We start from the raw sequence: 57,448 nt of genomic DNA on the forward strand, positions 1-57,448 counted from the left end.
AAGAATCTGAAAAAGAATATATATATACTGAATCACTATGCTGTACACCTGAATCATTGTAAATCAACTATACTTCAATTAAAAAATAAAAATTCTAAAAATAGGGACGTTGACCCCACACCTGGGGGCTCTGAATTAGTCTGGGTGCGGGCTGAGCACGGAGAGCGTTCAAATCTCTCCCCAGGTGATTCCTGCGAGCAGCCAAGGTTAGGCACCACCTCATTTAGGTAAAGGGCTGATGGAGAGCTTCATAACCAAGGGGGGGTAACAACCTTCTAAGACAGGCATTATTAAATAATAGAATAAAAACAAGGGGGAAGCAGAGAACAGGTTTGGAGTAAAAAGATATTCAAGGAACGTATGGGACAAACACAATGTGTCTATCTTATTTGGGAATCATATTCAAACAAACCAACTGTAAAAAGGCATCTTTGTCATAATCAGGGAAATTTTTAAATGGACCAGGGACTGATTATATATGATATTCAGGAATTACTGCTAATTTTGTTAGATGCAATGATGGCCTTGTCGTCCTGTAAAAACAAAAATTAACCCAAAAGAATGGAAAATGGGTGTTCAAACAAAAACTTGTACATGAATGTTCATAGCAGTATTAGTCACCATAACCAAAAGACGGAATCATCCCACGTGTCCATCAAAGGATGAACGGATAAACAAAATATGGTACATTCATACCACGGAATATTATTCCGCCGTTAAAAGGAATGAAGCACTGACACATGCTACAACATGGACAAATCTTGAAAACATTATGCCAAGTGAAAGAAGCCAGCCCCTGGTAACCATGAATCCACTCTCTGTCTCTATAGATTTGCCTACTCTGAATATTTCATATAAATGGAATCATACAATATGTGTTCTTTTGTGTCTGGCTTCTTTCAAATGGTAAATTTTATGTTATGTGTATTTTACTTCAATTTTTTTAATGGCAGGAGGACAGGCACAAAAGGAAAGTGTGCTGGCAGAGTGCCTTCCTCCTTCTTCCTGCTTTGAACACAGATGTGATGCCTGGAGCCGCAATGGTCATCTTGCCACCATGAGGCAAAAACCAAGTGGATGAAAACCCAACAAGCTAAAGAAAGGAGAGCATGAAAAGATAGAAAAATTCTGAAACCTTGATTACATTGTTGAGCTGACTACCAACCTTAAGACTTCTTAACAATAAATATCCTTGAAGTTTAAAAAAAAAGGGTGGAGGGGGGGATGGAGCTGCCTGTCATAGAGGTGCTGCAAAGTGGAGTCTGCCAAAGAGTTAAGCTAAGAGGACCGAAGGACTCAGTCTTTTCCCTGGATGGAGAGAAGTGAGGAAAGGCAGGGAGCCATAAGAAGCAGTTCTGAGTCAAGAAGGGAAGAAGGAGGCAACAGAGGCACTGAGGGCAAAATCTATCACTTTGCACATGGTCCTAGTCATGCCCAATCCCAGCCTGGGGTTGCCTGGATCCCCCACTCCCTTTTCCCTTGCTTCCTCCCTCCACCAAATCTTCACCCAGAGATGTGAGGTCACTTGTCTGAGGTCCCACAGCCAGCAAGTGGTGAAGCTGGGACAGGTAGGGGTCCAGAGAGAGAAAGGATTTGAAAAGACAGAAGATGTATTTTTCCCACTTCCTGACTTCTTTGAAAAGTGTCATGTCAGGGACTTCCCTGGCAGTCCAGTGGTTAGGATTCCGCACTCCCACTACAGGGGACATGGTTTTGATCCCTGGTCGGGGAACTAAGATCCCACGTGACCTGCAGTGCGGCAAAAAAAAAAAAAAAAAGTGTCATGTCACCAAGCCCAAGATGGTGATTTTCTTTACACTAAATCTCAATGAGTGGAAGTGATTCCATGGTCCCATATTGATTCCTAGTGATCCAAGGTGGTGTGAGGAAGAGGCAGTTCTCCCAATTGGTCACAAAGTGTCGCTGTCGGAAAAGAAAACACTGTTTCTCCCGGTTCAGGCTTCCAGTGATGTTCTTGCTGAATTCTCTTTTCTTATTTATTTATTTATTTAATTTTTGGTTGCGCTGGGTCTTTGTTGCTGCGCGCGGGCTTTTCTCTAGTTGCGGTGAGTGGGGTCTACTCCTCGTTGCAGTGCGAGGGCTTCTCAGTGCGGTGGCTTCTCTTGTTGCGCAGCACAGGCTCTAGGCACGCAGGCTTCAGTAGCTGTGGCACGCGGGCTCAGTAGTTGTGGTGCACGGGCTTAGTTGCTCCGCGGCATGTGGGACCTTCCCGGACCAGGGCTCGAACCCGTGTCCCCTGCATTGGCAGGCGGATTCTTAACCACTGCGCCACTAGGGAAGTCCCCTCCTTTTCTTGAAGATGTGAATTGTCTTAGCCCAAATTGTTAAGCCAAAATAGGATCATGGCATTTTCTCTTTCTCCTCCATGCATAAGGTAAAATTAAAAGAAAAGGACTGTGGTAGATATTTCTAGTGCTCACCATTTTTTCCAGCTCTCTTCCTCTTCCTGACTACAGTCCCCAGGCAGGCTCTACAGGTGGGCAGGGCTGTGTGACCGTTCTGGCCAGTGGGCTGCAAGTAGAGGTGATGGGCGTCACTTCCTGGCTGATGTCTTTAAGAGCTAGCACGTGTCTCTTTGTGCTCTTTTCCAGCCACGGGGACTAAGGATGCTGTGGGTCCAGGTGCAGCAACGGGAGAACAGTCTCCGTCTGTCTAGATCTGCACTATCCAATAAGATAGCCACTAGCCACAGTTGCCATGAATTTGAATGTAAGTTTAAATAAAGTACAATAAAAATTCAGTTCCTCAGTCACATCCACCACCCTTCAAGCTCTCGAAAGCACTATGTGGCATGTGCCCAGTGGCCATGGTGTTAGAGCAGATACAGAAAAATTCCATCCGCACAGAAAATTCTATTGGACATTGCTGCTCTAGGTCTCTGAATGGGTGCAGGGAGGACAGTTGCCCTGGAGAGGGCTTTGCATGTGTTGCATTAATCCATTGAGATTTGGGTTTGGTTTTGTGTATTTCCACCAAAGCATAACCCAGCCTAGCCTGACCCACCAGATTTCTTGCTTAAACAAAGGACTTGGGAGTCTTATGTCATTTAAATTATCAAGTGGTGGCATAATGTGACTTGGCTAAACCAAATGGAGAGCTGGAGGTAACACCATGCAGACTCCAGTGGGGTTAAGGTCAAGCGCCATCGAGTCTTAGTAGCTCACTAGCCTCTCTCTGTGGTCTGTCTCCATCTACCTGGTTTAGATCTAAACCTCCAAACAATTGTTTTCCTAAGAGAACAGTCAGAATCATTAGAAATGAAGACGTGTGGGGTCTTTGTTTCTTGTCGCTATTATTGATGGTTGTCATAGGAATTTACCCAGATGTCACTGGGTATGGACCTATGGAGTACAGGCACAGTCTCATGGGTCATAGCATTTGTCTTAGGGGAGAAACAATTTCTGTCCTCGCAGAACGAGTGGCTCAAGGTTTGGGAGTTCATCGGGTTAGAACTGTATTGTATTTGAGATAAGTGTGGACTTCATGACCATCAAAAGCATTAAGAGTTCCTCAATTCTGAGGGAATCTAATGGTCTTCGTATGACTGTCTGCCAGGAAGGTTATTAAAAAAATCATTGCTGTTGACCCAGCTGTTGCACTCCTAGGTGTATGCCCAAAGGAACTGCAAACTGGTGTTCAAACAAAAACTTGTACACGAACATTCATAGAAGCACTATTCACAGTAGCCAAAAAGTAGAAACAACCTAAATGCCCATCAACTGATGAAATGATAAGCAAAATGTGGTCTATCCATTCAGTGGAATATTATTCAGCCATAAAAAGGAATGAAGTTCTGATGCCTGCTACATCATCATGACATGGATGAACCTTGAAAACATTATGCCGAGTGAAAGAAGCCAGACACATGAGACCACATATTGTATGATTCCATTCATACGAAATCTCCAGAACAGGGAAATCTGTAGAAACAGAAAGTGGATTAGTGGTTGCTCGGGGCTGGGGATTGGAGGGGTGCTAAAGCATGCGGGGGTTTCTCTCTGAGGTGATGAAATGTTCTGAAGTTGACTGTGGTGATGGTTGCATATATCTGTGAATATAGTAAAAAACACTGAATTGTATACTTTAAATGGGTGAATTGCATGGTATGTAATACCTTGGCAAAGCTATTTTTAAAGAAAAAAGTATTTCTGAGGCTGTGATTTTTTCTAATTTTCAGACATTTATCCTCTTATCTTTCGCCCAATGGCTGGTGTCTTCCAGCCGTGGTTGCTTAGATGTCTCCAACTTAGAAACCTCCGAGATGGTACTTTTGCATCCAGGTGCTTCTTTGTAGCGTCTAGTGGATTTCCTCACCTCACCAGGCCCCCCAGCGGCCTGGCTCAGAGAGGGTGAATTGAGCCATAACCAGGCATGGTTCATGCGCTACAGTATTTTCCAGAGTCTTTGTAGGAGGACTGTTAGAGCTCCCAATCTGTCAGCCCACAGTGAAGGTGAGAGCCGTCAAAACAAAAACAGCATCCTCCTGTTTGGGGCGCCTTTTATAAACATTCTAGTGGATTTTATACAGACTAAATTTTGTTCATATGTCTTAATGATTTGAATCAAGTTTTCAGGATACGCAGATGCATGTAAGATACAATGGCCCTCAGTGAAAGGACTTCTGAAAGAACCTATTTTAAATTTTGAAATTTCAAAATACCTTTATTAATACCCGCCAGGACCTAACCCTTTACAACATGGATCCTAAAGGTAGTTTTTAAAACCTCAGGGACTCACGCACATCTTCAGGCCCCATCCCAACTGTAATCAGCTGGGATAATGTCAAGACGGAGTTCTTAAAAAATGAATTAACTGTGGTTTGTACACAAGTGGCCAGTCACCCGTAACGCTTACAGTCTTGTCACATGAAATATTAGGAAGTGGGCCCGTGAGACTTCCAGGCACTTCCCAGCATCCTCAACACCGGCAGAAGAACAAGGCACCTTGAGACCCAGGCTCAGACCTGACCCCCGTTACTTCTGCCTCATTCCATTGGCCAAAGCAAGTCATGTGATCAAACCCAAAGTTAGGAGGTAGGAGGTACAGGTCACCTGTAGCGTGAGGACGGTAAAGGGGGTAAGGCAGACACGCGAGGAGGGGGTGAAATACAGGGCCCCAAACACAATCTATGACGCCACCCAGCACCTTTCTTCCAATCATTGCCAGCTTTCTCCTGAACACTGCAACCAGGGGCCCACTTCACACTGGAGGACTTACACCAGTGATGGTTACACGCAGCTCCAGGTGGCGTCCAGAGGCCACCTTAACCTTGGCTTTGGGGACCACTGAAAAGTTCAACCCTGAAGTTAGTTATAGCTCTGTACCTATCAAATCACTAGTTTCCTGGACTGGAGAGCAGGGGGGAGAAGGTGCCGGGGTAAAATGGAGCCACGCGGACACAGGCACAGTTTGTTAACCTCGTCAACATTTATTGAGTTGTGAACCGTTGCAATCACTGCTGAAATGTGAGACTCACTCATCCTGATGCCGCTCTCGGCTTCCGCTTGAAAAGGAAGCCTGGAGCAGGACCACCCCAAACACCAGAGGGTAGAAGGAAGACATGGGGGGGGGATGCAGGGAGATGAGGGACAGGGGGGGAAAGGAAGGAAGAAGCAGGACCAGCGTGCCAAGTTAGACTCCCGGGGACACACGCACACTCCCGCACACACAGGCAAAGACCAGGGGCGTCCATCTCTACCCCAACCGGCAGCCGCGAGAACATCAGGGAAGGACCAGGCGTCCAAGAGACATTTCAGTCCTTCCTGTCATGAAGCGTCTGCCGAGAGGGGCTGGGCCAAGGTCACTGGACTGTGCAGAGAGAAGGGGTGGGGAGGGGGCTTCAGACTACAGGGAGAGAGGCCAGATTAAAGGGAGTCACTTCACTGACTTTAATCTCTAAGCTTTTGCTGTAATAAACTGTAACCATGAGTAAAACAGCTCTGCTGAGTTCTGAGTCCTTCAAGAGAATCGCTGAGCTTGACGGTGGTCTCGAGACTCCTGAAACTGCACTCAAAAACCATGCGAACAAGAATCATTCTTCCCCTCTCTCTTTTCTCTTACATAAATCCCATTTTTGCTTATTTTAGATGAAATCATCCATTGGTGGACTCCTCTGGAATCCAAGCAAACCTTGTGCTGATTTAAGCAAATGCCTTTGAGTTACTGGCAGTTTGGAGGTGGCAAATGGTGTGTTTATGCAAGGGATGCGCTCCGTTTGTCCTTAGGAGTTCAAACCCCACCTCCACCCCCTCCCTCCTACAGCAAGAGCCCACACATCGCCAGCTCATGCAGCTTTGGAATTATGAAATTCCTGATTTTCTTTTTTTAATTTGGGGAGACTCACTTCTTTTCAGACCTGCACAGGAGGCAAGACATTCATATTTTTGTACTGCTTTAATTCAAATTTGCGGGGCCAAATTCCCACTGAAAGCAACCTCACTCTGCCCTAGTGAGGACGATAAGAAACGGAACTTGAGTTCAAAGCGTTTGAGAACCAGGTTCCTGGTGCAAAGCATGCTGGGGGCAGGTACCTGGGTCCACAGTATCCTGGCACAGGACACTCAGTGCTAGCACACCGTGGGGTGGGAACTGGCACTCAAGCTTAGAGGGGGGCAGAAAGTGCTTCTAGGCTCTCAGAAGCCAGGAGCCAGAGCTTGGTTATGGACTAGGTTAGTATCCAGGGCCCAGTTCCAGGATAGGTTGGGTTTGGGGCTCATCTAGAACGTACAGGCTTGAAAATTGACAAGCAGGCTCAGAAAGTGCGGAAAAGCAGTTCTATGATCCAGAGAACAACATGGCAGTTGCCACTTGTTCTGGTACTGGGCTGGACACTAGTGCTTGGGTTGGGAGGACATTAGCAACTAGGAGTCGTCAATTCCGCTGTCTAGGAGCCGGGTCCCCCTCACCTCTGCCTTCAGGGCCCATCAGGCCTGAGCCAAAGCGGCTTTGATGGCGGCCACCAGCTTCAGAAACTTGCTCTCCGTGTCCACATAGCCATCACCTCCCTGGAGAAGGGAGGAAGAGGGGAGGGATGAGCTGGGACCAAGATGCCAACCCCAGTCCCAACACCCCACTAGCCCAAAATGGGGCAGAATGGACAGACAGACATACCTTCTTGGAGTGAACCAACTTCCCCGCTACCAACACTTCAAAGAAACCGGTGACCTGGGGCGTCCCCTCGCCGCACTGGGGAGAGGGAGAGGTGTTGGCAGGGCTGAGATGCCCTCTTGGGGACACCCGCAGCTTCCCAAGGAATGGAGAACGGGGGTGAAGGGTGGGGCTGACCCAAACCACCCCCGCTGCCATCCAAGGCTGAAGGATGGACACCCAGGGCTGAGGGACGGACGTGACCCATGTTTGACTCCTTCCCCATCCCCAAGACCCACGATGTCCAGGTGTCCAGGGAACTCATCTTCTAACTTCTTCTTAAGCTGAAGATACTGCAAAAGGGGGTGGGAGGTCACAACAGGGGTCCACAGGAGCCACGCCAGCTAGCCCCCCTCCCCCATCTTCCAGGGGTGCCGCTTGGGACCATTCTGCTTACCTTGGACTTGTAGCCTCAAGCGCCACTGGTGGGACAGTGTCCAAGAGAGTGGGTCCCGGGAGAGAGAGGGAGACGGTGGAGATCCAGGGAGAGGCAGGAGCAGAGATGGAGGGAAATGGGGGGGGGGGCGGGCAGGAAGAGATGAAGAGGGACACAGATGACAAAACCAAGCAAGGCACAGACACCCTCAAGAGAGACGAGAGACACGCCCGAGTGTTGGGAAGCAGCACACAGATGGGGAGGCAGGGACACAGGAAGGAGAGAGCCACCCACGCGAGGAAAATTCGACACAGAGCAAGGGAGACAAAAGATGAGCAGGGGTGCAGAAACAAGGGGCGACAAGGAGAGACCACAGCATGAGGCAGAGCAAAGGCGGAGGCAGTGGAGAGAACTGGGTTAGGACGACTGCTGAAATAACAGCCCCACCCCCGCCCGTCCAAGGGAAACCATTATTCCTGGATCCCCAAGGCCCTGCCAGGCCCGAGGATGAAATCTAAACGCCTCCCCAACCCCCCACGGGAGGCTATTTTGGAACTGGAGTCTGGTGCACAGGCCCCCCGGGCCTCAAAATTTCACTCCACCCCCTGCGTGACCAAGCGGGCAGGGACATCGCTAATGCTGTGACAGATCTGAGCCTTTCATAACCCCCTCTGGACATCTCACAGACATGACAGCCAGTGGACCCAGATTCGGGTAATCTGTGATCTGCAGCCTGAACCTCGAGCTACTGACCTGCCACTGCCCCACTCCCAGCTTCAGTTTCCTCACCTGTAAAATAGAGCTAGACACCCCCCCCCCCCCACTCAAGGCGTTTCCGAGAGAGGAAATTCACTTAACATGTATTTATTCAGCGCCTACAGGCCAGCATGCCTGTGCATGCCAGCACAGCCCTAGGTGCCAGGGCGATCAAGCGGTCTACAGGACAGAACACTGCCTGCCGACCTGGCACTTTTTCACTCTGAACGGACCAATCAGATCAAATGTTTAACACCAAACACACAGCATTCCCTCCGCGGTAACGTTAGGATCACTCCCTCTACAGACAGGAAAAGCGAGGCCAGAAAAAGACTAGGGTTAGTAGCGAAAGGCATCCACTGTATGCATTCAAGTCCTTGCCAAACGCACGCCGGAACCTTCTCGAACCTTCTCGAACCTTCTCGACTCTGGCCGGCCCCACCCCACGTTTGTTCCAGGTACTGGGGGAGGGGAAACCTAAGCGCTGACGGCACCTACTCTCCCATTACAAACTGACCCCCACCTGCTCCCCACACTGAGCCCCGGAATCGGGGGGGTTAAAACAACACACACGGACTTCCCTGGTGGCACAGTGGTTGGGAATCCACCAGCCAATGCAGGGGACATGGGTTCAAGCCCTGATCCAGGAAGATCCCACATGCCGCGGAGCAACCAAGTCCGTGTGCCACAACTACTGAGCCTGCGCTCTAGAGCCGGTGCTCCGCAACAGGAGAAGCCACTGCAAGGAGAAGCCTGTGCACTGCAACAAAGAGTGGTCCCCGCTCGCTGCAACTAGAGAAAGCCCACACACAGCAACGAAGACCCAACACAGCCAAAAATAAATAAAAAGTTTAAAAAAAAAAAAACAAAAAAAAACAAAAAAAACACACACGTGTCGCAGTTCTACCTTTTGTGACCTGAGACGTCTAGAATGTTACAAACTGGGGACGGGGGGTGGGGAGGGCAGAGAAATCAACGCCCTCTGTTTCCCTCCCCCACGGAATCCTTTTCCCAGTGGAAGTATGCCCATGGGTCCTGCCCCCAACGCCCCCAGCGCCCGGCTCCGCCAGGACAGGGCGGGGCCCGGGCGGGATTCGAAGAGGGGACCTCCGGCCCTCGTGCTCACCAATAGACGACTCGGACGGGAACACCCATGATTCCGGACCGGAGCATCCGCTACAGTCCTAACACGCGATCCGCACCGCGGCGAGAAAATGCAGGGTAGGCGCCCCGAGGCGGAGCATGCGCAGAGAGGCCTGGTACTCGGCGTTCCACAGAGCGGACCAACGCCGGGGGGGTGGATGAGGGGAGAAAGGCCCCACAGCGGGGACGAGGGGGGCCCTGCGGCCCACCACCACCCTGAGGGCCCGACGCAAATCTCCCTCCTCTCGCCCTGTGAGGCCAGGGAGCATGCCGGCAGAGGGGGTCCCGGGAGAAGCCTTTGCGCGCCCCCTCCCGGATCTCCCCCTCCGGGCTGGAATGGTATGGCCTCATGGGGCGGGGATTCAGGGCCAACTGTTACTAGGAGGAAACGGAAGTGCAAGCATAGGGGGTTGTTTTGCAGCGAGGACCTGGGGGGCGGGGGCGGCGGAGAGGCCGAGAGGGCCGTGTCCGAAAGGATTTGGGGTACTCAGGGCAGCCCCTGAAGCTGGGGTTTCCAGCGAGCGCTCCAGGGCTCCCGCTGCCTTATTAAAGCCTGGCATCCGCACCCGGGCGCCGCCTGATCAGCTTGGCACCCCCCCCCCCAATTTTACGCCTTCCAGCCCTCTCTGTGGCAAGGTGTTCATGGAAAGTGCTGGAAGCTGGAAGCTGGCAGCTGAGTTAAAGGCTTAGGGCGCGATGCATTTCTCTGAGCCTCAGTTTCCTCCTCCGGAAGATGGGCACAATAGCCTTCAGAGAATACTTACCCATCTAACAAATACGTACTGGGTACCTACCTGCAGTCCGAAGATACAGCAGTGAAAAAATAGACAAAGTCCCTGCCCTTAGCTCTGCCCGAGGTCTTCCCACCGCAGCTTCTGTCTTTGATCCGCCGGTCCTCACCTGCTGTGACCCTGACATCTCGGGGCACTTGGCAGACATGGTTCAAGTTCCACCCCACCTCTTTTGCTGGCTGTGTGTCCTCTGATCTCAGTGGTCTTGGGAAGATATAATGAGCCTGAGATGTAGAGCAGATAACATGTGGCTGGACTAGTCAGTGTCCCATAAATAGAGGTCTTTTTCAGGCTTCCAGGGTCCTCAGAACAAAAACCCAAGGCTTTGGAGTTCCCTGGTGGCCTAGTGGTTAGGATTCCGGGCTTTCACTACTGTGGCCGGGGTTCGGTCCCTGGTGGGGGAACTTAGATCTCGCAAGCCGCCCGGCTTGGCCAAGAAAACAAGCAAAAGAACCCCAAGCCTTAGCATGCTCTGCCCCTGACTGGTCCCATTGTTCCCTTCTTGCCCCTCTCTTAGTGCCTTAGCCACGTGGAATCAGGGACCTCACCCACTCACCTGCCTCTGGGACTTTGCACATGCTGTTTCTACCCTCTCCTACTGCCTGACCCTGCTTATCCTCCAGAAATCAGCGTATTGTAGGGAAAATTTTGTGTCGTGATAAATTATACCTTCTCCATATTACATCTATATTAGTTTGCTAGGGCTGTCATCACAAAGTACCACAAACTGAGTGGCTTAAACCCCAGAAATTTATTTCACGGTTCTAGAGGCCAGAAGGCAGAGATCAAGGTGTCAGCAGGGTTAGTTCCCTCTAACGTCTGTGAGAAAGAATTTGTTCCATGCTTCTCTCCTAGCTTCTGGTGTTTTGCTGGCAATCTTTGGTGTTCCTTGGCTTCTAAGTACATCACCCAATATCTGCCTTCAACTTCACGTGGCACTCTCCCTGTGTGCATGTCTGTGTCCAAATTTCCCTATTTACTTTATTTTATTTTATTTTATCTTTATTTTATTTTACTTATTGGCCATGCCATGTCGCATGTGGGATCTTAGTTCCCTGACCAGGGATCGAACCCATGCCCCCTGCAGTGGAAGTGCAGAGTCTTACCACCAGGGAATTCCCAGGACCCAGTCATTTTAGATTAGGGCCCACCCTATGCCAGTATGACCTCATCTTAAGTAATTACATCTGCAACAACCTTGTTTCCAAATAAGGTCCCATTATGAGGTACTGGGGGTTAGGACTTCACATATGAATTCTGGTGGGACATAATTCAGCCTGTAACAAGCCATTCAGAGTTATCTGATTCTATGGGGTTCTGTTTTACAACTCCATAAATTGTACATAAGTGATGGCAGTACAAAATAATTCTTCTGTACAGGCATGCAAATGAATTCTGTCTGGTGGAGCGACAACCTTCTCTCCCTTAGTCTGTTTGGGCTGCTATAACAAAATACTACAGTTTATAGCTTATAAACAATGGAAATTTATTGCTCCCAGGTCTGGAAGCTTCAAAGTCCAAGATCAAGGTGCCAGCATGCTTGAGTGAGGGCCTTCTTCCTGGTTCAGAGCTGCCACCTTCTCACTGTGTCCTCATCTGATGGAAGAGGGAGGGGATATCTCTGGGGTCTCTTTTATAAGGGTACCAATCTCATTCACGAGAGCTCCACCCTCATGACCTAAGCACCTCCCAAAGGCCCCACCTCCTAATACCATCATCTTCGGGGGAACGCAAACATTCAGACCATAAGACCCCCCAAATGTTTTGCCTCTATTTGCATTTTTGTTTCAACATTCCTGATCTGTAAATGCGTCTGTTCGTTGATTTTCCTTTGAACCAGTTATAACACCTCACAGTGTTAAGTGAAATCTTTAACATGTGTTCACTTTTAGATCTGTATGAGTCATGATTTTCCCTTTCTTCCCCAAAATTATCTTCTAACAATGCTGTCCTCAAGGAAGGCCACCCAAACCCCGCAGGCTGGCCGGGGTCCCCGTGGGGCTCCCCCAACACCGCCCCAACCACTCTGGTTGTCCCAGGTCTGACGTTTCCTCAGCACACCCAGCAAGTGGCTGGGCACAGGGCAGATGCTCAGAGGCTGTTTTGTTGATTGGGTTTAGGGCTGAGAACTTGCCAGGGGCCTGAAGAGTGAGAGACACCCCCCTTCTGCCACTGAGAACAAAGAGGTCTCTGTTGCCCAGGAGTGGAGGAGACTGGAGGCAGTAGTCATGCTTCTGGGGTTGGGAATCCATCCCTTGCTCACTCTCTCTCTCTCTCTCTCTCTCTCTCACACACACACACACACACACACACACACACAAATGGTAACCACAGCTCTCCCCCTTACCTGGCTACACAATTGCACATCCAGACAAACCACAGCCCAGCCGGAGACACAACACAACAGCACAAACCTCTATTCTGCCACACAGTGACACAAAAGCACACCAGGCTCTCCCTATACAAGAGCCCAGCCCATACCCAGCCAGGGTCACAACAACTACACCTCCAAATGCGCAACTCACGCACGATGGCTGCCGCCTCTACCCGGCCACGTGGTAGAACACACAACTGTACCCTGGACTCACAATAACACAACACACGTGTATCCGGACAGAGACACAGCAGCTCACCCAGAGATCCCGCTCACTGGGACACACAATTGTATACAGAGCACACACTGCTGAATTTGGCCACGGACATTGATACACGACCGCACAGCTGCACACAGAGACGTGATCAATAATGCCCACGGACACACACACACACACACACACACACACACGCACACAACATTAACCTACCAATAACCCAGCCAGACTCCCAGACAGACTCTCACTTGGATTCATCTGGGCATGAACACCATTGCACAACCACACACCACCCCGGGGACACACCCAGGCAGAGACACTGCAGCCCAATCACACAACACACGGAGACTCCCACTCACAGCCTCACAGCGACCCACGCCCAGGCTCTGGCACACGCAGTAAACAGACGTGGTCCCTGCCTGCTGGGGCTCATGTTATGGTCAGGGAGACGGACATGGGAAAACATAAATAAATAAGGATTCCTATTTATTTAGAGCATAGTGAGTGCTGGGAAGAAAAATAAAGCCAGGAAGGATGGCAGGGAGTGCTGGGCTGGGGAGTTTTGTAAATAGACCAGGGAAGGCAGCTCTGTTATTAAATACACAATGAAACAAAAACCTCCTTCGGGCCTAAATGGCAGGAAATGTGTTATCCCGTTTTACAGATGGGCAAACTGAGGTACTTGGATGAGGTCACACCAGGCACAGAGCATGGATATGACCCCGCTGTCTGGCTGTGGAGCCTGTGCTCTGAACCACCTTCCTGTTGGCAAGACGGAGAAAAGGGGGGGGGCAGGTGGGGTGGGTCAGGTGGGATGGGAAGTTGTCAGGGACCCCGAAAGCTCCAAGGGGTGAAGGAGGCCTGGACTTCCGAGAAGCCAGGGGGTCCAGCCTCTGCCTCATCCCTGCCCCAGGGAAGACGCTGCCCGAGGCTCTGTGTCCAATCTGGTGGCCCTGGAGAGTGACCCGGAACCCCATCACGCTTTCAATGTCTTCAACACCTGGATGCAGGTAAGGCTAGCGGCGGGGCACCCCATCTGACTGTCGTTCTGCACGGGGCCAGGGCCTCCCTGAGGCTGTGGCTCCTCCTTGTGCGCCCCACCCCCACCCCAGGGAGGACCACTGAGCCCTCCGCAGGCCGGGCCTGTCTGCGGAGGACCCCGACTCCACCATTCATGGGACCAGCACGTGCAGAGGCCCCCGCCTGAGGGGGAGCCTGGAGCGTGTCCTGAAGCACTGACCTGACCCTGCCACTCCTCTCTGTGGGCCCCCCAGTGCCCTCTAGACAGGTCCAAACTGTTTAGTACTATTCACTCCTTCATTCATTCATTCAACAAACATTCACCAAGACCCCGATATATGTTGTCCCCAGACGGAGAAGACCCAGAGTGGGCGGGGCTAAGTTTGGAGGCATCCAAAGGGGGCATCTGACCAGCCTGGGAGGAGGTCAGGGAGGGCTTCCTGGAGGAGGGGACTTTGAGTTGACGAGGAGGAGGGAACCTGGCAGCAGGAAGAGCAGGTCCGAGGCCTCTGTCACCGGCGCCCACCTTCAGCTTCTCCAGATCTTCCACACCGAGACCAAGCAGGGTGCCGTGCTGCACCCCACCTGCATCTTCGCCAACAGTCCCGAGGTGCTGCACACGCAGGAGCAGGAGGCCAGGGGCGGCGACAGGAACCGAGGTACCGTGAGCCCAGGTGGGGGTGGGGGGAAGCCCTCCATCGGGGACGTGAGGGACAGGACAGTGACCTCAGGGTGCCGTCTGGAGTTACCCCCGACTCCTCCCCACACTCTGCCTTCTCTGGGGCTGCTGATGTGGGACCTGCAGGTCCCAAGAGCCAGATGTGGCTGGGTGGACTTGGCGAGTCCACCCCTTGCTGAGCCTCGCCCTCCCACTAGGTGCTGGCTGCCCCGAGCCCCGAGCCCGTCCCAAGGCCTGAGGTTTTAGCAGTTAGAGCAGCGCCTGCCAGGAGACCTGTCCCGGGAGCCCCGTGAACTTCAGGGCTTGGTCCTGCCTGGGGGGCTTCCTCAGCTTTTCACAAAGCTGCTGTGTACCTTCATGCACATATGTCTTTGCACAGCCACCTGCTTTCCTCTGTCTTGTAGATACCTAGGTGTAGAAGCCCTGGATCAGAGGGTGGGTGTATGGTTAACTTTTTAAGAAACTGCCAAACTGTTGTCCACAGTGGTTGTAACATTTCATATTCCCACCAGCAGGGTGCCAGAGTTCCAGTTGCTCCATCCTCATCCTTATCCTCGCCAGCACTTGGGAGAATTAGTCTTTTTAATTTCAACATTCCAATGGGCCTAGGGAAGTATCTCATTGTGATTTAAATTTGCATTTCCCTAAATATTAATGAAGTCTTTTCATGCCCTTATTTGCCAGTCCTATGTCTTCTCTGATGAAGTGTCTATTTCCTCAAATCTTTTGCCCATTTTTTGAGTTGTCTTCTTCTTATTAAATTGTAAGAGTTCTTTATATATTCTAGATATGTCTTTTGTCAGATATCTGTTTTGCAAATATTTTCCCAGTCTGTGGCTTGCCTTTTCATTTCTGCAACAGTGTCTTTTTTGAGCAAGACTTTCAGTTTGATGAGTCCAGTGTATTTTTTCCTTTAATTATACTTCATGATTTTGGGTGTCATATATAAGGTATCTACATCAAACCTAAGGTCACTAAAATTTCTTCCTCTATTTTCTTAGAGAAGTTGAAGGGTTTTAGCTCTTCTTTTAGAGCTTATGCTTTTTTTTTTTTTTTCTTATCTGGCTTCTCATCTTGTTCAAGTCCATCACTACCACTTGGCCTCTTGGAGAGATAAAGATTCAACCTGCAGGCATCAAGGGGGTGAGGGAGCTGGAGTTCCAGAAGCAGTTACTATAGCAGTCTTGGGTCTGCTAGCCTTAGAAAAGTCTGCATGCAAGGTTGGCCCTCGCCTAGCATTGGGGAAATTGGCTGATAAACATTTTCCTCCACTGATATGAAACTTTCCTAAAGATCAGAATGCTCAGTCTGCCTAGACTGTACAAAACCATATGGTTTATGCTTCTGACGTCTGCTTGCCTTCTGGAAGTCTGGAATTTGGGTACATGCTGGGTAGAGGGTACCTACGTGAATAGCCTCCCCAAAACGCTTGGGTCCTGAGTCTCTAATGGACTTCTTCTTTTTTTTTTTTAAACCAATTTTTTTTTTTAATATTTATTTAGTTGCACAGAGTCTTAGTTGCGGCACATGGGCTCCTTAGTTGTGGCATGCAAACTCTTAGTTGCGGCATGCATGTGGGTTCTAGTTCCCCAAACAGGGATGGAACCTGGGCCCCCTGCATTTGGAGCACCGAGTCCTATCCACTGTGCCACCAGGGAAGTCCCTCTAATGGGCTTCTCTGTGCAGAAACGTTGCATACACTCTGCTGCATTTTCATTGCTGGGGAAACGTGCTCAGGGTGAGCCCTCATGGGAGGGCTAAGGGAGGGCATAAGGAATCTTGCACGCGGATTTCTCCAGACTCTCCCATTATGATCCGTTGCGTGTCCTACTATGTCACTATAATGAATCAACTCTGGGGAGTTCCCTGGTGGCCTAGCAGTTAGGATTCCCGGCTTTCTCTGCTGTGGCCCGGGTTCAATCCCTGTCGGGGAACTGAGATCCCCCAACCCGCATGGCGCGGCCAAAAGAAATCAATCAATCAACTCTATACGGACTCCTCTAGGGCCTTCTAGCAAATCCCTGAACACGGGTCTGGTCTGGGGACCCTGACACAACTGGTAACCCTGGTCAGACCCAGAGGGAGGAGGGTACGTGAAAGAAAAAGTCTAAAACACAAACTACGCCACGCTGTTCGCTGTTCCATTGTGTGTGGGCTTGAGGGGGCTGCCAGGAATCGCTTTATGAAATTTCTACTCTACTGCACTAGGTACGCAGAGAATGGGCATTTTTCACCGGTTTGGGATATAATTAATGCAAATTCCAAACGCATACTTCCACTCCTGAATGCCAGGTTTTTACATCCAACTGCCTACTTGACACCGACAATTGGGCGTCTAACGGGCACCAGCAACCTGAGGTCCTGATTCGCCCACCCCATCTCTGGGCCCCTCCTTCTCCGGTCTTCCTCATCTCGAAATGACAACTCCAGACCAGGCAAAAAAAAACACTTGGAGTCCATTGGCTTCTTTCTTTGTAGATCAGTCAGTGATGGTGGATTTACTTTCACAGTGTATCCCGGATGTACCCACCCTCTGCACCTCCACCTGCGGGCGATGTTGGAGACCCTACCACCTCCGGGAAGGACTCAGGGAGCTCCTGCCCTGCCCTACTTTCCCTCACAGTCTGTTCCCTATGCGGCCGCCAGGGGGCGCCGGTCCCCACCAGCGTCTGCACACGCCCCGCTCCAACACCCAAAGTCATCACCGTGGACCACAGGCCCGGATGTTCTGACCCCCTCTTTACCTCTCTGATCTTATGCCCTCTTCACTACGCTCCAACTACACTGGCCTCCTTGCTCTTCCCGGAACAAAACTGACACGCCTCTTCAGAGTTTTTTGGGGTTTTGTGGAGTTTTTTCCTTTTTTAAAAATTGAGGTTAAATTCACATCGCATAAAATCAACCATCTTAGAATGTACGATTCAGTGGCATTTGGTACATTCACAGAGTACATTCTGTTTTTTTAAAAAAATGGTCTTGTCATCATTTCTTATAGGAAATGGTGGCGATGGGAGATGGGAGTTGTGTGCGTTTTAATTGTGGTAAAATACACCTAATCTAACACTTAACATTAGAAGCATTTGGTACAGTCACAATGCTGTGCAACCGGCACCTCTATCTAGTTCCAAGACATTTTCATCACCCCAAAAGGAGGCCTGTACCCATTAAGCGGTCACTCCCCACTCCCCCCCTCCCCCCAGCCCCTGGAAACCACTCATTTACCTTCTGTCTCTATGGATTTGCCTGTTCTGGACATTTCGTGTAAATGGAATCATACAATACGTGATTTTTTTTTTAAGTTTTTTTTTTTTGATGTGGACCATTTTTTAAGTCTTTATTGAATTTGTTACAATATTGCTTCTGCTTTATGTTTTGTTTTTGTTTTTGTTTTTGTGGCCGCGAGGCATGTGGGATCTTAGCTCCTTGACCAGGGAATGAACCTGCACCCTTTCATTGGAAGGCAAAGTCTTGACCACTGGACCTCCAGGGAAGTCCCTACAGGATCTTCTGTGTCTGACTTAGCGTAACTTTTTCGAGGTTCGTCTGCATTTTAGCATGTATCCACCTCAGAGATTTTGGGGTTTTTTTTGTTTGTTTGTTTGTTTTATCTTTTTATTTATTCAGCTGCGTTGGGTCTTAGTGGCGGCACGCGGGATCTTTGTTGCAGCACGCGAGCTTCTCTCTAGTTGTGGCACGTGGGCTCTAGAGCGCAAGCTCAGTAGTTGCTGCACGCAGGCTTAGTTGCCCCACGGCGTGTGGGATCTTAGTTCCCCAACATTGGAAGGCGGATTCTTAACAACTGGCCCACCAGGGAAGTCCCCACCTCAGAGATTTTGCATTTACTGTTCCCACTGCCTAGAACACTTTTCCTTCAGACAGTCGCAGGGCTCTTTCCTTACTTCCTTCAGATCTTTGCTCAAATGTCATTTCTTCCCTGACACCCTATTTAAAATTGCAACACCTCTTCCAGCCCTCTGTACCCCCTTTTTCTCATGGCACTTACGCCCTTGACATTCTATGTATCTTACTTTAGGTTTTTTGTTTTTTTTTTTAAAGCTGTTAGCCGTCTCCCCCGCCTAGAATGTGCACTCTGTGTTTTTCTGTTTTTTCTTCCCTCCTGGTATGTGTCCAGCATCTAAAGTGGTGAGTGGCAGGTGGCTAGCACTCAGTAAATACTTGTCAGATAAACGCATCTTTAAGAAAATACTTAGTAAGCTTATTAGAGAGTCTCTTATATTAATGGCTACAATTGAATAGTATAAAAAATGTATGTGGGGCTTCCCTGGTGTCACAGTGGTTAGGAATCCACCTGCCAATGCAGGGGACATGGGTTCGAGCCCTGGTCCAGGAAGATCCCACATGCCGCGGGGCAACTAAGCCCGTGCGCCACAACTACTGAGCCTGCCGCTCTAGAGCCCATGAGCCACAACTACTGAGCCCACGCACCGCATCTACTGAAGCCCGTCCGCTCTATAGCCCGTGCTCTGCAACACGAGAAGCCACCACAATGAGAAGCCCACGCACCGCAGCGAAGAGTAGCCCCCGCTCGCTGCAACTAGAGAAAGCCCACGCACAGCAACGAAGACCCAACACAGCCAAAAATAATAAATAAATTTATTTTTAATGTCTGTGAAACAGGAATGCAAACTAAGTCATTTGTTAACACCAGGAGAATTCTTATCTTCCTCTCCCTGTGATAATTCTTATCTCTTTCTAGGCCAGTACCAGGCGCTTAGAATTCAGGCAAGTTGGATGGGGGACAGTGGGGGGAGGGGGTTCACTTCCTTGCAGACTGGACCTTGGCCGATAAGAAGCCAACTTACATCCTTAAAGGGAAAGGGCATATTTCCCATTTTAAATGTTGTAAAGTAGGGCTTATAGGCTCTTCTTCCACTGGAGGCAGATTTGTCCAAAGTCCCACCGAGTTTCCATCAGGCCTCTTTCATTCACATGGGGCATACTGAGCCACCAACACAGGTGCAAACGGTAGGAGGCAGGAACTTGTGTGACATATTCTGGTGAATATGGTACCCAAAGGAACTAGGGCAAGTATTTTGGTGCGGGCTACACTGAGGAATACGGTACTGCAGAAGCCTCGGAACTTTCAGTGGTGCTGGTGACAGGAGTGTTTATTCAAATGTCACCTCCTAGGCGAGGCCTTCCCTGACCACCCTCTTTTTTTTAATTACCTTTTTAACACAGTATAGTGCACAAATATTAAAGTTACAGCTCAGTGTAATTTTCACATGTATAACACCATTTAACCATCTCCCATATCAAGATATAGGTCATTTCCGGTTCCCCAGGAAGTTTTCTCACGCATCTTCCCTGTCAGTTACCCAACAAGGGTCACCACAATCCTCTATCACCATACATACGTGAGTTTGGCCTGTTCTAGAACTTTGTATAAACGAAACCATACAGCATGCACTCTTTATGTTTGGATGCATGGATAAATGGATGGACCAATGGACAGATAAGTGGATGGAAATGGATGGATTGATAGATGAATAGATGGATCCAGTGATGGACGGATGGGCTGAAATGATGCCTGCCAGCCCCTAGGGGTTCTGGGTAAGGTCTCTGCCTGGCAAATGGGGGAAGGCACAGGGCAGGTGGGACAGGGGAGTAGTCAGAGGTGAGGCCTGACACGCCTTGCCTACAGCAAAGTGACAAGAACCTTTGAGTAACTGTCTCCGCCCCTCCTGCCCTCGCCCCCACCGGGATCTACACACGCCCTTCATGGCAGGGTCCCTGTCTCTCCTGTGCTCCCTCTGGCCCTCGCCCTTTTACAGCTCACCCCACCACCACCTCTCCATGTCCAGGACCCCTGCCGACCCCCGCCTTCGATCTGCTCCACCCATTCAGAAAGCGTTGCCCCTCGCCTGGGGGGGGGTCTAGCTTTTATCCCGCCTGCTGCAATGTGGTCCTTTCAGGGGTCTTGGGTAAGGGTGAGGGGGAGTTAGGGTCCCCCGGGAACCTCCAGCCAGCTGGTTCCGGGCGTGGGCTCTCGGCGCCCCCTGGCGGCCACCGTCTCTCCAGCATCTCTACTCGTTAGGTCCTAGAACTTCCGAGATCCTGCACCTGACGGTCCGCGCCCGACCCTCTGGGAGACTGGACGTTAATATTCACGTAGCACCACGGGCGGCGCCACGAGACCGCTCCAGGCATGGTCACCAGGGGCGTCCCCGCCCTGGATCCCCAGGACAGTTCTCAGCGATCCATCCCGGACCCGACCTCCTGGCCAACCCTCCTCCCTTCTGGGGCACGTCCAGCCTCGTGGGAGTGGTTCCTCTGCAGTCCAGATTCCCTCCCACCTCTCTGGCCGCTTTTGCTGGGTCCCTTTTGCTGACCCCCGCCCGCTTCCACTCCTCCTTCCCTCCCTCTCTCATTCCCCTCTCTCCTCCTGCTTTTGTTTACTTAGCTCCCACTGCCTCAAATGCCACCAATACCCACTCGCTGACCACCCCAGTCTCTCCCTGACCGGGCCTCTGAACTCCTGGGTCCGGCCACTTCCGCCACTTTGCCTTTTACAAGCCTATTAGGCAACTCAGGCTTGATCTGGTCAAAATTCAACCTGAATTTCTCTGCCCCAAACCCACTTTTACTTGAGTTGTCCCCATCTCAGTTAACCAGCTTTTTACTATTCCCCCTCCATCCGTTCAGTTCTCATTCATTCTCTGTCTCCCTCTGCCTCTCCTCACCAGCCAGGAACGTGTTAGTGCTTTACTTCCTGGAACCTGTGTTCCCCAAACCATCTATGTCCCATCTCCTCATCGGGCATCCCCCTCCATCCAAATGTTCCACCCAGAATATCCTCGGTGTCATCCTCGGTCTCTCTCCACCCTCTCACGCCCACGTGCAACCTCTCGGCCAATCTGCGCATTCCACCTTCAAAATGGGTCCAGAATCTGACTGCTTCTCCCCTCCACTGATTCCACCCTGGTCCAGCACCGTCATCTCCCACCTGGACTACTGCAGCTGCTTTCTCGCTTCATCTCTTGCCCCCAACAGTCTGTTCCCCAACCACAGCCAGAGGGACTCTCTCTCCTCACATGGTCTGAATGGCACTGCATGATGTCTTCTCAGGTTGCATCATGGGCCTCACCTCCCACATTCTCTCTTTGGTTCCCTTGGCTGCAGGCACCCAGGTCTCTTTGCCCTTCCTGAGGCTCCCAACCCCAGGGCCTTTGCACTGGCTGTTCTCTCCACCTGGAAACAATTTTTCCTGTCCTATCTTCATGGCTGCCTCCCTTGTTTTATTCCAGTCTCTGCTCAAATGTCAATTACTAGGAGAGGACTCAGTATCTTGGAGTTAGTACCTGGGTGGGTGACTGGGGGTGGGGACAAATGCAAGAGCTCTTTCAAAGGGAGAATGGACATGACCCGGGTAGAATCTCAAATCTGGGCAAGTCACTTCCCTTGTCTGTGCTTCAGATTCCTCAGTGGTAAAGAAAAACAGAGGTGGGGGGGGGGAAGCACAGTAACGCCTGTCACACTGGGACCAGAACAAGGACGTGGGACAGAGACAGCCTTCTAATTATGGAACAAGTATTAATTGTTTAAATGACATTATCATTAAAGGAAAGGGAGGAATCCATGATGTTGCCAGGTTTTTGGCCTGGGGGACTTAATGTGTCACTCTAGAGTTTGGGTCACAGGAGGATTTTAGACCATAGGTCAATTCCCCCCTCCCCCCACCATGAACTTGTGGGGCAGGTGAGCACAAAGGGTTGGAGATGTCCTCAGCCATCTATCTATCTGTGCTCCTGCCTCATTCATGGAAGGCTGGGCTCTCTAAGTGGAATGGACAAAGTTCCACCTGGCCCCTGACTCTTAGCAACTGTGTGGTCTTGGGTAAGCCTCTTGCCCTCTCTGGGCCAACATCTCTTTGGATGGCAAATGAACACAGCAAAAACGTCACAGAAATAGTTTAGTTTCTTGCAGATGTCGGGGAGCTCTTAGAATTTTAAAAATTACTTTCCTGAGCGTAAAAACAATGCATCTTGGGCAGGGATCAGAGCCTAACTAGAAACCACTCCAGGTGTTTTAAACAGGAGGGGATTTAATACAGGGAATCAGGTGCTTACAAAACCAAGGGAGTCTGGGCCCTAGGCTGGGCTCTAGGGATAATGCCCAGGACGGCTGCACAGAACCCACCTGCTTCCAGGGAACCTCTGGGCTCAAGAACGCCCAGTCCTGGCTGTGACCCTGGGGTCACTTCTGCCGTCCATGTCTCTGGAAGGACTCTAACCGCTGGGGCCTGTCCTACACCTAGAATCCAGCTGCGAGGGCGTCTGGGAAATGCAGTTGCTGCCTCCAGCCCCTGCTGTAAGGAGGGTGGGTGGAGGTTGGCAAAGCTCACCCAGGGTTCGCCCCAGTGAAGTGGAGAAGATACATAAAAGCAGATTTAAGGAGGAAGATACAAATCTAGCATCATTCACCATCCGAGCGTAGCCCCTGTTAACCCTGGTGTACATCTTCCCAAATGCCTTTCTCAGCCTATGTGTTTATTTACATTTTTAAACTAGTCAGAGTGAGTCATAATCCTTTCCCCATTTAACAGTTCTCTGAGACAGACCATAAGTATTTCCCCCGATCATTAAAAATTCCTCCCCTTCCCCCCAAAAAACATTCTCCCCAAAGCTGTTTTTTTTCTTAAATGGTGATGAAATATCCCATCGTGTAGACATCTCACTTATAAAAACCCATTTCCCATTGTCTATATTTGGACTGTTTCTGTTTCTAATCTTCCAAACAGCACATCAAGGCATCTATGTCCATATTTTGAATTCCTATTTTTAAAAAAGTTTGGAAAAGCTGGAAAAAGGCTGAAGATGGAAAAAAGCATCCCCTGGAATCCCCCACCCAAGAGACTCTGGGCACAGGGTTAGTTCAATGAAGCCCAGCATGGATGGGGGCAGATCCTGTTTCCTTTATTCCACAAAAGAGCAGAACATAAACACATTCCGGTTATTACGCATGCTTCCGACCCCTGGGTTAGTGGCCGCAGAGGCCTCCCTCCCCCGAGTGGCCAGGCCCACCCCACGGCCATTACCACGCTTCCTTCCGTTCTACACAACGCTCTGACTGACCTGCCTCTGCATTATGCTTTTCCCCAAATTTCCGGCCATTTCCTTCAGGCATGTTCCCAAGAGTGCAATCAGTGGGTCAAAAGGTAAGAGCATGTGTGAGGAGTCTTTGGCACAGATTGCAAGTTTCCACACTTTTTTTTTTTCCCATTTTTGTTTTTCCCTAACATTATAATACACTCATCTAGGGCTTACTCTGTGCCAGGCCCCTGTCCTAAGCACTTCTGTGTGCAGACGCCACCCTTGGAATAACCCAATGAAGTAGGCACTATCATTATGTCCATTTTGCAGATGGGGACTCTGGGGCACAGAGAAGTGAAGTAACCTTCACGAGGTCACACAGCTAGTGTGTAACGGTGCTGGGATTTGAAATCAAGATTCTAGCTCCCAAGTCCATGCTCTTAACCACAATTTAAGGCTGCTGCCTACAGATGGCCTCCATCCTTTAAATAACCAACTCTAGCTCCCTCTGCAGTATAGATGCACTATCATTTATTCAGGCATCACTCAACTGGTGGGTAATTCACTTTTTTTAATGCCACAATTGGGCAGATTCAGGTTTTGTGGTGCCCGAAGCTTTTACAATTTGAGGGACCCGCTACAGGAAAAATAGTAAGTTACAAGTTCGAAAGGAGGTGTAGGACCTTGGAAGGGACCAGTGCAAGTAATTGACTTTGAACCTTAAGGCTCCATCAGCATCATGCTAAATCCCAATGTGCTTTTTCCCAATAATTATTAGCAAGATTTTCAAACGGTAAAGGCAAGCGAGTTTTCCTGGGAGCACGCATATGCACCAGCACCTAGATTCTACCGTTAACATTTCCCTGAACTTGTTTGATGACGCATCTGGGCATCTGTCCCTCCCCTATCTGTCCGTTCATCCCCTTTACTTTATGCATTTCAAAAAGAAGTTGCAGACATCAGGGCACCACTGCAGCTTGCAAATCTTTAAACTAGAGTTCAGCATTTTTAATTTTTTTCTTTTAATGTAAAAATCAGAAGTGAAATGTAATTGACATGCAGGGAAACCCACAAACCTGTCTTTGCTGTTACCCCGTGTTTTTTGCACACAGGGGAACAGACGCATTTCCCCAGGACATTAAACAGTGAGAACTTCCTGAGGACTCTGCCTAATGCCCCGGCTGGCACAATCTGCCCTCGGGTAGCTGGGACCTCTCCATCCCCCGGGTAACCCAGCATTTGACAGATGCTCTGCTGGCCATCTCTGGACATTAAGAGTTTCCTCCCTTTTTCCAGCAGCTTCCTTCAGACTCCCTCCCCAGGATGAAGTTACTGGGTCAAAGGCTGGGGCTTAAGGCTTTAGCAGACACCAAGTGGCTTCCATTTGCACCTCAACCTACCATCCTCTGCCCCCTCCCCTATACACACACACACACTGCAGTTTTCTTGTCTGTATAACAGTCCTTTTTAAGATGGGAGAAGGGGAGGAACAGCAGGAACAGTTCCTTAAATTGTGATGTGGCGGGAAGGAGGAGGCTCTGACGTTAGTCTCTCCCTTCAGCCATTTGTTTTATAAATTGCCTGCTATATTTTTATAAACATCTTGTCCTGGAGCAACCTGCCTAAAGGCCATGATAAAAAATAGAGAAAGACTAACAGAAAACTAAAAGCAATGGACACTCCTGACAAGATACCATGCACAAAGTCAAAAGGAAGAGCCTGGGAGAAATGTCCGTGACATGTATGACAGTCTTCAGACCCATAATAAATAAAGAGCTACTATAAACAAACAAGAAAACAGCCCAGGAGGAAAATGGTCCAAAGATTTGAACCAGCATGGAAGAAACCACCAGTGATCATATGAAAAGGTGCTCAACCTTACTGGTAACCATGCACGATAAAATAAAAAGTGAGACCATACCGTAGTAAAGCTATGAGCAAACAAGGGGGGGGACTCCTATATGCAGAGAGCATTTTGGCTGGATCCAAATGACCTTTTAGATACACTTTCCCTGTAGCCCAGAGATCCACTTCCAGGTACTTGTTCTACACATGTGAAACGGCACAGGTACACAGGTATCCCCTCCAGCTTCACCAGGAGCAATATGGGCCTGGGTGAGTGGAATCACAGCACGGTTGTACAGTGGAATTCTCTGCAGCTGAGAAAAAGAATGAGGACGCACCCTACACAGTCATAAATTCCCCAACATGTGCTAAACGGCACGTTACAGAACCACATATGGTATGATCCTATCCCAGACACAGAAAAATTAAAACACTATTTTCCAATGTATATGTATGTAATTTAACAGACTCACACGTGGAACATGATGGAACCCTTAAGAGCAAACTGCAGAGACGGCTACCTCTGCAGAGGATTAGGATGGAGGGCAAAGGTCAGGGGTGACGTTCACATTTCTCTGGTATGTATATGAACCGTATCAATGACTTACAGTGAGACCACAGTCTTTTATTACTTGTAGAATAAGTGTTTTTAAGTCCTTTAAAGTGGGGGTGGGGGGAGGATCAACCTCCTTTCATGGGCTTCTGTTTCCTCACCTTTAGAAAGGGGATAGGGATGGAGACCTCCCTGGCGGCCCAGTTGTTAAGACTCTGCGCTTCCACGGCAGGGGGCGAAGGTTCAATCTCGGTCACGTAACAGATGCCCTCACGTAACAGATGCCGCCTGCAGCAGGGTGCGGCCGAAGAAAAAGGGGGCGGGGCGGGGATAGATAATTCCAGCCCTCCTAAACTGGCTGTCGCGAAGGCTTGATGAGAAAGGATAGGCGGGTAGCAAACTTCAGCTGCTGCTCTGAACGTGACACGCCTGCAGTCAAGGTGCCTGCGGTCAAGGTCTGCCTGTCACTGCAGTGCAATGGGCCACCTCCCCCCACCAGAAACCCAAGTGCAGCCCTCCCCTCCCACACCCACCAGCGGCAGGCCCGTCTCCTCTGCCTACTTCTGTAAGCTGTTGCTCACTCCCGGGACAGCTACCCTGCCTCTGCTGGACAGGCCCTCTGCCACGCCCTGGCTTCCCAGCAGGCTTTGGTGGAGACGAAGGCCCTGGTACCCACATCCCTGTGTGCTAGAGGGGGACAGGCAGAGCTGCCCCCAGGAGGGAGACAAGTCACACGCGAGGCCTGAGGTGTTGGTCAGAAGGTGCTTTATTGAAGGGCGGGGGCTCCAACATCTCGCAGCAGCTACAACCTGGGGACAGAGGGGAGGCTGAGGGTAGACAGAGGTGCGGGGCCCCACATCCTCATCCACGTGACACCCCCTCTTCTGGTTTGGGCCCTTCCATTTCCCCTCGGGGACCCTCCCTGGCCTGACTCTGCGGTCAGGCGGCTCTGGCAGGCTGACCCTGTCCCGGGCCTGGCCAAGGGAGCATCGCTCCATCACTGGCCACGGCGACCGGGTCTGGGAGGGCCCCGGGACCGCTGGGGACCACCGGGGAGAAGGGGAGTGCCGCTCACTGGATCTCGCGGAACGCCCGCTTCTCCACCAGCTTCACTTTGTACTTGCGCTTGAACCTGGGGGAGGGAGAAGAGAGCAGTCGGCGACCTCAAGCCCCTCCGGCGCGGGAAGGTTCCCGATGCCCGCCCCGCATGGCAGCCCCCGGCTCTCACTTGGCTCGCTCCCGAGGCTCGATCATGTTTCTCCTCTGGAAGCTCTTGAACCGGTCACGGAGGATGTTGCCCTCAGGCTGCGAGACACGGACAGGGAGGCCTCAGCGGGTGCCAGGCAGAAACCCTAGGGCCCTGACCGCTCCACAGGGTCCAGTGTGGTGGTGGTGGGGGGTGTCAGCCCCGCAGTCCCCCCATTAGCCAAGGCCCCCAGTCTGGCCTCACGTACACCAGGGGCTCAGCCCGGCCCTGAGCTCATGGGGTGACAGGTACTGAGCCGTGGGCCAGCCCTGAGCTGGGTCTGGAAGAAGCAACAGGAAGGAGGCTGGAGAAGGGGGAGTGGGCGTGGCCGGCAGAGGGAGCAGCAGGGGCAAAGGCGGGGTCAGAAGAAGAGTGCACGGTCGGCCCACTAAAGTACAGCTGGCTGGAGCCCCAAGGCGCGCCAGACCACACAGAGTCCGTGGCTGTGTGAGGAGCTGGAGGCACTGGAGAGCCACAGGAGGTTCTGAGTGGGGGAGGAACAGGGTCTATTTTGAGCTTTAGGAAGACCCCTCTGGGACTGAAGACGCCGAGAGTGGGGGCCGGAGACCAGGGGCTACAATGGGACCTGGCCAGGAGGAACGGCCTTCTGAGGGCCCCTCACCCCCGGGGCCCCGTGCCCTCAGCCCCCAGGCTTCAGCCCCACCAGCCCAGCCTGGGGGCAGCCATGATGTCGCCCATAGTCCCTGGGGGACGCGGGGAGCAAGGATGGGTATCATCACCAGGCACGGGCGTCTCCCCTACAGCACCCCAGCCCCCCAGCCACACAAGTACCTTCAGGGTCCTGAGTGAGTCAGACAGCTCCGAGCTGAGCTGCACGTCAATGTCGGGGTCCTGATACCTGGGGAATTCGGGGCATCCGGGAGGGGGGGTTCAGCCTGGTCCAGGACACAGGCCAAAGACCCCTCTTGGGAACAACAGGCTGGGCAGTTGGGTTGAGAACACGGAACTTTGGGGGAAAGAGATGGTCTCCCAGGAGGGGCCCAGGCTGAGCAAAGATAGGAAGGTGCCAGATGGGGGATTTGGACCCCTCCCGGCCTCCCAGGGAGCCCCCAGCCCAGGTCTCACTTGAGCCGCCCCAGCCGGCGGGGTCTGTCCGCCTCTGCCAGCCGCCGTGCCTGCCGCCGCTCCCGCTGTCGAGCCAGCTCCGCCAGCCGCCGTGCCACCTGCGCCTTGATCCCACGCAGCCTGAAGACCTCCTGGTGCCGAAGCCGGGCGGCCCGCACGGCAGCCTGCTGCACCCTCTGCGGGGACGGGCGAGGTCAGAGGCCAGGCCGAGCACGACCCGGCCCCGGGGGGCCTTTCCTCCACCTGCTCCCAGGTCACAGCAGCTGTTTCGCCACAGTGCTTGCTTTCTTTTCTTTTTTTAAATTTATTTATTTGTTTTTGGCTGCATCTTTGTTGCTGCGCGTGGGCTTTCTCTAGTTGCAGCGAGCAGGGGCTACTCTTCGTTGCAGTGCGCGGGCTTCTCATTGTGGTGGCTTCCCTTGTTGCGGAGCACAGGCTCTAGGCGCACGGGCTTCAGCAGTTGTGGCTCGTGGGCTCTAGAGCGCAGGCTCAGTAGTTGTGGCACACGGGCTTAGTTGCTCCGCAGCATGTGGGATCTTCCTGGACCAGGGCTCGAACCCGTGTCCCCTGCACTGGCAGGCGGATTCTTAACCACTGCGCCACCAGGGAGGCCCAGCGCTTGGTTTCTGAAACAACCTTCCTTAGCCGTTTTTCTCTGTCTGTGGTTCATAAACCCTCCCCACCCCCCACCTGAACATCATCACCAGGGCAGCAGGCCTGACCTGGCGTGTTCCCCACTGCATCGTCTGAGCCCAGAGAGGCATCTGGAGGATGCCAGGAACTAGGTCTCAGCTGACAAAGCAGCTTCAAGGATCCCAAACAGCCCAAAAAAGCAGGCTGCCGACAGGAGAAACCAGGCTGCGGGACTGGGCAGAGCAGACGGGAGCCCACGGCGCTCACCAGCATCCGGGCGGCCTTCTCCCGCCGCCGCCGCTGCTCCGTCTTCTTCTCCGCGGAGGCCGGACGGACGGCTGTGGGCGAGGCCTCTGCTCGCGCGGCCTGGTCCCCTCCAGCCTCGGGCCCCTCGTCCTGGCCCTCGCCCGGCTCCCCTTCCCCGTCCGACTCCTCCAGCAGCCCCTGGCACATCTCCTGGAAGGCAGACTCCTGGGGGGAGGGGGCGGGTCAGGCGCACGGCAGGGAGCGGGCGGGGAGGGGGGCGCGCGGGCCTGGCTCACCTGCGTGGCCGCCTGCTCCGAGGCCGGCGGGGCCAGCCGCCGCTCCAGCTGCTCTGCTGCCTTCTGCCGCCGCAGCTCCACCTCGTGGGCCGCCCGGAGCAGCGTCTGGGAGGGGGCGTGGACGCAGGTGAGGACCCAGGCCCTGGAGGCCTCTCCTGGGAGTTACCGACCCGGCCCTCTTACCTCCCACCTGCACCCCCACCCCAGGGCTCAGCCCACCCCCCTCGACGGCCCAGGCGTCCCCTCCTCTCCCTGGCCTCCCTGCACCGGCCCAAGGGGGTTTCTAATCCCTAACCTCCCGTCTGCTCTGCCCATTCTCTTAAAGGACAGTCTGGTCCCTACACACTGCAGGGTTCCACTTCTAGGAAGTGCCCTGAACAGGCACACGCGCACAGACAGGAAGAAGTGGTGGATGCCCGAGACCAGGGCAAATGGGGAACCGGGGGGTAACAGCTGATGGGCATTAGGTTTCTTTCTGGGGTGATGAAAATGTTCTAAAATTGACTGTAGTGACAGCCACACAACTCTGCATGTACTAAACACCACTGAATCGTGTCCTGTAGGTGGGTGAATCACACGCGTGGAAATCGTATCTTGATAAAGCGATTATGTTAAAAAAGAAAGAAACAGAAGAAGACAGCATCTCGCGGTGAGCAACAGCCTCTGCGCGCAGCTCCCCCGCCTGCGGCCGGCCTCGTCCTCTCAGTGCTTCGCGCAGCGCTGCCGGCTCCCGTAGATGCTGTTCCCCGGGAGAGGCACGCGGCCCCCTGCCCCTGCTCAGCTAAGAGTCTGTCTCACGGTGAGCAACGCTGAACAGCATTCACAGTAGCACCTGCGTCTACTCAGCGACCTCGATTTCTCTCCAGGAACCTGAGCTCCCAGAGGGCGGGGGGTTGTCCCCTCTCTGTTCGTGACACCTGTACCCAGCAGATGGCTGTGAGATAAACACTGACTCTTGCCACCAGCTTTTCCTGTTGCTAAACTACCTTCGCCCTTGCACAAAGCTTACTCGGTCACACGTTTTGTTGCCAACAGTTGAAAGCCTTTTGCATTTATGTCCCACAGAGTTCCTGAAAGGTGCCACGGTCTCACCCATCTCTGGGCCTTTGCACATGCTGTTCCCTCCGCCTGGAACACCCCCCTTCCTTCCTCTCTTACCATGACAAACTGCCCCCAGTCTCAGCTCTGATGCCCCCTTCTCTAGCAAGCCCTCCCTGACTCCCAAGGCTGGGTCTGATGCCCACCCCCGTGCCCTTCCATCCCAGCCCTGCCCACTCTGGGTCATCACTGTCCGGGAACAGGTCTGTCTCCCCGACTGGACCACGAGCCCTGGGAGGGCACGCCGACCAAGCGGCCAAGCACCGACTGAGAGGCCTGGCGGGGCGGCGTACCTGGTGGTCCTCAAAGGATGGGTTGTAGGAAGCTCCCGCGGGCGTCACCTCCACGGCAGGCGCCTGGGAGGGCTTGGTGTGGAGATGCTGCGGCCGCTGGAGGAGGACGAGACCAAGAAAGGGTAAGGCCCGGGAGCGCCATGACTCAAGCTCCGACAAGTGCTGGGACCCCGGGCCCGGGAGGCGGCAGAGGCCTCAGCACGGCGCACGGCCTTCAAGCTAGGAGGTGCCTGCGGCATCCGGAACGATGGACAGCTGGTACCGCGGGCGCAGCAACCCCAGGACGAGCACGCAGGGACCCTGCTTGCCTTTCCTGAGTAGGGTCCCTGTCGCCAGAGCGGTGGGGAGGGGTGAGACTTGCAAAACCGTACGGTACGGTCATCAGGCCATCACTGAGATCGGCAGCTGTGCTCGGCAGAGGGCACGAGGTTCTGCGTCTGTCAACGCAGGACACCGCAGACAAGGGCTGACGGACACTCAGAGTGTAGCCCTGCGCCCCCGGGAGCTTGGGAGAAACGCAGGGCCCCGGGCTCACCTGAAACCCGCTAACCAGAACCTGTGCTTTAACAAACCCCCAGGGGCCCCGAGTGCACACCCAGCTCTGAGCAGCAGCTCCCCGTCCGGACTTGCCGCGCCCCTGCCCGGCCGGCCTCCACCCCAGCAGAGGCCCCCCGTCTCCAGCAGAAGCCTGGGGGTCGCCCCTGACGCCCGCTGCCCCTCCCCACAGCCAACTGCCCGCCAGGCTGGGTGCTTCTGCCCGAGGACTTGCCTTGGGTCGCCCCCTCCACCCGTGCCGGGGTGCCCGCCCCCACCTGTCCCGCCTCCTCACAGCACCCCACAACCCCACCACTCCCGTGGGCAAAAGCACTTAGGACAGGGCTCCCCGCAGCCTTCTCCCACCCCCGACCAGCGGGCCTCCGCACCCTACAGCCCCCCCTCGCTGGAGGCTCTGCCCTCCCACCTCTGCAGGCTCGCTCGCTCCACCAGGTCTCCGGTCCCTTAGTACCATCTTTCTTTCCAGTGAAGGTTTCCCTCCCCTCCCTAAAGCATGTCCCACTGACCTGCCACCACTCTGCTCTGTGCCCCGGAGGCGGGACTGCCTGCCCGGCTCCAGCAAGTGGGCTCCGGGTCACAGGCCGGTCGGGCTCGGACGCTGAGGCCCCACGGCCTGAACGCTCCCCAGCCCCGGGCTCTGACCCCTATCACCCGGGACGCCCTTCTGACGAATTCTCACCTTCACACCTTTCTTCTTGGTCTGCTCCAGGAAAAAAGGGTCCTGGCGCTCCAAGGGCCGGTCCAGAGGGTCTGCGGAGGCAGCGAGGGGCGGCTGCTGGGGGAACATCGGGGCCCTGAGGGGCTCCCTCCCAGCCCTCCTCCCTTAAGATGGCACCGAAGCACTGACCGGAAGACGGCCCGGGAAGGACTGACTCTCAGACCGCAAAGGGCTTCGAATGCCAGGCAAAGAGCACGTGGAGGGGGTCCAGAAAGCAGAAGAGACCCAAGGCGGAGGGGCAGGAGCCGGCCACTTGGAAAAGGGGAGCACGAGCCGGAAAACGGTGCCACTTCAAGACACCTGACTCGGCCGAAGACCCTCAAAGCAACGCCCGCAGGGCGCCCCCCTCAGATACGGTGCGCGGCAGCAGGGACACTCACTGTCTTTGACCCAAAGGTCGTAGAAGGGCCGCTCGACCGTGTCCTGGGGCCCGGGCTTGGCTCTGGCCGCAGGAGGGTTGAGGAGCCGGGCCTGAGCCCTGCGTGCCTCCCGGGGCAGTTCGCCCTGCTTTGCCAGCCTCTCCCATAGCTGCTGCTTCCGCTTGAGCTTCCTGGCGTTGGGGACCTGGTGGGCAAGGACGCTGGGCCGGGGAGAAGCGGCGCAGGCGCAGCGGGTGAGGCGGGCTCCCCCTGCCCCCGCCAGGCAGCCCAGCATCTCCTCCCTCCACAGGGGGCCTCCTCAGGCTTCCCCTACTCCTCACTCGATCCAGCAGCTTCGGAGACCATCTCCCCACGTCTGCCCCCAGCCCAGGCCTCTCTCCTGAGCCCCAGACCTGACAACACAACAGCCCCTGGGGCCCTTGCCCTGGCTGTCTCCCAGGGACCGCACACACCATTTCAAAACCAACCTTAGCGTCGCCCCACTGTCCACCCCATCAGCCGTCCACGCCCCACCCCCACTTCAGGGGTCAGTCACTAAGCCCTGCCTGACCCACCCCCTGGCCGTGGCTGCCCACCCTGCCCCCCCCTTCCATCCCCACAGCCCTCGGCCCCGTCCAGGCCCATCCTCACCCGCCCAGCCACAGCGCCCTGGCCCCAGCCTCACTGCCCCCAATCCGCTCTCCAAAGCGCAAATCCGACCCCATCCTCCCCTCCAGCGCCCTTCACCTATCACCCTCCCTCCCCAGAATTCCTTTAGGGTCAGGAAGTGAGTAGGGCCTGCACAGAAGGGTGTGAGGCCAGAACCAGAGGAGAAGGAGGGTCTGGGGGTGGTGGGACACTCACTCTTTGGGTGCAGGGACCTTGGATGTGTTCTCTAGGATGAGGTCGATCCGAAGGGGTTTCTTGAGAAGCAGCGACTTCTTCTGACCTTTGGTCCTCTTCTTGTTCAGCTCTGGGGGTGGGAGAAAGGAAAGAATTAAGGCCTCAGGCCTCCTCACTACCCAAGACCAACTTCCCACTCCCCTCATTCCAGCTCCCCTGGAGACCTGCATCCCAGTACAGACCTGGAGGCCCCAGGCTCCCACCTGAGGAAAGAGGCCCCTGCAAAGGCAGGGCCCAGGGTGCCCAAGCTGTGACTCCCCACACCACACCCACTTCCGGGGCCAGCTGGAGGCAGCCCTGTGCTGGGGACACAGAGGAGTCAGGCCCACAGCCTTGCAGACAAGGGGCTTCCAGAGGCAACAGGGAAGTGGCCACAGAACCATTAACGCTAACAAGAAAGAAAGCAGGTGGTCAGGCGACATGAGGCCCAGGGAGCTGGACTCAGGACCCAAGATGACCGATTCTTAGCACAACAGCATTTTCTGCTTTTACTTCTAAAGCCAAATAGTAAAAAGAACTCTAGAACAAAACATACTAGGATGGAATCCGCATCCTTCCATTTGCTAAGGGACCTCATGAGAGTGACTTTGCTCCTCTGTGCTGCCAAAATGAGGTTTAATGCCTACCTCACAGGATCAGGCGGAGATGTATCGGGTTGACTAAAAACGTCGTTCGGGGTTTGCCATAACATCTTACGGAAAAACCCAAACCAACTTTTCGGCCAACCCAATAACTGCAGCTGGCCATTGAACAACATGGGTTTGGACTGCGGGAGTCCACTTATACCAGGATTTGTTTCAGTAGCAAATAGTACAGGAACATACGATCTGCAGTTAGTCGAATCCACAGATGTGGAACCAAGGTACAGAGGGCCGACTACAAATCACACGTGGATTTTCGACCCCATGGAACGTCCGTGCCCCCGACCCCTGCACCGTTCAAGGGTCCATCGTATTTCAAGATCCCACAGCAGTGATCACCCGAGAAAGCGTGCAATCACTGTTATCCTTCTACTTTTTTTTTTTTTTTTTTAAAACCTAAAGCAGAATCTGTAACGACTTCCTCGCCTGTTCATCAGGGCAGCTCCCTGCCTTCCCCTTCTGTTCACAAGGCAGATCTCCTCACTCCTGTGAAAGTCAACCTCTTTAATACCCCTTCCTTACCTGCTCACTCAAAGACCGCTCTCCCCCAAGAGGGCCTTTCATTTCCCTTAGACCAGATCCCTTGACTGATCTCATACATGCTCATAAAGGCCACCCTGCTGTTACAGCAGCCTGACGTTTTGCTCATTAAAGCTATCGGCTTTCCGGTTAAAACGGACCCCTTAGCTTTTCTAGCCCCTCCTTAAAACAAATTGCTTATTCTTCGTCTGTTTTTCCAGATATTGACAGTAAACCTTATTACTCACTAAAGCAAACCCTAACTTGCTTCTCCTCCACTTGTTTTAGAAGGTCCCGACCCTGCATTTTGGCAAATTAAAGCAAGCGGGTCAAGAGGAGTCTCTTACCAACTTATTCAAGTTGATCCTTTTGTTCTCATTAAAGAACAAACATCTTATTGAGTAAAACAGGTATGATTCCTTACAGCAAGTCCTTGACTTAGTTTTTTGCAAATTAACGGAGACCTCCTGATTTATGATTATCTACTGAACAAGGCAGATCCCGACTGGATTCTCTGGGCATTGAGACCTCTCTGAAACCTCACAAAAAAAAATGAGTTCTTTAGGTTAGTCCCTAACTTGCTTTCTGTTCATTCCAGGTCCTCTTGTTTATGTAGTAAAGACCTTTTTTTGCAGGTCTTTGCCACCCAAGCCACGTCATTAACACAGATCCTTATAGAGGCTGAGGGAGCCTCAACAAGGACTAATCATCGCCATACACCCGCCACAAAAACACTTCCTCACCTTCATTCTTGGGGCCAGTGTCCACGAAGAAGAGTTTTTCATCGGGGGCCTCTGATATCAAGCCACTGGGAGATGGAAATTCAGAATGTCAGCCATACATGTGGGGGAGAGGGGCACGAAGCTGCGGAAGGAGCAGGTTTAACCTCTCGGGCTCAGTTTTCCTGTTATGCTCATTCAAGTACGATCTTCCCGCCTGGGACCCCTCCAGTTTGCAGAATTTACTACTTAAAACGCACTAGGACTTCCCTGCTGGAGAAGTGGTTGAGAATCTGCCTGCCAATGCAGGGGACACGGGTTCGAGCCCTGGTCTGGGAAGATCCCACATGCCGTGGAGCAACTGGGCCCGTGAGCCACAACTGCTGAGCCTGCGCGTGGAGCCTGTGCTCCGCAACAAGAGAGGCCACGATAGTGAGAGGCCCGCGCACCGCGATGAAGAGTGGCCCTCGCTCGCCGCAACTAGAGAAAGCCCTCGCACAGAAACGAAGACCCAACACAGCCAAAAATAAATAAATTAATTAATTAATTTAAAAAAAAGAAAAAAAACGCACTAAACTAGGCTGGGTGCATGGTTCGTACTGATACCGGAAAAGTGTTTGTGGTTTACCTGCATTCTAATTTAACTGGGCGTCTTGCACCCGGTGACCCTATTAAGTCCCCCAGGTTGTCACCCGGAGTTCCCAGTCCATCCCCTCGGCTTCCCCAGCGGTGCCGGACAGGGGCTCCCAGGCCCCCGGAAGTCCCTCCAGGCAGCTCGGCCTCGCACCCCGCCACACAGAACGTGGCCCAGCTGTCCGCAGTCCCGCCCCACTCACCCGCTCGTGCGCTCCTGCAGCCGCACGTCCTCCAGGAACTGATCGACCTCCAATCCCAGCGGCTCCTGAGCGAGCCGCCGCCAGCCCCGCTTCTTATTTCTTGGGCCTCGCCGCCGCCGCCTCAGCGCCGGGTCCACCGAAGTGGGCCGCAGCCCCAGGAAGCCGGAATCAGCCTCGCGTTTCGAGCACTGCCCGCCGCCACCACCACCCTTTCCCACCGCCATCTTGTTAAAGGAAGAACTTGCTCTCCGGCTCCCGGAAATCCGGTTTGGGCATGCGCGCGCCGAAATCCCGCCCCCTCCCGTGACCTACTTCCGGCGGCCGCCATCTTGGTAGGGTAGCTGGAGCAGCAAAGGGGCGGGGAGGCTACGATCTTGGTAAAGGATAAATGGCTCCTCCCTCTTCTGCAGATTCCGGTCCGCCCCAGGTTGTAGGTTTGGGGCTCTAGCCCTAGGCGAAATACCTTTCCCGGCCGCCTAGGAATACTTTTAAAATATGAGTATCATTTTTAATTTGTTGAATTTTTTAAAAATCTAATTTTCTTAAAAAAGAAAAGTTATACCCGTCAGTGGCAGATTCGGCACACGAGACTTTGCAATCTCAGAACGTTTGACCTGTCAATGTTCCAACCCTAGCATCTTGGAAATCAGAGAGTTTTCGAAATGTCGAGGTTGGGAGCACAGAACATTACGTGCGAGAAATGTTAGAAACATACATTATTAGAACCCTAGAAGCACAGGCTCAGAATCATTAATCTTGGATAAGCTACATAGTTGTGCCTCAGTTGCTTCATCCGTAAAATGGGGGCGATAATGGTTCATCTGCCTCATAGGTTGTTCTGGAGATTAAACAAGGTAATATATACAAAACCCTTAAGACTGCCGGGATCTAAATGTTAACTATTGTTATTACCTCGCCCCCTGAGACTTTATCTTAGAATCAATTAATCTATGCTGTTTACAAATAAGGAAGGGAGCTCAGATGCCCTTGGGCCCTGGCAACCATCCGTAGGGATCCAGAGCCTTTATGTGGCCGTTCTCCACTCGAAAAAGGCACAGAGAAGGAAGGCGCCCCGGGGGGTTCACACAGCGGAACTCGGCCTGGGGAAGGTGACAGGCCCGGGATTCGGCCCTGGAGACCTGATCACCCACCACCTGGGGCAGGGGTTTCAGCGACCGGCCAGCCTAGCTCGCGTGTGTCCACCAGGGGGCGCCGGGAGCCGCGCCACCGGGCGCGCGTGGGCGGGGAGGGCGCGAGGCCAGCGTGTCCCGGGGGCCGTGGGTGTGGCCTTGGGTGTGAGTCGGCGGGACCACGAGCGGGGTCCCCGCTGGGCGTGAGCGAGCGCGTGCGCACACTTTGGTGGTCCTGATGGGCAGTATCACCTCCTCCCCCTCCGGGAGCCCGCTTGTCCTCGGTGTTACGTGTCAGGATCTGTGTACCCAGGTTGTGTGGGTGGACGTCGGCGGGCAGGGAGGAGGACGGGGGCATCTTGTAACCAAGTTGGCACACACACACACATACACACAACCCCACGGCCCAGGGCTTGGTTCCCAGGCCCCCGCGGCAGGAGGTTTGAGGGAGGGATGTCCCGGAGGGAGGGCCTCAGAGTAACTTTTCTTCGGAAAATATGTCGGTCTGGTCCCCAGCCCAGGCCTGAGTCATCAGGTTCCCGCAGCATTGAGTCATGGCCTCCACCTCTGCCCCGGAGAGCTTGGAGGGTACCCCCCTGAAGTTCTGCCCCGGGCCCTCCTTCCCCAGGGGGTTTGGGGGGGAGAGCGATCCCCACCTCTAACCCAGCCCAAGACAGCCTGACTCCCACAGGGAAAGAAGCCATGGCTTTATTTGCACTGTGGGAAGGCTGTTACGTTCACAGTCCCCTCCCAGGCACGGGGTGAGGGGTGACGGGCGTGGGAATCCCAGCGAGCACCCTGGAGGGGGCATCGTCCCCATCTGTTTCGCTCTTCCCCATCTCTTCCGTGTGGTCCCCCACCAGGGTCAAGCACTAATACGTAGTGAAGGCGGGAAAAGGTGTGTGTGTAGGGGGGTGAGAGTTCCCTTTAGGGGAGGGGAGGGAGGGTTGTAGCACCAAGAGCCCCTCCCCCCACGACGTCCCTGAAAAGGGGACTAAAATAACGTCCTGGGGCCTATCTGGCAGGGGCTCCACTTAAATATGAACTGATGGTGGGCCGAGAGGCTGTGCCCCAGCAGTCTAAAATTCGGACCACCAGCTGTGGGGAGCCTGAGGTGGGGGGGCAGGCTGGGCTTTCAATCCAGGGCAGGTGAGTGGAGGACAGAAAGGCCTCAGAGTGGACGCCACCTGGGAGGAACAGGGATGGAAGGCGGTTTTCGGTCTGCAGAGGATCCTTCTTAAAGAAAGGGGTGTGGCAGGACCTGGGGGGAGGGGCTAAGAGGGGTCCAGCTGAGGAAGTAGGAGGTGTGTCTCCCCCCTGAGGCCCCAGTGGTCCCAAGACCTGAGGACACCATGGGGTGGAGGGTCCCCCCCTGGCTGGGCAAGAGGAAGCAGGGCAAGGGGACCCCTCCGTTAGTCATTTCAACCAAGTGGCCGCTCACTTATGAGGGGTCCTGCTCAGAATCAGGGATCAGACGGGTTAGGCCTGGGTGCGTGTCTCTGTGTTTGAGTGACTCTGTAGGTGCTCTCTCCTGAGAATGTCAGCTCCATGAGGGCATATAGAGTGTCTGCTTTGCTCTCTGCTGTAATCCCCAGTGCCTAGAAGGAGCCCTGAACATAGTAGGTGCTCAACAAATATTTGAATGAATGATGCAGGGATGGATGCTTCTGTGTGTGTGTGTGTGTGTGTGTGTGTGTGTATTAGTGTCGGAATGATGTGCTAAGTGTACGTGAGGGTAGAGGTGTGAAGGGTGGGCAGAGAAGCCTTGCCCCTCCCCTGGTCCCCACTGCCTGGCAGTGGGGGGCAGAGGGACCCCCATCCTTACAGCTAGGAGAGTGGGCAGGCAGGGTGCACGTGGGCCGGGGTGGGGATGTGCGTGCAGCCATCCGGAGCTGGGGAGCCACAGCAGGGCAAGAGGGAGGAAGGGCCGGCAGGCAGCGGCTGGCTCACTCAGCGGAGCCCTTCTGGCGCCGCTTGGAAGGTGGCACCAGGCGGCGGGGCAGGTTGGTGGGCAGCCCATGGCCCTCGAGCTTGGCCTCGATGAGGTGGCTGGCCAGGGCGAACTCCTCGTCGTCCAGCATGCCATCTCGGTCAACATCGCTCAGCTTCCAGATGCGGCCCAGCACAGAGTTGGGGAGCTTGGTACCCACCATCCAGGTCTTGGCCTTGGTGCCGCTCAGCTTGCCATCGGACGGCGCCAGGTTGTAGAAGATCTCATCATATTTGGACTTGTCCTTGGTCACCACCCACTCAGTCTCATCATCCGAGCCCTCCTCGCCGTCCTCCAGGGCCTCGTCAGGCCCCCGCTCCACGAAGGGGCCCATGTGGGTGCCCTCGAAAGCGCCCCCCTGCACGCCCACATCCGTGCTTTCCAGCTCCTCCTGCCGGAGCAGGGGCATGAGCTTGGCGATGTTGTGGGTCAGCATCTCATCCAGTGCCTCCAGCAGCTTCGGCTTCAACGAGTGGAACTTGGTGAAGTCGTGAGCCATCAGCAGCTCCTGTGGGGAGGGGAACGCAGAGAAGTCAGGCGGCACCATCCCGAAGCCCCCCAGCCCCGTGCTGGCTCCGGGACACTTGGGCAGCTCTTGACAGAGAGGTGCAGAAGTATTCGATTATCTGAACGCCCCAATCCGCTTGGGTACCCACCACTCAGAAGAGACTTGGGCAGCAAGGTCCCACAGTGCCCCCTACCCCACCCAGTGCCGGGCATGACCCCAGAATATCTGGACAGTAGGGAGAGCAGGGGCCCTCCGATGACTCAGAACAGCAGCCTTTCACCAGCTGGTGGAGAAGGATTTCAACATTTTGACATCAGCCACGGCTTGACCAGAGCACACCCGTCAGCCCTCAGGCCTGCCCACCCTCTACGGCACCCCAGCTGCCCAGTCAACATCCCCACCATTATGCAAGTTAAGAAAATGCAATTCCTGCCACCCTGCTGGCTCTGTTACCCCACCACACAGCAAGGACTAAGCGGCTTGCCCCACATTTGGAGGTTAGGTTTGGGATGGAGAGTCATCAGGAGATCCTGGGACTACCCCCCACCCCCGGGGCAAGAAGTCATCTGGTGCTAGAGCCGCTGCAGGGCTGGGTTTGTGGTCACGCTGCTTCTCACACGTGCAGCTGTTAAAGCGATTGCACCAGAAGAGTTGCAGCAAAGACCAATCCATATCGCAGCACCACATTAATTTCCAGAGCCAAGGCAGAGAGATCCACTGATCATGACCATAAAGAGACGGGGGTGTGATTGATGGTGATGAGTAGGGAGGACTCCAGGGCCAGGCTGCCCAGGTTCCAACCCAGCTCTGCCACTTGGGAGCTGTGTGTCCTCAGTCAAGTGACTTGACCTCTCTGGTTTCCCTGTCAGTTTCCAGATTTGGAAAACAGGTTGAGAACTAGCACTCCCCTCACTGGGAGGTGGGAAAGGCTAAATGAATTCATCTGGATGAAGTGCTCAATAAATGTCAGCGTAATATTCACAGCTGCTCTTTATCTAGCCCAGCGGCTCTCAACCAGGGATGATGGTGTCCCCCAGGGGACAGCGGGCAATATCTGGAGACATTTTTGATGGTCACAACTCGGGGGTGCTACTGGCATCTAGTGAATAGAGGCCAGGGATGCTGCTAAACAGCCTGTGATGCACAGGACACCCCCTACAAGGAAGAATTATCTGGCCCCAAATGTCAGGAGTGTGGAGGCTGAGAAAACTTGATTCGGCCCAAACTCTGTGCCAGACACTGTCTAAGGAAGTCGCGAACACTAGCCAATTAAGCATCCAAGGTAGATACTATCAGGATGCCGATTTTCCAGTTGAAGAAACTGAGGCTCAGAAAAGTTAAGTGACTTGATCAGGTTCACAGAGCTAGTCAGTGACCAAGGGGAAATTCACTCTATTATAATTCTTCAGTATTGGACTAGAAATATCTAAGACCCAAAGGTCACAGGCTTTCAGTATCAGCCTAACACAACCTCAAAACAGAGCCTGGGCTAGGGGCGCTAGTCCTCGCCTCCATGCCTGAGCCTGGACCTCTGTCCCCACGTCCATTGGTCACTCCTGCCCTGCCCATCTCCTGTGGCTCTTCATTTACCCCAGGCTGCCACACCCAGACCCAGTGCTTTCCCTGACACTGGTTAATCCTAGGCCTGGACATGTGAGGAGCCTCCGGTTATCCCCCAATATCCATCTTCCTTTCTTCCTCAGTATGGAATCCCTGAATGTTACCTGGGCATCTGGCCACCTAGAGAAAAGACTACACTTCCCAGCTTCCCTTGCAGCAGCTGTGGCCATGTGACTAAGTTCTAGCCAATTGGATGTCAGCACAAGTTGCACATGCAACTCTAGAATTGCCCTGTTCAATACAGTAGCCACATGTGGTTATTTAAATTTAAATTAATTAAAATTAAAACCTAAAATTTCAGTTTTAATGTGGCTAGTGGCTACCACATTGGACAGCACAGCATAGAAAGTCACCATAGAAAGTACTATTGGACAGCACTGTTGTAGTAAGTGTTCTTAAAGAGAGAGACTGTACCATTAGCTTCCCCTCCCGCCCCGCTCCTTGCCCTCTTCTTGCTGGCTGGAATGCAGACACAATGGCTGGAGTTTCCACAGCCATTTTGTACCATGAGGGGGTTCTTGGGACTGGAGGCCAGACTTGGAGGAGAATTAAGACAGAAGGAGACTGGGTCCCTGGCTCTGTAAAGCACCAAACCAGCCCTGGACCATATTGCAGGACATTTATGAAGGAGAGAAATAAACTTCTATCCTAACTAAGCCACAGTTGCTTTGGGTTTGCTGTTCACTCCCTTAATTCACAAAACCACGCTCCCACAGAATCATTTGCAGGAAGTGCTTTCAGGAACCTGCCATCCATCCCTCTGGTTTTCAAGGTCCCATCCCGGAGCCCATGGAAGCCAGCCTTCCCATCACATCACCCCTGCTGCCTTCCTCCTGGGCGGCCTCCCACCTGCATCTTCTGGCAGTCCGGGAAGTCGCCGGGAGATATGTGATGCTCCAGCTGAATCTTGGCAAAGATGACGGGCAACTTGAGGATCAGCTGCTTTTTCTTGTTCTCCTTCCCAAACACGGAGGGCATCTCCTTCTTCAGGTAGCTGATGATGTAGGTGTGAACCTGTGGGGAGGAGAGTTCTCACCTAAGCCTGCCTCACAGTCACCTGCGGGGCTCGTTAAAACATGGGTTGCCCAGAGCTTCTGATTCACTAGGTCTGGGGTGGGGCCTGAGAATGTGCATTTCTAACAATTACAGGTGAGCTGCTGCTGCCGTGGGTACAAGGGCTTCCCATCTCTCCTAGGTACTCTCAGCCCCTCCCGTGGCGTAAACATCCCTCCATGTCCACTGCCAAATCTACATACCAGCCCTGGCCTCTCCCTGGAGCTCAAGACTCAGAGCTGATTGCCTTGTCAACATTCCTGGACAGCTCCGTCTTAGGACGCCCGCGATGGAATTCAGGTCCAGCCCCCAGAGCTGTGCCACTCTCAGCTGTGCCCATCTCGGGAGACAAACGGCACCTCCACCTCTCCCTACCCAGTGGAGCCCAGAAATCTGGAAATCATTCCTGATTTGATTCTCCCTCCTCACTGGCCACAACTATTTCATCAGCGAGCCCTTTTAACTCCTAAATCTCTCTTCTACTTTTCCATTTCTCTCCACCTCAGTTGCTGCACCCCCCATCCCAGCCGTTCCATCTTTTGCCTGGGGGGGGGACACACCAGTCACCCCACTGGACTCCTGGCTTTCCCTCTGGCCCCTCCAGCCCCTCCAATCCTTTCCCCACGAAGTAGCAGCTGGAGGGTCGTTTTTGTTTTGTTTTGTTTTGCTTTTTTAAGGAACAAGTGCGGCACCATGAGACACTGCTACTATGTCTCAATTTGCTTCTTATCCAAGTGCAAAATTCCTCCCACAGCTGACAAGGCCCTACTGCAGCAATTCTCAAAGCGTGGCCCAGGGGTCCCCGAGACCCTTTCAGGGGTTTGCAGACTCAAAACTATTTTCATAAGAATATTAAGGTGCTGTGTGTGTTTTTTACTCTCATTTCCTCCCCAGCGGACAGTGGAGTTTTTAAAGACTAAAAGATATTGCAATTGACTGCAGAAACAGATGCGCAAATCCAGATGTCTCCTCTGAAGCCAGACATTAAGGAGACTTGCAAACATGTAAAACAGGGCCACTGTCCCCCCTAAGTTGGGTTTTTTTTTGGGTTTGGAAAACAGTTAATTTTCATACCACATCTGTTACTTAAGGCTAACAGTAGATGTTTTTCTTGCTATTTTAAATGATCTTACCATGTTAATTATTATCAATATCTTTTCATTAGTATACATCGACATGATCAAAATGTATAGATAACATTTATAATAAATGTTACTTATTAATAAGGATATAAGTATTGTTTGGGAATTCCCTGGCGGTACAGTGGTTAGGACTCCGTGTTCTCACTGCTGAGGGCACAGGTTTGATCCCTGGTCGGGGAACTAAGATCTCGCAAGCCACGCGGCACGGCCGAAAAAAAAAAATTATATAAGTATCGTTGGTTAATTAATATTATGAGAGAAATAAATAGGAAACGTTTTCTCAGTATTAACTTATTTCTTTTTGGATGTAACGCGAGGCTTGTGGGATCTTACTTCCCCGATCAGGGATTGAACCCAGGCCATGGCAGTGAAAGTGCTGAGTCCTAGCCACTGGACCACCAGGGAATACCCTCAGTTTTAACTTCTAATATGGTTAATATAGAAAGATTTAATCCGTGTACATACAAACTCTTTGCGGGCCTCAATAATTTTTAAGAGTGTAATGAGGGCCTGAGACTGTTCTTCACAACTTGGCTCCTGACGCTTCATGCAACTTTATCTCCCTCCATCTGCTCCAGCTTCCTCACCTGCCGACCTTTTTTTATCAGCATGCCAACCACTTTCCTACCTCAGGGCCTTTGCACGTGCTACTCCTCGCCTGGAACTCTGCCCTAGTCTCCCAACATCTGGCTCCTTCAGCTTCCTTTTGATGTCACCTCCTCACAGAGGCCATCCTATGGGAAGCAGGTGCCGCAAGCACCACCATCCAATTCCTTTCTACCTTTACTTTTATCGTTTCATTCACAGCACTTATCACAATTCATCATTATTTCATTTATCTGTTAGTTTACTTATTCTGTCTCCTTCCATCAGAATGTGAGCTTCAGGAGGGCTGGGACCTTGTCTGTTCCCTCTGTCCCCAGCGCCGGCACAGTGTGCAGAGAAAAGACTCAAGAAATATTTGCGGAATAAACCAATGAACTTGAGAACCTTTGAGCCACGATCTCATAAGTTATCAAAAAGCAAACAAGGAGGGGACTTCCCTGGTGGTCCAGGGGCTGAGACTCTGCGCTCCCAATGCAGGGTGCCTGGGTTCGATCTAGATCCCACATGCTGCAACTAAAAGATCCCACGTGCTGCAACTGAAGATCCCGCATGCCGCAACGAAGATCCCTTACGCCGCAACTAAGACCCGCCACAGCCAAATAAATAAATAAATACTTTTTTTAAAAAAGCAAACAAGGAGAGAAAAAAAAGAGCATTCATGTCCTATTTTTAATAGGAAGCTCAATAATTAAATGGATAGGCTTAAATAAAAATAGAATATATCTGGAAAAGACACAAGAAACTACTCACGGGGGTTGCCTGCAGGGAAGAGAACCTGAGAGCCATTGGGGTCAGAGGTGGGAGGGGGCACGTTTGACAGAACATGAGTGCTTTCCCATGAGATGGTCTTAAATGTTCAATTAAAAACACTCATTAAAAAGTCCTTTTAATGAAAACCTAGGGGCAGGACAGGAATAAAGACGGAGATGTAGAGAATGGACTTGAGGACACGGGGAGGGGGAAAGGGTAGGCTGGGACGAAGTGAGAGAGTGGCATGGACATATATACACTACCAAATGTAAAATAGATAGCTAGTGGGAAGCGGCTGTATCGCACAGGGAAGGGAGATCAGCTCGGTGCTTTGTGACCACCTAGAGGGGTGGGATAGGGAGGGTGGGAGGGAGATGCAAGAAGGATGAGATATGGGAATATATGTATATGTATAGTTGATTCACTTTGTTATAAAGCAGAAACTAACACACCATTGTAAAGCAGTTATACTCCAATAAAGATGTTTAAAAAAAAAAAGTCCTTTTAATGAGTCATAGGTTTAGAATGCTAAACATTTTGGTGGCACCTTGGCTGGCTCTGAATCCTCATCTCCCATCTCCACCACCCTGGGCTCCTTGTTCAAGCATGTCCCTGCCTCAGGGCCTTTGCGCTTGCTGTTCCCTCTGCCTGGGTATGGTCTCCCCCAGATCTCCACTCTGCTCACCCCTTCCCCTCCTTCAGGCCTCTGCTCAAATATCGCCTCTTCCAGGAGACCCTCCTCAATGACCCTAAACTAGCCTCTCACCAGTCTCTCTGCTTCACTTTTCTTCATAATCCTTATTACATACAATATAATATTAGAGATTAATTTGTTTAACATCCACTTCCCAATTAAAAGGCAATTCTACAAGAAGAGAAACTTTATCTGGTTTTGTTCCCTGCTCTATCCCCAGGACCTAGAACAGTGCAGGAGCACACTGTAGGCGCTCAATAATTGTTTGTTGAATTAATGCTATCGAGTCACCTCAGCGAGCTCGGTATGAAGGTTCACGGCATCCTGGTCTCTTTAGAATCAGAACCTCCCAAGACCCTGGCCTCAAGTGTCACAGCACAGTGAAATCGCCCCTTCTAGCAGCACCTATCACTTCAACCAAAGGGCAGAGCCAGAGGACTCATCCACATCGGACACTGGGACAGACAGGGAAACTGAGGCACAGAGGGGTAGTTACCAAGAGTGTGGAAAGGCCTTGTACTGTTGGGGGAGAGCATATGGGGAGGTAAACGGTGTGTGCTGTTGTTTGATGGCTGGACCAAGTGTGGCAGAATCACACGTGGGGAATGAGCGGGTGACACGGGGCAGGGGAGAAGCAACAAGGCTTGGTCACTGTAGACCCTGTGTCTTGAGCGGCACTGGGGAGCCATAGATGGATTTGCAGGAGGAAGGGGAAGGAGTGGTCTGCAGGTCTGAGAAGGCCAATCAGAGCAGGGGTGTGGCCAGGCCGGTGGGTGGGGCCTACGAGAGCGGGCCAACGGGGAGAGGGGGCGGGGCCTAAGGGCGGCTCCTCGGGAACCCAGAAGACAGGAGGAGGCCAGGCACTAATGGCTTTTCCAGAGAGGAAGCCGCGGAAGGTGCCAGGAAGAGATAACGTGGGGGGGCGGGGTGGACCGGGGCGCGGGTCCCGGACTCCGGGGTTTGTCTGGGTTTCCGGAGCCACCTCCTGCGTGGCGGGGGCACCAGGTGTCCGGCCCCACCCAGCCCCTGGGTCCCACGGACCCTGGGCTCCCCCTCCCGCTGCTGTCTGCTCCCCCGAGGGACCTGGGGGACCGGGGTCCGTAGGGGAAGAGGGTGACCCAGGGGGAGACTGAGGGAGGGAGGACTGAGAGAGGGAGAAAGACAGAGAGAGAAAAGAGAATGAATGAGGGAAGAGAAGCGGAAAAAAAGAGAGACAATAAGGGAGAGAGAGAAACTGAGAAAGAGGTAGAAATGAGATGTAGAGAGAGAGAGACACACAGAGAGACAGACAGAGACAGTCCAGGGCCTGGGCAGAGGAGGAGAGAAAGGTGGATTCTGGAGCCCTCAGGAGCCGACCACACTGGGCAGCTCCCTCCCAAGGAGGATTCCTGGGGTGGGGGCGGGGCTCTGACTCACCCCCTCTCTGCAGCTCCTTAAACCAACACCTCAGGCTCCTCCATCCCCCATAACCTTCCAGGCCTCCCTGCCTGCCCAGCTTCCTGCCCCACCTCCACCCTGGCAGGCAGCCTCCCCTGTGAATGTTCCATTCGTCCTCCAAAACGCTCTTAAACCAGTGCTCTGGCCTCCCAGTCCCGGAGGCCCTGTCCTGATCCAGGCTCCTCCTTGTTCCTCAGTCCCCAGCCTCCTCCCTGGTCTGGGAGCCGAGTCTCACTGCCCTTGAATCCACCCTCCAGAAGGCAGCTAGAGTCTGACCCTGTCCCTCCCCTGCTCTGAATCCTTCCATGGCTCCCCAGTGCCCTCAGGACAAAGCACAAGTTCCAGGCCACAGCCCTGGGTGATCTGACTCTCACCCACCCCACCCCACCCCACCCCTGCCCCTAGCCTCAGATTCAGTTACTCCCACTGTCTACACTGGCTTCAACACTGACATTTTTTCCTCTTCCTTGAACTGGCCATGTTCTCACCTCCAGTCCACGCACTTGCTGGTCCTGCTTTCTAGAATCTCTTCCCCTCTTTGTCCTCCTCATCCTCCAGTTTGCAGCTCAGATGCCCTCTCCTCCAAGAAGCCCTCCCGGATTTCCCCTGGGCTCCCCAGTCTCAGCCCTGACCATGTTGGATGATCACTGTCTGGGGATGGGGTGGTCTCCTCCCCTGGAGTGCCTTGGTCACTGCTGTGTTCCCAGCACCACCCGGCACAGGGCCAGGCACAGCAGGAGAACTTTCTCAGATTAGAGAACTTAACTAATCAGAGAGTTGATGCCAGGGACCAGCAGTCAAGTAGAGGAGGATCAGAGGAAAGGCAAGAGCTGCCGCTGCCTCCCCAGCCCCGGTTACTGCTCAGCCAGCCCCCCATTACTGCTCACCCGCACCAGCCGGGCCCTCTTCACCAGATCATTGAGCTTGCGCAGTGCGGCGTGGCGCGGCAGGCCCTGGATGTCGCGGAAGAGGTCCTGCTCCTCCAGCTCGAAGAGGCGCCTGTTGTCAGGTACCAGGAGGGGCTGGGACCAGAAGGAACCGATGTAGACGCGCAGCACCTCGGGCGTGCCCACCACCTTGCCCAGCGCCCACATGAGGGCCCCGTAGACGCGCATCAGCTGTTGCGTCTCCACCATGTCGGCCTTGTTGAGCACCACGCGGATTTTGTCCTCGTGGCCTCGCAGGGCGCCGATGGCCTCCGAGAACTCGTCTGAGATCTCCAGCTTGTGAGCATCGAAGAGCAGGATGATGAGGTCCACGCGCTCGGCGAACCAGCGCAGCACTGCCGGGAAGTCGTAGCCTGGGGGTGGGGGGTGGGACGGGGGCGCCAGGGGCAGAGGTCAGCACCCGAGCCTCCAGCCACTGGGATGCAGCCATTCCTTTGGACTCAAGTTAGACTGTACCGGATGTTCAGGTTGTTAACCTTCGAAATTTTTGTCTATGAGAAACAGCTGAGGCCCCAAGAGTGCCCCCACAGCTCTGTCTCTGCAGCCCTCAGAATTTCCCCCATCACTCTGCCCCCCGTCTCTCAAGCCATCTGACTACAGGGGACATTCACCCCCTCCCCTTTTTCATTCATCCTTTAGGCAGATGTTAGCAGCGGGCATTGGTCCAGTTATTGAAACACTCAAGTGTTCCTAATAGACTCCCTGTGCTTCTATGGACAACCCACCCCCACCCCCCGCAAGGCCCCCGAGTGCCTCCGTCACCCCAGCCCCTCCCCAGGATCTGTCAGATCTCCCCACCATCCAGCAACTAAAGATTTCACTCGGGCCCCAGTTATGCTCTTGCCATAGCAGATGTTAAATATTTTAAATTTATTAACAACATTTACTGAGTCTTCTGTGTGTCAGGCCCTGTCCTGGGCACTGGGGGTCCCACAGAGAACACGCAGACAAGGTCCTTGCCTTCGTGGGGCACCCATCCCAACAGCTGGCTCCTGGGTCCATTCATTCATTCCTTTCACCTTTCATTTCCTCACTCACTCATTCATTCACGCTGTTTGCTTTTTTTGCTCGTTCGCTCATTCATTCAGCAACAAGTGACGCTTGGGAGAGAGGAGAGGAGCAGTTGAGACCCCCCCGACTTGGCAGTTGGGAAGACTCGCGTTTGAATCCCGGCTCTGCCCCCATCAGCTAGGTGACCTTAAGCAAGCAGGTAACCTCTCTGGACCTCTGTTTCCTCCTCAGTAAAATGGAAATCATCATAGGACCGACCTCCTAGAACTGTGTGAAGATTAAAAGAATACACATGAGGGGACTTCCCTGGTGGCCCAGTGGTTAAGACTCCTTGCTTCCAATGCAGGGGACGCTGGTTCGATCCCTGGTGGGGGAACTAAGATCCCACATGCCGTGCGGCCAAATAAATAAATAAAATTTAAAAAAAATTTTTTTAAAGTAATACACATGAGCTAAGATATATAAAGAGCTTAAACAGTGCCTGGCGCTGAACTATACACTTAAAATGAGTGAGCCTTAGGCATGTAAATTATACCACAATAAAACTCTTTAAAAAAAACGGTGCTAGGCGCATGGTAAGCACTCAACAAACATTACTCATGATGCCTGCGAGACACCGTTGGGGGGTCATCCAGGAGCCATCCCCAGAGCCGCCTGCTCTGTGCTGGGGACACAGTGTGGCTCAGGCAGCCCCAGGTCTGTCGTTACTGGGCTCACGGTCCAGAGTGGTCAGGCTGGGATGCAGCAGCCCAGAGGGGAGCGCCTGACCCAGCCTGGGTGGTCAGGGAGGGCTTCCAGGAGGAGGGAACAGAGTGGCAACCTGGGGGATGAGGAGTTAACTGGCAGAACAGGGAGCCATCACTGATTCACCCAAAGTCACCTCATGCCCTTCCCAATTCAACTTATTGAATCTTCAAAACGACCCCAGGAGACAGGCACTCTTATGACCCCCATTTTCCAAAAGAGGAAACTGAGGAACAGAGAGGTTAAGGGATTTACTCCAGATACTCAGGTAGGAAGCAACAGAGCAGCAGCCCCGTGGGCCTCCACGCTCTCCTGGGGAGCTGGTGCCAGGCCAATCCTGCATGGGAGGAAGTAGGCTCCTGCAGCCACTGAGGACGGGATGGGATGGGGTGGGGGTGGGTGACACTGTTTTGCGGGGAGAAAGGGCCAGGTCACCAGAGGAACAGCAGCTGGGGCTCCTCCTCCCTCCCCAATGTCTACACAAACACACACAGCGGCCCGGCTTTGGAAAGTGTGTCTCATGCAGGGAGGGACGGAGGGAGGGAGGTTGAGTCAGCGCGGGAACGGGAGACGTGGCAGAGAGGCACCCTGGGGCGCACAACGGGAACAGGAGAACGGGAGACGTGGCAGAGAGGCACCCCGGGGCACACAACGACAGCCTCACAGAGGAAAAGCAGTCATCATGGGCACTTCCATAGCACCTAGTGTGTGCTACATACTGCTCTAAGTGCTTCACACATTTTGACATTTAAATTGAACCCTCAGGGCAACCTATGAGGCTGATACTATCACGTTCCCATTTTACAGATGAGAAAACTGAGGCATGGAGAGGTTAAGTGGCTCAGCCAAGGTCCCACAGTTTAGAAGGAGCGGAGGCCAGATCTGAACCCCGCCAGAAGGCTCCACTATGCTACAATCACACACGTGTGGCCTTCACAGATATTCCAGGCAGAGGCCGCTTGCTCAACCAGTGCACACACACGTGCACACACACACTTGTGCACTCAGGAGCGTACACCTGGACACCATCAGAGCCGCACACTACAAGATGCAGACTCCCAAACACACCCTCGCTCATGATCTGGAACCTACACAGATATCCGTGGTCACGCAATTGCAAAGACGTTGTGAGACCCACACAAAGTAACAGCAGCAGGCACACACAAGCCCGTGCACACTCGCACACGCACCAAACTAGAGACACAATCATATATAGTTATACAAAAGATACACTCATGCACATACACACACACCCCCCTCACTGTACACACAAGGGCACAACTGTATACAGAGATACAATCACATGCGGTCACATCCAATCCAACAAAATCCCCTCAGGCCTTCCTACACGGCCACACACAGGTACAATCCCAAGCAGAGCCCTGACACCTCAGAGTCACACCACAATTACACACTTTCCCAGACACACACTAAATGATCCACACAGTCACAGAAAAGTTCCCTTGCCCAACACACTCACACACACATTTCACAATACAACCACATATGGAGACACGATCAGTCACTGTCACACACAATCCCACAAAGCCCCCCGGCGTCCCTCAGAGCCGCACACAAAGTTACACCCTGCCACAATCACGGGCACAAACTCCCAGACACTCACACACACGCACACACACATACATCCTTACAGGCAGACGGACGGACTCTCCTCTTCCCCGACCTCTGCTGAAAGGGAAGGAGACCCTGTTCTCTGCTCTTCCCCACTTCCTTTGGGCTCCCACCCTGCACCCCTGCCCTGGCTTGGAGGCCTCCCTCCCCTCCGACTCTCCCAGGCCCACGCCCCAAGCTCCCCCCCACCCCATTGCTTCTGCAGCTGCCTCCTGCCTCCCTTCCGGGGAACAGGCGCTTCCTGGGCAGCGGCCAGGGACTCCCGTCCGCGCCCTCACCCCGAGGTCCAGCCTCCTTGCCTCCCTGCAGTCGCCTCCCACTCCCCTCTGCCCCACACTGCGGCCTCCTTTGCCCCAGTTTCTGGCCTCCGAGGCCTTGCGGGACAGGGGTGGAAGGGGACAGAAATGCTGGGTGGAATGAGGGTGGGGGCCGGGCTCCCTCGGAGGCCCCGCTGGAATTCACCCCCTCCCCTCCGCGCTCCCCCTGCACAGCTGTTTATAAATTCCAGGCCGCCCTTGGCCCCCGCCCAGATTCCCCTTCCCAGGTCCTCCTCAGCCCCATCTGTGGCCCAGACACAGAGCCAAGAGCTCACACGGGCCCAGGGCCTGCCTGCCCGGCTCAGCCTCCTCGCTGGGTCTCCTGTCTCTCTGTATCGCTGCCTCGCCCTCTGAATCTCTGTCCATCTTTGACTTTGTGTATCTCTCTCTGTCTCTCTTGATCTCTCCCCCTCCATCCTTCAGACCCACCCAGATATGCAGCTGCAGCCCGTTCGCACGTGTTCACCCACACGCCTCCCCCACCCTTCAACGTGTGCCAACATGGAGGGATCACAGCCTTCCACCAGCTCCCTTCTGCTACCCCACCAGCTCAGGGCCGGCGGACACAGGCCCAAGTCCTAGCAGAGACCCTGGGACCCTCTCCCCTCAGACCCAAGGGTCCAGGCCCCCAGCCCCTCCTCCCTCAGACCCAGAGATCCGGGCCCCCAGTCCCTCCTCCCTCAGACCCAGAGATCCGGGCCTCACTCACCGCGGCTCACTCTCTGTTTGGCCCCCGACAGGATGCCTGGGGTGTCGATGATACTAATGCTTTCCAGGACCTGATTGGGGAGCTGGGCGCACATGAACCTGGGGCAGAGGGAAGGTCAGGGGTCAGTGCAGGGAGGGGCAGGAGGAGAGGACACATAAGAAGGGAACCCAGGACTGCACCGAGGAGAATCAGGTTCAGGGAAGGGAAGAATCTTGAAAGAGAAAAGGAAGATCAGGACAGAGAATAATAACTATAAAAAAAAAATCAGAGCTGATGTTTAATGAGCACTTACTTTGTGCCGGGTGCTGTTCTAAGCACTTTGTAGGTGTTAATTCATTTAGTCCTCACAACAACCCTATGGAGTAAGGACTATGGTTATCCCCATTTTCCAGATGAGGATAAGAGAGAAACAGAGAGGTTAAGTCACTTGCCCAAGGCCACCCAGCTAGACAGCGGTCGAACCCATGCGTCCCTGGCTTAACTGCTCCCCTAGAGAAGGCAGGAAGAGGAAGGATCTAGTAGAGAGAAGGGAATTGGGGCTGAAAAGGAGAGAAACACAGGCAGGGATGGGGCGGGGTTGGGGGCCAGGGACAGGAAGATGCACTCCTGGCTGCTGGCTGCACACCTGTTGAGGAAGGTGTTCCCAAAGGGGTTGAGTTTGCGGAAGGGCTTGTCTGGGTCAACGACGAGGGCGTTGCCAGGCACGGTGCCCTCGGTGTCACCATGCATGACGGCCACGAAGCAGTCGGTGGTGGGCTCGGGCCCCACCCGGGAGCCGGGCACCTCCTGCTCCAGCAGGTACTGGATGAAGCTGGTCTTGCCCGTGCTGTACTGGCCGGCCACCAGCACCATGGGCTTGCCGTCAAAGTCAGCATCCTCCAGCGCTGGTGAATGGAAGGCCCCGAAGCGGTAGTGCTCCTCGAGAGGCAGCAGCTTTTCACGGTACAGCTCCTTGAGGGCTGAGGTCACCGTGCGGATGGCCTCGGGCTGCTGGCCCCGAGCCCCGCCCCGCTTCAGCCAGCTGAACATGATGGCCGCACACTGCCTGCTGAGCTCGCTGATGGAGATGCACAGGGGGAGAGCTACCTGTGGGAGGAGAGGATGTTGATGGGGGACTGCCTGGAGGAAGAGGTGGAGAAGAAAGGGAGCCAGGAGGTCGAATAGATGGAGAAAGATGGTGGAATGGGTAGGGAAGAGGAGCTTCTTAGAGCACTGTTGGTGGATGGCAGGAGTTGATGGCTGAAGGAGGAAGAAGGTGATTATTCCAGCTGGAGGAAGAGAAAGAGAGTAACAATGGCATGATTGAAGAAGGGGGATTGATGGTGGAAGACCAAGAGATAAACAAAGGGAAGGATGCAGAAGCTGATTGGAAGAAGTGTATTCCTTCATCTTTTTCTTTCTCCTCCACCCCTCCCATTATTTTGCACATTTTCACTGAAATCACACCATGTGTCAAGAGCTATGGATACAAAAATACTCCAGAGACCAGCCCCCCCACAGTCAGAGCCTCCAGTGAGGAGAGAAACTGGGCACCAAGCAGTCAATGATGCTTGGGAAATGCCGGGTAAGTGGACTTGTAGGCACCAGAGGGGGACATGGTGAGCCAACCACAGGATTGGGAAAGCTCTGGCTGGGCTGACTTTTGAGCTGCTCCCTAAAGAGTGGGCATGACAAGGGCATTTAGGCAGAGAGGATGGGGGGTATCATGACCTGGAGCTGTGGAATGGATGGACAGAGTGGCTGGACACATGGGCACAAGGATGAGAAGCGAGTCTGAACTACTGCCTGGGTCCCCCTAGATCATGATGGGGCTTGGGCATTCACAAGAATAGTAACATTTATGATCACTGCATGCCTGACACTGCTCTAACTCATTTAATCGTCACAAAAACCTTGTCAGGTAGGGCTATTATTATCCCCACTTTTCTGACAAGGAAATGTAGGTTCAAGAAGATAGCAATAACTTGCCCACGATCACTTTGCTAGAAAGTGCTCAAGCTGGGGCTCCAGGCAACCTGACCTCAGAGCCTGCACTCCTATCATAGGTCTAAGGAGTTAGGGAGAGAAACAGTTACCAACCCAGCAGCAGTGAGCACTTCCAGCACCCAGACCGTGTTCTCTACATTTCCTTACTATCCTTTCATGCTCTGTAGGATCTGTAGTGATGTCCCCTCTTTCATTCCTGATATCAGTCGTTTGTGTCTGCTTTTTCTTTTTTTTTTCTCCCCTTGATCAGTCTAAGTGGATGTTTATAATTGCACTGATCTTTTCACAGAACCAACTTTTCGTCAGATTGGAGTCTCTAAATACCATTTTCCACTAAAAGAGAGACTGAGGCTTCTTGGAGAAATGGCTGATTCTGGGGCTGAGGTGGGGAAAGAACAAGTGAGCCTGGGTCAGACAGTGGGGAAGTGCTCAGACATAGACGGGGCATGTCACAGGGACACAGACTCAGCTTGACAGGACTCCCACTGGCCAAAATGGGACAATTTGGACATCAAAAATAACTGCAAATCAAATATGTTAAAATACATAAAATCATAATGATACTTTAAATTAAAAAAAAGGAAAAGAATTCTGATTCGGGGAAGGTGTGCCAGAGAGGTAAAGGAGAGGCTGGAGCAGGACCTGGGATGTTGGCAGAGGGAGGCAGCCCTGGGTGGTGTCCTATGCAGGGAGGGACCTGGGGGACATCTTGGGGAGGACGCTTTGGGGGTGACTGGACAGGCGATCGGGTTGGTGAGGTAGGAGAGGAGCTTGTGGGTGGGAGGAGGGACCAAATAGGACAGAGATGGATGAGGGGGGTGGAGGGAGACCCCAAGGAGTGGATCCCCTCTGGCTGAGAGGATGGGGAAGTGGGAGACACTGGAAGGGAGGAGGAGAGAGGGGGACACTGTTACTGGAAGGGGCTGGGGGGAGACAGGGAGGTTTCGGAAGGGAGTGGGGAGAGCCGGGAGACCGTTACACAGTGACTGGGGTGGGGACTGAGGGTCTTTGGCGAGCAGGGGAATAACTCAGAGCCAAGGCAGACTCGGGGGCTCCGCGGGCGGAGGCTGGGAGGCGACAGCTGAGGTCGGGGACCACTCACCGATGGGGCGCGCAGGCGGCTGGACCGGGCGGGCGAGCTGGGCGGGGGTCCCGCGGGGATTCAAAGGCGCCCGCGGATCGGCCTGTGCTCGCGGTCCAGTCCGGAGCCGTCTGAGCCGGGTGGGGCAGAGAGCCGGGAGGAGGGACGGGAGGGGCGGGGGGGGGGGCGGGACAAGGCGCCCCCGCCCCCCCGAAACCGGGCGCCGGGCCTCTGGCGCCCCCCGGTGGGGAGTGGCAGGGCGCCTTTGCGAGATGGGTGAGTGGGCGGGCTCCCGGTCCCCGGTTCAAACTCCATCCCTGTCTCCCTTCCTAACAGGGGAATAGTAACAATAAAACAATAACACCAATAATAATAATAATTTATTATCAGGAATAATAATTTTAAAACTTAAACGAGTTCATGAAACTCCTCTGCTCAAAACACTCCTTGGTTCTTCTCTCACTCCAAGTAGAAGCCAAAGCCCTCAGAGTGACCCACAAGACCCTGAACGATCTGCGGGCTCCCTTTGCCCTCACCTCCTTCTCTCTCCTCCTCTCTCACTCAGCTCCAGCCACACTGGCCTCTTCGCTGTTCCTCATACAACCTTCCAACTTCAGGGCCTTTGCACTTCTTGTTCCTCCATCTGGAATGCTGTCTCCCCCAGGTATCCAAGTGGCTCCCTCCCTCCCCTTCTTCAGGTCTCCAACCCCAATGTCACCTCCTCTGAGAAGCCCTCCCTGATCTCTCACGATTTATCCATTATCGCTGCTTTATTCTTCTCTGCCGTCTTTATCACCACTCTACATATTTTACATTTCTGTGCTTCAGCGACGGTCTCCCTCACGAGAACATGAGCTCCATGAGAGCAGGGATTTTAGACTGTCACCAAGAGGAATCGCTGATGTTCTCACACTTCGGTTGTTTTGGAATTTCTAGGGATTGTTTACTCATCGCTGATTAGACCCACAACTAATCGTGCACTGATACACCAGCCCCCATTACCATGTCACAAACTTGTGGATTTAAAAAAAAAAAAATTTTTTTTTTTTTAATTTGGCCGTGCAGCATGCGGGATCTTAGTTCCCCAACCAGGGATCGAACCAGGGCCCCCTGCAGTGGAAGCGTGGAGTCTTAACCACTGGGACTGCCAGGAAAGTACCAGACTTGTGGATTTTTAAAAATATACTGATGGGACTCCCCTGGTGGCGCAGTGGTTAAGAATACGCCTTCAGGGACTTCCCTGGTGGAGCGGTAGTTAAGAATCCACCTGCCAATGCAGGGGACATGGGTTCGAGCCCTGGTCCGGGAAGATCCCACATGCCACAGAGCAACTAAGCCCCTGCGCCACAACTGCTGAGCCTGCACTCTAGCGCCCGTGAGCCACAACTACTGAGCCTGCGTGCCACAACTACTGAAGCCCGCGTGCCTAGAGCCCGTGCTCCTTAACGAAGAGTAGTCCCCTGCTCACCGCAACTAGAGAAAAGCCCGCGAGCAGCAACGAAGACCCAACGCAGCCCAAAATAAATAAATAAATAAAAATAAATAAACTAAAAAAAAAAAAGAAGATGGAGAAGGCAGCTAGTGAGCTTGTAGTTCGGACACTGTCAATCTTGGGTTCCAATCCTGCTCTGTGTCCAGGTGATCTGGGCCCTGAGGTAGCCATTCCTGGCCTCTTTTTCCAGATGGCTCAGCTGTAGAAAAGGGACCCCCCAGATGCCCACTCTGCTGATTCTAGCGTCTAAGAACATCTAAGAAGTTTGGTCCCAGGACTTCCCTGGCAGTCCAGGGGTTAAGACTTCGCCTTCCAGTGTAAAGGGTGCGGGCCGGATCCCTGATGGGGGAGCTAAGTTCCACATTGCCTTGCAGTCAAAAAACCAAAACATAAAACAGAAGGAATATTGTAACAAATTCAATAAAGACTTTAAAAATGGTCCACATGGAAAAAAAAAAAAAAAAGAAGTTTGGTCCC

General features: G+C 53.3%; 4 protein-coding genes across 9 annotated transcripts; 1 reads left to right on the forward strand and 3 right to left on the reverse strand.

Moving 5' to 3' along the window:
- Positions 1-5,428: 5,428 nt before the first annotated feature.
- SELENOW (selenoprotein W) lies at positions 5,429-9,583 on the reverse strand. Of its 2 annotated transcripts, none has more exons than XM_082438406.1 (6): positions 9,426-9,583; positions 7,565-7,589; positions 7,407-7,460; positions 7,132-7,206; positions 6,927-7,025; positions 5,429-5,865 (listed from the first exon to the last, which is right to left on the reverse strand). In XM_082438406.1, the coding sequence occupies exons 1-5, from the start codon at positions 9,470-9,472 to the stop codon at positions 6,945-6,947; spliced, it is 282 nt and encodes a 93-aa protein (XP_082294532.1). In that variant the 5' UTR covers positions 9,473-9,583; the 3' UTR covers positions 5,429-5,865; positions 6,927-6,944. The 2 variants fall into 2 exon arrangements, with proteins under 2 accessions (XP_082294532.1, XP_082294531.1); XM_082438405.1 differs by having other exon boundaries at positions 5,429-5,829; positions 9,426-9,582.
- LOC309649004 (uncharacterized protein) lies at positions 8,607-22,626 on the forward strand. 5 transcript variants are annotated; one of them, XR_014256898.1, is made up of 5 exons: positions 8,607-8,757; positions 13,738-13,834; positions 14,377-14,503; positions 15,036-18,060; positions 19,000-22,626. XR_014256898.1 is itself a non-coding variant. In XM_082438404.1 (4 exons), the coding sequence occupies exons 1-4, from the start codon at positions 8,663-8,665 to the stop codon at positions 15,098-15,100; spliced, it is 399 nt and encodes a 132-aa protein (XP_082294530.1). In that variant the 5' UTR covers positions 8,607-8,662; the 3' UTR covers positions 15,101-15,302. The 5 variants fall into 5 exon arrangements, 1 of the variants encoding a protein (XP_082294530.1); XR_014256899.1 differs by lacking the exon at positions 19,000-22,626 and having other exon boundaries at positions 14,196-14,503; positions 15,036-15,302; XR_014256900.1 differs by lacking the exon at positions 19,000-22,626 and having other exon boundaries at positions 15,039-15,302.
- Positions 22,627-26,722: 4,096 nt separating this feature from the next.
- NOP53 (NOP53 ribosome biogenesis factor) lies at positions 26,723-36,465 on the reverse strand. Its single transcript, XM_082438388.1, is given in 13 exon segments — positions 26,723-27,106; positions 27,203-27,279; positions 28,013-28,079; positions 28,307-28,482; positions 29,207-29,410; positions 29,482-29,586; positions 30,873-30,968; positions 32,107-32,177; positions 32,526-32,725; positions 33,369-33,477; positions 35,311-35,375; positions 36,123-36,396; positions 36,399-36,465. Coding segments are annotated over 13 exon segments (1,557 nt in total). The 5' UTR covers positions 36,451-36,465; the 3' UTR covers positions 26,723-27,045.
- A 1,475-nt stretch (positions 36,466-37,940) lies between these two features.
- EHD2 (EH domain containing 2) lies at positions 37,941-55,652 on the reverse strand. The gene is made up of 6 exons (XM_082438387.1): positions 55,501-55,652; positions 53,038-53,498; positions 52,413-52,510; positions 47,940-48,352; positions 42,220-42,384; positions 37,941-39,750 (listed from the first exon to the last, which is right to left on the reverse strand). Exons 2-6 carry the CDS (start codon positions 53,439-53,441, stop codon positions 39,199-39,201), a joined length of 1,632 nt encoding a protein of 543 aa, XP_082294513.1. The 5' UTR covers positions 53,442-53,498; positions 55,501-55,652; the 3' UTR covers positions 37,941-39,198.
- Between the last annotated feature and the right edge of the window lie 1,796 nt (positions 55,653-57,448).

Source organism: Balaenoptera physalus (assembly GCF_965194825.1).
Source record: "Balaenoptera physalus genome assembly, chromosome: 19".
Taxonomy (NCBI): Eukaryota; Metazoa; Chordata; class Mammalia; order Artiodactyla; family Balaenopteridae; genus Balaenoptera; species Balaenoptera physalus.

Excerpts from the sequence above, each read along its gene's own strand:
- LOC309649004 (XM_082438404.1), top strand. The coding sequence starts at position 8,663 with ATGCATTCAAGTCCTTGCCAAACGCACGCCGGAACCTTCTCGAACCTT. Across the intron at positions 8,758-13,737 it reads CCACCCCACGTTTGTTCCAG|GGAAGACGCTGCCCGAGGCT; the intron begins GTACTGGGGGAG and ends TCCCTGCCCCAG. Across the intron at positions 14,519-15,035 it reads CCGAGGTACCGTGAGCCCAG|CAGGGTGCCAGAGTTCCAGT; the intron begins GTGGGGGTGGGG and ends TATTCCCACCAG.
- EHD2 (XM_082438387.1), bottom strand. The coding sequence starts at position 53,441 with ATGTTCAGCTGGCTGAAGCGGGGCGGGGCTCGGGGCCAGCAGCCCGAG. Across the intron at positions 52,511-53,037 it reads GGGAACACCTTCCTCAACAG|GTTCATGTGCGCCCAGCTCC; the intron begins GTGTGCAGCCAG and ends CCTCTGCCCCAG. Across the intron at positions 42,385-47,939 it reads AGAGGGCCCGGCTGGTGCGG|GTTCACACCTACATCATCAG; the intron begins GTGAGCAGTAAT and ends TCCTCCCCACAG.